This window comes from Physcomitrium patens, chromosome 13 (assembly GCF_059467195.1).
Source record: "Physcomitrium patens ecotype Gransden chromosome 13, ASM5946719v1, whole genome shotgun sequence".
NCBI lineage: Eukaryota > Viridiplantae > Streptophyta > Bryopsida > Funariales > Funariaceae > Physcomitrium > Physcomitrium patens.
The window spans coordinates 5,862,258-5,933,120 of record NC_143422.1 but is presented as its reverse complement, the minus strand read 5'-3'; the positions used below and the strand labels follow the sequence as shown (position 1 = coordinate 5,933,120).

General features: G+C 34.6%; 6 protein-coding genes across 27 annotated transcripts in view; 4 read left to right on the top strand and 2 right to left on the bottom strand.

Annotated features, from left to right (window-relative positions):
* LOC112290444 (uncharacterized) overlaps positions 1 to 5,425 on the top strand; it is an 8,129-nt gene extending 2,704 nt beyond the window's left edge. For 2 of the 4 annotated variants that reach the window (XM_024536664.3, XM_024536663.3), the window contains exons 7-15: positions 121 to 213; positions 602 to 772; positions 1,196 to 1,246; positions 1,522 to 1,641; positions 1,993 to 2,077; positions 2,698 to 2,780; positions 3,244 to 3,497; positions 4,105 to 4,481; positions 4,856 to 5,425. In XM_024536664.3, the coding sequence (XP_024392432.1) occupies positions 121 to 213; positions 602 to 772; positions 1,196 to 1,246; positions 1,522 to 1,641; positions 1,993 to 2,077; positions 2,698 to 2,780; positions 3,244 to 3,497; positions 4,105 to 4,225 (978 nt within the window). In that variant the 3' untranslated portion in view covers positions 4,226 to 4,481; positions 4,856 to 5,425. Of the gene's footprint in view, positions 1 to 120; positions 214 to 601; positions 773 to 1,195; positions 1,247 to 1,521; positions 1,642 to 1,992; positions 2,078 to 2,697; positions 2,827 to 3,243; positions 3,498 to 4,104; positions 4,482 to 4,855 lie in introns of those variants that run through there. The other 2 variants (XM_073538183.2, XM_024536665.3) reach the window with 2 other exon arrangements.
* An 8,305-nt stretch (positions 5,426 to 13,730) lies between these two features.
* LOC112290428 (xyloglucan 6-xylosyltransferase 1) lies at positions 13,731 to 18,377 on the top strand. Of its 10 annotated transcripts, none has more exons than XM_024536632.3 (5): positions 13,731 to 13,894; positions 14,485 to 14,742; positions 15,579 to 15,665; positions 15,950 to 16,040; positions 16,440 to 18,377. In XM_024536632.3, exon 5 carries the CDS (start codon positions 16,469 to 16,471, stop codon positions 17,765 to 17,767), a length of 1,299 nt encoding a protein of 432 aa, XP_024392400.1. In that variant the 5' UTR covers positions 13,731 to 13,894; positions 14,485 to 14,742; positions 15,579 to 15,665; positions 15,950 to 16,040; positions 16,440 to 16,468; the 3' UTR covers positions 17,768 to 18,377. The 10 variants fall into 10 exon arrangements, with proteins under 10 accessions (XP_024392400.1, XP_024392406.1, XP_090111383.1 ...); XM_024536638.3 differs by having other exon boundaries at positions 16,437 to 18,377; XM_090255257.1 differs by having other exon boundaries at positions 13,734 to 13,894; positions 14,485 to 14,746.
* A 538-nt stretch (positions 18,378 to 18,915) lies between these two features.
* Positions 18,916 to 21,469, top strand: LOC112290430 (cytochrome c6, chloroplastic). 2 transcript variants are annotated; one of them, XM_024536642.3, is made up of 6 exons: positions 18,916 to 19,183; positions 19,768 to 19,885; positions 20,133 to 20,236; positions 20,479 to 20,510; positions 20,872 to 20,935; positions 21,075 to 21,469. In XM_024536642.3, exons 1-6 carry the CDS (start codon positions 19,013 to 19,015, stop codon positions 21,195 to 21,197), a joined length of 612 nt encoding a protein of 203 aa, XP_024392410.1. In that variant the 5' UTR covers positions 18,916 to 19,012; the 3' UTR covers positions 21,198 to 21,469. The 2 variants fall into 2 exon arrangements, with proteins under 2 accessions (XP_024392410.1, XP_024392411.1); XM_024536643.3 differs by having other exon boundaries at positions 18,916 to 19,609.
* LOC112290429 (uncharacterized) lies at positions 20,862 to 24,488 on the bottom strand. The gene is made up of 5 exons (XM_024536640.3): positions 23,373 to 24,488; positions 22,893 to 23,008; positions 22,150 to 22,787; positions 21,774 to 21,891; positions 20,862 to 21,617 (listed from the first exon to the last, which is right to left on the bottom strand). Exons 1-5 carry the CDS (start codon positions 23,437 to 23,439, stop codon positions 21,405 to 21,407), a joined length of 1,152 nt encoding a protein of 383 aa, XP_024392408.1. The 5' UTR covers positions 23,440 to 24,488; the 3' UTR covers positions 20,862 to 21,404.
* Positions 24,489 to 35,271: 10,783 nt separating this feature from the next.
* On the top strand, positions 35,272 to 38,888 carry LOC112290652 (uncharacterized). Of its 5 annotated transcripts, none has more exons than XM_024537168.3 (5): positions 35,272 to 35,752; positions 36,680 to 37,336; positions 37,525 to 37,930; positions 38,131 to 38,392; positions 38,525 to 38,888. In XM_024537168.3, exons 2-5 carry the CDS (start codon positions 36,794 to 36,796, stop codon positions 38,694 to 38,696), a joined length of 1,383 nt encoding a protein of 460 aa, XP_024392936.1. In that variant the 5' UTR covers positions 35,272 to 35,752; positions 36,680 to 36,793; the 3' UTR covers positions 38,697 to 38,888. The 5 variants fall into 5 exon arrangements, with proteins under 5 accessions (XP_024392936.1, XP_024392937.1, XP_090111378.1 ...); XM_024537169.3 differs by having other exon boundaries at positions 35,293 to 35,752; positions 36,671 to 37,336; XM_090255252.1 differs by lacking the exon at positions 35,272 to 35,752 and adding an exon at positions 36,069 to 36,210.
* A 15,732-nt stretch (positions 38,889 to 54,620) lies between these two features.
* On the bottom strand, positions 54,621 to 60,723 carry LOC112290891 (uncharacterized). Of its 5 annotated transcripts, none has more exons than XM_024537728.3 (12): positions 60,537 to 60,723; positions 59,817 to 59,972; positions 59,451 to 59,534; positions 58,744 to 58,901; positions 58,056 to 58,200; positions 57,609 to 57,906; positions 57,348 to 57,458; positions 56,733 to 56,861; positions 56,505 to 56,554; positions 56,310 to 56,407; positions 55,903 to 56,187; positions 54,621 to 55,734 (listed from the first exon to the last, which is right to left on the bottom strand). In XM_024537728.3, exons 2-12 carry the CDS (start codon positions 59,932 to 59,934, stop codon positions 54,706 to 54,708), a joined length of 2,505 nt encoding a protein of 834 aa, XP_024393496.1. In that variant the 5' UTR covers positions 59,935 to 59,972; positions 60,537 to 60,723; the 3' UTR covers positions 54,621 to 54,705. The 5 variants fall into 5 exon arrangements, with proteins under 5 accessions (XP_024393496.1, XP_024393497.1, XP_024393498.1 ...); XM_024537729.3 differs by having other exon boundaries at positions 58,774 to 58,901; XM_024537730.3 differs by lacking the exon at positions 59,451 to 59,534.
* Between the last annotated feature and the right edge of the window lie 10,140 nt (positions 60,724 to 70,863).

Genomic DNA, 70,863 nt, shown 5'->3' with positions numbered 1-70,863 from the left:
CATCGTAGTTTGCTTCTCTTGTTCTGCATTAATTAGTTATCAATCATCCTCGAGTGAATTTTGCTATAAATGTGTCGGTACTTGGGTAACTCTCAGTGAGAATGACTGGGTTCATTGCAGAAGAAGCAACTTGATGCTTCTCGTGAAAGTCAGAAAGCTCTCGCTGCTCTTGCTGATGCTTCGTCTCGACAACAGAATCAGAATATTACACCGGTTAGAATCAGTCCACGCTGTGCTCCAGAATCTTGCATCCAAGCAGACTGTCACTGCGATGATATCTGGATCTATCCCAGATCCACAAGGCATTTCTATCACTACTTTACCACCATACATACCAGTACATTTCCTTGCAGAAGAGTGTTAAAAGTGCTCATGGTTCAACAAGCACAGAGAAATATTAATACTTCATTAAAGCTAAAGATGTAACAAACCGTGTGTCGTGGGCTCTGAAGTTGCTTAAATTGAACATCATTGGAAGAAACTTCCTTTTACCTGAAACCTCTCGTTAAACATAACAGTTTGATTGTAAACTAATATCCACGCGTTAAGCTATGTGAGAAGCAATTTTTTTCTGAATTTTTGTCTAATGGAACTGAATCAGTTGAAGGAGCACAAGGATAAGCAGCCCCATGACAATATAGACGCCAAAGAGGAGGAAAACAACCTTAAGGATGACAAGGATATAAAGATGCAGGCAGATGAATCTTTCAGTGATGTCATGGAACAACTACAAGAGTTTAAGGCTCACCACGCAGAGGCTGTGGACTTATTTGTATGCCCTCATTACTTACACGAGAATACTAATTTTCCTTAAGATGCCAATTTACCTGAGCCAGAATTTTGTGAGGTAGAGGCTCAGGGCTTGCCAGTTGAGGATGAACTTCAGGAGTTGCTCTTAAAATCTGCCATCATCACAACAGTGACAATGATGCTACATCATCGTCTTTAGTTAGTAAATGTGCTGAATTTTTCCATTTGATCTCGAGATTTCGCTGCAACTTGTCCTTCAATTCATTGGAATTCACTTTTTGGGGCGGACTGATCCGTAATTGCACATCAAAATGTTGCAATATTCTTCATTTGAATCCCGGTACACCATATTCAAAGGGACTTCGGTCAATACGCGAGTAAAATCTGGTGTTCGCTTGTTGTTAAACCTGGATTTTCATGATTCCTTGACGGTTGGTATGTGCAGAACAAAGAAATCGATTCACTTACAAAGCAGTTGGAGAATGCTACTAGCAAGGTACATGAAGCATTGCTTCTACTTCATTTTCTTCAGCAATGCCTTCCTGAACTACAGGTTCATGTTATGCTTTCCCCTGCACGATATTTCCCTACTCATAAGAGGGTAGCAGAGAATATGGTTTTCTCTGTCTTCCTGACACAAAGCGAAACATGTAATGTTTTTATTACTGAATCATATAGAGATAGGGATGTTTTCTTGATTACTTTTTCTGGTCGTTGTCCTTAATTCTGGTAATTGCTCCTTGCAATTGCATGAATAATTGACTTTGACAGACAGAGACCTTAGAGACTGAGGTTGAACGATTGCGAAGGGAGATTGAAGAGAAGGGACGAGATTATAATGATCTGGAGGACAAACATCATGGACTGCATAATCTCTTCGATCGTCTTCGGGTTTGTTTGTCTTTAGTGCTATTTTGTGGTTGAAAGATTTTTTTTTCTTGTTGATGGAACAAGAAGACGTTTATTATGCATGTTATTGTGTTTATGTTCAGTATTTGTTTATCTGTGTATCTGCAAATTGAAAGGCTTTCCGATGTGCCTTAATGAACTCATTCTTCATGGTGTAGACTTGCTACTATGCCATGTCTTGATAAGGAACCAAAGGTTACTCTTGCACTGAAGAGATCGCTTAGTACATTACTACTTTTTTCAGTTTCTGCATATCCCAGCTTCTCTTGTCCGGAGTGTGCACATTCTTCAAAGGATCTGCCTGTAAGCGTACTGATAAATTTGCATAAACAGGATTCTGCAGGAGGGTACTGTGAGAGATCCAGCTCCTATCCCGTCGCATCGCCGCTCATGTCCCCTGGCTCGTCACGGGAAGTTGGTAAACACATTTGCTTTCTGAAACATCACCTTTATTGAAAGTCGTCCATGGACACAGACATTCAGGAAAACCAGAAAATTTACATTTGATTCCGCCTGAGGAATTTGTATACCCGGTAAATGAACAAGGTTACGGTACTCTAAAAAGATTTATCCCCAGTTCTTTAAAAATACTCAGCTGCAAAGAGTAACAGGTATTACGAAGTTCCATGTAAGGTCCACTTGAAATTTCGGTTAATGGTTAGGATAGTGATTTAAGTGATAAGCACAAACCAAGGAAATTAAGAAGCTGCAAAATGATCAGCTACGAGCTCTTTTGGAATACCCATCTTCAAAGAGTGACCATATTTTTGACATCGCTGAAAATGAAGCTCGAAAATAGAAGCTTGCTTGTTACGCTCTCTGGTCATGTCGTTGCATCAGTTTATGGTTAAATCTATGGTAGTGGTTAAAGTTAAGAGTTGAAAGTTCATTAACTGTAGCTCCAAGCAAGGCACATTTTCACAACTTGGTATTTCCATGTTTGGGTATTGATTGATCAATTTATAATGCTTTAATTATAATTACTTAAACCCACTGAAGCAATGGGGATATGAAATAAATATTTCTGGGTGCCACTAGGAACCCTGCGCGGGGAAATGGAAGCTCTGCAGAGGAAAAACAAGAATTCATCCAGGAAGCCACCTTCGAGCCCCAAAAAGATGGTTGTGCTTGACAACTTTTCGGTTGTTTTGCATCATATCAAAGTTGGTTAGAGCCGATTCGTATGAGTGTTTTATTTTACATATTGTTTCTTATGGTAGAACTTTGCTTCATCTATCCAATATTGGATACCTAGCTTTCAGAGCGGTAGAATTTATCTCAAACCATACCTCGTGGTGCAGTTCATGACCATTGTCTAACTCTTTGAATTTGTTAGTCTACAGTATAAAATATATTGTTGTTAGAGGAAAGACGTCCGGAAAAACAGTATTTCTGTGCGGAATTTCTGCAACATCGGAAGTTGCTAACATCGGTTATTGTTTAGATAGGGGTTTTACAGACTGCAAAGGCTCAACAGCTGAAAGCAATATGTAGACAAATTTTATCTTTTGGATTTACGCAATAATGCGGTCGCTAGAATAGTTTGGCATGACAATCAGAACCTTTGTGGCTATTGACGAGCAGCGTGCAGGGGTCAAGCAATTAAAAGAAGAACTGAAACACTTGAAATCTATGATTGAGGATATGTCAGAGGACATTGGTGACTTACAAGCCGAATCACCAAGAGTTCATTGTCGAAATAGTTCACAGAGACACGCAGCCTCACCTAAGAGATTAAGTGTGTCACCCGTTCGTCGGTCACCACCTACGAAATTCGTGCGATCCGCCTCTTGGTCTCAAGCATCAAGTCCACTCTCTCCTGGTGCGAGGACTGCCAGGTGAATTGATTCGAGCTTATGAACTTTGTCATCTGAAATTGGGTTTAAGATAGAAACCTCTGGAAAAAATGTAGTAAAGGTTTGATTTTTCTCGAGACTTTGTTCAACAGATGAAGTGTATTATGTGACATTGGTTTGCGTTGTACTTTGCAAATGCTCCTCTCGAAACGATTGTCTGATAGACTTTCATTAAATATCTCTGTCCTGCCGGCTCTATCGAACCACGTATTTGATGGATTTCTTTAGGTCTGCGAGGGTATTCATAATTTGCAGTTTGGAAGCGACATTATAGGTTAGTTCCCCAAACAGTAGGGGCTTTAAGAATGTTGAAAAAAAATCCAAAGTATGGATGAATAGAAAATCCTAGTTGTATTTAGGAAAGTTTAAGAAACGGAAATATGTTTAGGTTTCTACAGGACGATTTAACCACTTTTAGTATCCCCCTTTTAATAATCGTTTGAGTGCCGGAGCCTTGCTGTGGAGACTATTCACATCAGAAATGCAATGTCTGTGACAATGATGGAACATCCTTGACCGTCATCGTCTATCCAAAAAAATTGATTATGAATGCAATCGATATGTATTAACGTTTGTGTGGGTGTTGCAGTGGCAGAAAGAAAGATGGTGGGGCGGAAGGAACAGGAGATAAGGCTCTCCAGATTGGCATTGTAAAACTAAGTCCACGTGCCCTCCTGGAGACCCAAGAAGCAGACATGCCATTCAAATAAGAGGGGGGGGGGGGGGGGGAAGCTTGTATGAACGTACTAAGCATCTGAGGTTCTAAGGAGGTTGCCTCCTCGAGATCACTTGACCTCTTCTCTTTTCATCGTGCTCTTTTGCACTTGAACCATATTAGAAACTTATCATGGTTTGTTGTAAGTTTGAGATCACTGCTGGTTGCAATATTGTGGCGCAGTTTCCAGAAGAACTTGTCCAGAATCCCGATTATGGCAGCAGTTTCATCATCCCAAAAGGGTTGCACAGGTTTATACCAATCCTTAATAGCTAGAGCTTCGGTAACTCAGTAAGGGTTAAATGATTGAGTGTTGGCATAAGGAAGTCCTCTTTAAGTTTCCATCTTAAGAAAATAAAATAAAATAAAATAATAAAAAGAAGAAAAAAGAAAAAAAGGTGAGCACTCTATCACCTTGAGTTCTTTCGTTTGTTTTGTTGTGTTTCGTTTTCTTTGTTAGTTGGTTTGTTTGTTTGTTTTTTCCTTTCCTTTGGTATGCATGCACCTTCGAATAAACTCCCTGATGTTTCTGAAGGTCTCAGATTTCAAACTGGACTGTCCTAGTTGTCTGTCTTCTACATGATTGGGTTTGGAGTTTCACACGTGTTTACGTTCTGTGTCGCAGGCACAATTGGGAAAAACTCCAAACCCATGAAGGCATGGGATTGCAAAAGACATGAAGAGAGCTTTCTCCTCCACGAATGCCCACTGAGTTGATAGTGACCTACTTCATGAAGTGTACTCTTAAACCATCAGGTCATTATGATTGGAATCTGTCGACTCCTTCAAGGGAACCACATGAAGTTGTATTATATATCTTCATTTTTTCATTTTGACTCTTGGGATCGATCCAACCGCTTGTTACATTTTTATGTCATAGGATCTTATTGAAGTTCTATGTAAGAGCAGATGTATGTCTTATTTTGCTGGGGACAAGGAAACAATACGATTAGTAGGAAGTTAAATGTTGGTTTTAGAATCACATTGAAGTTAGAGAATTTTAAAAAAAGGATTAGTAAATGGCTTTGAAAAAGTAAATCTCCAATCATTTCAGTAGAAAATGTAAGGAAATAACGATTGAAAATGACAAACACATTTTATGTACAATGATTTTTTTGGTTGAATATTTTCAGAAGTGCTCTTGGAATGGCAATCCAAGAGCTGGTTCTCGGGACTATCCCTTTCCATTAAACATTTTCATTGAAAATTGCATCGTCATTTTGTCCCATGAATTTTCTTTCGTTCAAAGCACACTTCCTTGGGTTGTGATGTTCTCCTTTCATTTAGTCATTTTCGAGTCAAATGCATGAGGAGACAACAAAATAAAGCAATGGTCTCTATTTGACACCCTGCCTTGGAAAGTTACATTAGTTGACTGGATATGCATTGTTACGGAATATGCATCATCCGTTTGAAAATTACATGCTGACCAATTCTTGGTTGAAATGATACACACATAACCTACTGATTTTGGAACGGTTCTCCCCCACCATGTCAACGCAAAACATTTTCGAAAAAACAGCTGCATTTTTGGTGACGAAGGCAAGCTATTTTCCTTGGGAACAACGAAGCGTTGTTGGAAGAAGATCTTGACTATGCAGGCACGAGCTTGTGGGTGGCTGGGAGTTAAGAAGTGACAAGATGCTCTGCAAGGGGTTCTTGCATAGTTGACCAAAGTCAGCCAACATTCCAGATGGTGAAGTGTTGTTAAAGCACTACCAGTTGCTATGGTTTCTGCTATAGTTGCCAGTTGGATGATATGAACCTGGCTGTAGCAACAAGGAGAGGGTATTTAGGCCTCGATTTCGTTAATTCTGCAACGTGTTATCAGGATGTGGTCGAATATTGAATTGTCGCACCGAGCCAAATCGAGCTGCTCGAGTAATGCTTGTCTGGACCGGCGGCGCTTGGATGTAAAATGAAGCCCCAAGAGTCCACTCTAATGGCACTTAACAGCATCAACTACGTCCGACTGCTGAAGTATTTGAATGTAGAAATGTAATGAACTTACATTCACATTCCTCTCTTTAAAACGCGTTGCAGGTATGTTGAGAAGTTCACCGCACAATTTGTAATTTCTCCCTTCCTCAGAGCTGGATTGCCTGCGTTGTGACTGAGTCTGCAGTAGACTAGATGACACCTTCTTTATGATTATCTTCAATTAATAATTTGATTATGAATATCGCCCTGCTCATCAAGAATGTGGAGCAAGTACTTTCCAAAATGCAAAAGACGCAATCGTCTTGAGTCTTGGAAAATCATCTGCTGAACTGGTAGCAATCATGTCACTGTGATAGGTTTGAAGTGCCTGCGAGCCGCGCTCGCTAGGAAGTGGATTTCGGTGTTGAGGAAGAACCTAATAGTCTGTTTCCAACCTCCCACACAACCTCTAATCACAAGTGCTTGCCTCTCAACGCCCTCTACGTGGTATTCGTTTGAGTATTTCCTTAACTTTCCAAGTGGTAGAATAACTTGCCACAAACGCAAACAGTGATTTGCAACAAACTCTGCGCTTACGCTGGCAATGAGCTTGAAATAATTCCACGAAAGGTTCAACAACCCTGACTTGCTTGTTCTTCTGTGGAAGAACTGCTGGAGTCGTCAATTATGGTCGACCAAAGAGCTGTAAAAACTTCAAAGTAAGCGTGGTTCAGAAGCATACACATGGCGGGCTATGTCACTGATTGGTAAAAGCACCATGTGCAAGGGTCTACTCTCAGTTGAGGACGAGACAGGTTCATGACGTTCGAATAGGACGGTGCTCCCTACCGCAGCTGCATGAATGCGACAGGAGAAGCAGAGCATTATATGCAGGTGAGACATCTTTCACAGCTTAATCTTCACAATAACGTCACAGCCAACATGTCAACGACTTGCATTCTGGATCCGTAGAAGTCTGCTGGGTTTTTTCCCCTTTTTTTTAATTTGGCTAGCATGTGCTTCGAACGTTTCTCTGGTTCGAGAAAAAGATTATGAAACAATGAAGCTACTTTTCAGGTAATATTTATTTCAGTTCTTAATCGGAAATTACATGCCTTCAATAATAGGTGGACCCTCGTGGGCATAAATAGGAGACAACACTGTCAAAAACTGAAATGAGCAAATTTGCAGAAATTTGCAGTCAGGTGATCGTTACATTAATTCTGCTATGCACAAATTGAGTCGAGCATCACTTCTCATCGCCACCCTTTTGCCATTAAGTTAAACCTTCAAAATCAATATTATTTCTCATATTTAGTGTTGCGATTGGACTGAGCTCAACTCCTTTTTTAAGTGAGCTCATTATTTCTGAACTCGCCTGATGAGCCTCTAAAAACTGCGTAAAATTACAACTTGCGCAGAATCATGGACTTAGTTGCTAAACTTTCTTGTAATCTAGATTGAAGTTTGACTGACGTTCAATGCAAGTCAAATGCGATGATGGAGCATTGTGCGAACCTCTGGAAGCATTTGGAACGTATATCATGTGCGTGAACTTAATCACAATCTTCCCGTGCAATGATTGAGAGAAGTGATCGAACCTTGAGTCAGAAGTAGGGGTTTGGTGAGGAGTGCAGAATCTTGAGCCCCTTACACCTTGTGACGGTGACGTTGCTATTCTCAACAACTCTTCTTCAAGTGTCAGGCCATTTGCTTTGCATGCTTGTTGACGAATCACAATTACGGTGTGCATGATTGAAAACTGAAGTCAACACACTGCGGTACTTTGGGGATCTCGCATTCTTATGACGAAACCGTCGTACCCCGGGTCCTCCTGCCATGATCCCTCATGGGCCCATACACCTATCCTAGATTCACCCGCACCTACCAATCACTGGCATCCACCCAATCGATAACACGAAAGCGGCGATGAATTGCAGTAGTAGGAATAAAAATTTCAGCTCGAAAGGCAAGCATGCTTACGTCTCCATACACAAATAGCTCATAAACAGCACACGCACTTGCTCGACAGCATGCTTCATGGTTGGACAATGACATGCAGTTCCCTCAATGTCATGAACCTGTGACCTCAAAGAACAAATAATAATAATAAATAAATAAATTCCGACTCTAATCAATGCTGATTACTTCTTTGCAAGCATGTTTTGTGCACTGCAGTAGTGGCAACTTGTGGACGAAAAACCATCATTCACCGACGCCGATTGTTGAAATAACAATTAACAGAAACCATCTCCCTTTATGACAAGACATCTGAGTGAAGCTCCAGCAGTCCACCATTGACAAGAATTTGGAATTGAGCTGCAGTTCGACTTAAAAGCTTCTGTCGATTACAATGATGCCCCTGTCAATGTCTGCCATTCATGCTAAACTTTTTGTGTCAGATGCTGCTCACATCTCCATCTCCGGTGCCTAACGATACTCAGCGAAGGGTTATGATCCCCCTTCTCATCGCAATTTTTGCAATTTCGAAAGAAATTATGAGATTATTTTGCAGCAGCAGCAGCGGCAGCAGTCAAGGGTGTGAGATCAATGTCTCGGCGCTTGTTTCTCTCGCACTACCCTGTCGATGTGTATACCCTCGTTGCATATCATACCCTGTGCATACCCTTTCGTTACCTGGGCATGAAAATGTTTATTTTCACATATAGAATCACAGAAATAATACGTATCCTACGACACAACAACTGGTTGACCGATTCCACGTAGACTTTCCCACACATTTGAATAGGTTCATCATCTTGCTGAAATCTGTGTGGCATTTTAGGGTTTCTAGATAACTGCATTGATTTTCCCTTTTCCTTTATTCTTGTCAGGGACAGCTCAGCCAAAGCAGAGTACTTTCTTGTAGTTCAAAAAGTATGATCAATGTTGATTTCAGTAGAGACTAAGATGAGATTTCTTTTAACTTGATTTTGGTGGTTATGAATTGAACACTGTTTTTTCAAGACAAGTCACGTTCTATACAATATGATTGGGCTGTTTTTATTTTTTGCTTTTTTTAATAGTTGTTATTGTTTGGTGTTTTTTTGTGGGTGTTGTCTTTGTCCACACCTTTTGCTCCTTGTCTTCCTAAGAATAGTATGGTACACTCTGGTCCTTCACCAGAACTTTTTGAGAACAGGGTTGATACATGTTTTCCAAATAAGTTACAATCATGCATGTCTATATTAGATGTCAGGCATCTATATCTGCAGCAGTGAGAACATAGATCTCTTTCAATCCCCACCAGTCAATAGTCTAGGTTGAAGAAAGCTCTTTGACTTCTTCATTGAACAAATGACATAATGACCAAAATAAAAACTTCACATTCGAAGCACAGATTGTTACATTTAATTTTTCCATGTCTTGCATAACCATGAAACAAATGTAACTAAAAATATTTCCTTAAAAAATAAATTAATTAATGAAATCATGATATTATCCAATTTTTCTTGAACAGAAATTCTACCCTACACACTCCCAGTCATTCTTTCATTCATTTCTGCAAACACCCACATGTATTCACTTGTCAAAAAACACAAGGTAGGTATACTGTATGTAAGAGAACATTGGCAATCCAACCTCTGTGCTCACCTGCCAATTGTTCACAAAAGTGTTGACAACAAAATTAAAATTAAAATTAAAATACTCTACTCCTGTGCATGTGTATTCATGCAAGTACTCTTTCTACCCTTTATTTTATTGTCTGTTTATTTTCACATATATAATCACAGATAGACAGAAATAATCTGCTTGTGAATGATGAGTTCTAGAGGGTTAATTTTCATGTGTTGTGGAGGAGAACGCCCTCCCTACCAGGCAACAAGCAAGACAAAACATGCATGTTGCTATCCAAGTGGGGGAGATTAAAATTACTATATTAAAATGACCAAGCAAGCTGCTGGTGTTACCTCAGCACAATGTCAGGAACTCCTCTCCAATCAGTCATTATGATGCCTGTGCCCCTGGAATCCAAGGCCCTGTCTCCTCCTCCTTTCAATCTGGCTATTGTAGAATAGCTGCCCCTTTCATTTCCTTGTTTGGTCTTTTCCCAGCTGGCCAACAGATCCCCCACATTGTCACCCACCAGCTGCTACCCTAAAACAGAAAGTGTTCATATCTATTATTTGTTTTGAGGGGGAGGTTAGGGCAGAAAATAATTATTTTGGACTGCCCGGGTCATGACCCTTGTTGCATTATGGGTCTCTTTAAAGCGTTGGACTCCCACAAGGAGGCTTGTTTGTGACCCAGTAAAGTACAACCCATTGCTGTGTGCATGGATGTCTGTGTCTCCCAGGCACAATTTCTTGTTCAAACATTTTGAATAACACACCTTTTGTTGTATAAATTTTGACCAAACATAGTAAGGCCTTCATCCAAGGGCATAAGAATTAGCTCAAAGCATGACATTGTAAAGTTAGTTGAGAACACAAACCCCTGGAATTTAAAATCTAATTAAAAGGCAAAGCAACACTGTAAAATTGTAAACCTACCCAGAAAACATTTTGTGGTTCTAGTACCAGTGCAAGAAATGAAAAAGAACCAGTGTGTTTCTTCAGAAATTAAGTAAAACAAAAATCCACAAATAATAACATTAATGAGGACATCAATGCATATCAATGAAAAGAGTTAACAATTTGTGAATAACTAGTTAGCAATATTACAAAACAACTTTGGATTATTTTGAAATCCAGTAGTGTAATTGACTAGATTAAAAAATGTATAAGAAAACAATATTGCAATACTTTTATTTCTTTTATATTTTAAATTTCGAGTGTCATACGTATATGATTTTGTTCTGTTTTTTTTTTTTTTTTTTCTTGACAACTTATTCCTCAAGATAGTGGCATTTATCTTCATCGCAATAATATTTATGTATTGAAGGGCAATTAAGAGTCCAAAGTTACAACCAAGACAAGAGCAATTCTGGTAAAAAAATTACAAGGGAAAATAAATATTTGGATTTGCATAATTAAAGTAGACCAAAGAATGTTTCAGTTGAAGTTGTCGGTGGGAAGCCAAGGATCACAAAAACTGACAATAACTAAAGCAAGTGTTGTTGCATAATCCCGAAAAGAGGGCTAAATATCCAGAGAAATACAGCCTAATCATATATTAGTGGAATGGTATAAGAAACATATAGATTGGCATTTTGAGTAAAAATTATGCATCCCGTAGGTAGCCTATCTAAAAATATTATAAATATTAAAATACTAAAAAAAGAAGTAAAAGAGAGGCAATTTTGACCTGTACAGAATTTCTTTCTGCATCGAAATGGAACGGGGTTAATAAGCGACGTGAAGACAGGCTTGAAATGAGACTCCTTTTCCAGGTCCAGGTCTTAACCAGACGATGATGTGAGGGGAGGGGGTCTCAGTGCGGAGGAGCGTTGACTTCCATATATTGAGAAGGGCATTCCGCCAGCCGGGTGTTGACCAGGTGGTGGTGAAGGGTCTTTAGCGCGGGTCAAGGTTGAAACCCGCGAAAGGAGTTATGAGAGGACCAGAGGACCGAAGGGCGATGCCACGTCCCCATGCACTATTTTGCTGGCAGACTGAGGGAAGTTCCTGCCCGAGGCTGAGCAAGCGGTCAGCGCCAAAAGGCAAACCTGGGGGCGGGGCCGGATGGGTGACAGCGACCTGCTAGGTGGACCTCATAGCGGCTTGGGAAAGAGCAGGCCAATCTTTTGACGCTTCCCCCTCAATTATTGGCGGGCCAGGCTTTCCCCCATCTTCACTGCCCGGCCCGGCCCCTCCTCCTCCATGACGATCTGGCTGGGTCTTTTCTGCTGTCGTTTCGGCCCACAACTACTTTGTCTTGGACAACTTGCCTCGGAATTCTCCACACCCAATTATCATCAGACTTTCAGCACAGCGTTAAAGGGAATAATGGACTTGGTGTGTATTTTTTGCCTACGTCGCGAGGCTTGCGTGTCATCTCGGCCATTTGCCGACTGATTTTTTTTTTTTTTTTTTTTTTTTTTTTCTTTCGAGGTGGAAATGTTGCACACGGAGAATTCAATGGGTGGAATGTTGGAACCCCCTGTCTTGCTACAATTTTTCTCTTTGTTTCCTTTTTCACTCGAAGTGACGAATGGCCTTGAACGTGTAGAAACGTGGATGGGAGAAACCTTGGAGTCTGACGGTCATGTCAGACAGGTCGTTGCCTGTTGTAAGTGTATCGGCACATCGGGTTGTTTGAAAGTGAAGAGCCTGTCTCTGAAGTCAGGAGGCTTCATCAGGTCAGCATTGTGTGCGCATTGAGTGATTTTGATCTGGACTCTATGCAGTCCGCAAGTCGTTCGAAGATTTCTGACTGACACTCCAATCACAAACTTGGATGCATCTTCCTTGAGTCATACAGGCGATTTGAAAGGAAGGTGTTAGACGTACGTGGACAGAAACACTTGGGTTGTACACTCTCATTGTCTTGCTTGGAAAGGAAGGCATGATGTGCAGGACCGGGACTTGACCTTGTGGATGTTTAATCAGATTTTGATGTAATTTGTATCAGCATTGACTCGATTTCGATTCTGATTATGTCCAGCATTGACTTCATTTTCTTTCGTGTGCACGTTATCGAGATGAGACGTTGCAAAAACAAATCAATAACAACAGTCAAAGTTGTTAAAATGTACTGTGAGAGAATCAAAGAATCTAAAATCTCAAAACCACTAAGCACAAAAACAAGAATCTTTCGAATCATTAATTTAAAGTATTATTGCCATCTATCTGTCTACTATTCACATGATTCTACATGGGTAAGATTTGAAAAAGTACTGATATAATTTTACCAATTCTCACGTACAGAACTGCCACGATATCTATAGTCATCCTTGTTTAAGATATTTATAGAAGCTAACTACTTTTTTGCGACACAGCATATATACTTTCATACCACAAGTTTAGAATGCAAATTCGCGGTCTAATCTATTTGATAAGGAGGAAAAGAAAAACCAAAAAAATAAAAACATCTCTATGATAGGAATTGAGAATAAGTTGGTGGAAGAAGGCTAGCTATTTTCCCAGTCGACCCATGATCGATAGTTGTAGTGCAGGATCTTGTGTGCTCAATCAGTGTCTGATGTGCAATTCATTCCTTGATTCCTCTTATTTCTACCTACGAACCATGAATTGCATGCATCTTGTCACAGTTGGCGGAACATTTTTAATCATTCGGCCTTGCGGAGGCCTGCGACGTGGACCCGGTTCTTGACCAGCGATGGTATCGTAGGTAAAGAGATGCCATGTCGGTTAGAGCCAAGGTTAATTATCGTGTTCGAGACAAAGCTACAGAATCAGAGATTGTCAGTCGTGAGGTTCATTAGTGGATGCGTTCATGGCACTGATTAAACGCATCCGGATTTTGTCAAACCAGGCACATTGGATATTCAGGTTTAAATCACTTATTGACGGCAGAGGAAGGTTAGCGAAACTGTCTGAAATGACACTGGGCACGTTGTCAGGTCGCAACTGTGTGACACCGTCGGGGAATTTTTCAAAGATTCGAGCTCCAATCACAATCGATCGGAAGATTTCTTCTCGATAGGTAGGCAATTGAGTACCAGTATCGATCATTGTTCTCCAGTACCGTGGATGGGTCCCAGGGCGCACTGTGGCTTCGTCGTAGAGCAAGACAGACTTCTTAGTTTCAAACATTGAATATTGTCATATGGGTCTCTCATCATGTGTTGCTGTCGATCACCACAACTGACTCGACCACTGTTTGCAGCATTAACAACGAGGTTGGTTCCCACTGTCTCGATCTGTTCAGGTTCCTCCGTCGTCCACTTCCGGAATGCGCTAGGCTATGTCAATTGCTTACCATAGAATCCGAAAGCATTTCTTGGGACGCCACGATCTCAACCGGGTGGTAATTGTGTACGAAATCTCTGACTAGTGAGATTGTTTACAACACAAGATACCTGTAAGCTTATTGCGCCTCATCGAAGTGAATGAGTTTTCCTAAAGGGCCTCCTTGCGACATGATGGAACTCTGACATCTCTGCTCGAGGTTTTACAGTGTCCCTTGGATTAGTTGTTTGTTTAATCGTGTGCGATATGTGTACACATAACCTGGAATCTCCCCGATGAGGTGTGGTGTTAGGCTAGATTGACTGTATTATTGAGTAGGATTGGGTTTGCATACCTATAATGCCGTACAGGGGTCTTCGTATTTTGTGCTAATCACAATGTGTGATTAGCGTTATGAAGTCGTTGTCTTCAGTTCTGAGGAGACTCCTTGCGGCACAAGCGCAAACAATTCTTTTCGTCTTCTTAGATGTGAGAATCTTTTGAGGAGTCTCTGATGTGCATATGATCTCTTCATGTGCAGGGCAGAATCTAGCTCAGGACACTTTCGACCTTTTCACCTAGTGGGGCCGAGATCTCTCCAATCATACGTACTTGAGGAGAGCTTCGGAACAAATCAATACTCAGCTCAAGGTTTTGTAGACAGTTCTGCTTGTGCAGGTTACTCCGGAGGATGCTGAGTCTAGCTGCCGGAGCTTCTATCCATGCTCTGGCGTGTCTGGATTTTCGTGGCCGCCTCGAGAGTACTGCACCAGTCGATTTCGCCGCAGTTTGTCAAGAGGTAGGTGAGGCAGCTCAAATGCTAATAGTACGTGCGCGAGTTTGTAAGAGTATGCGTAGTCTGTTCACTTGGAAGAGCTGACGCACATATCATCCGACGTTTCTCTCATTTGGTGGCCGGTGTCGAGATTCTCGGAGTGCCTTTGTCATGTCTGGTCGACCTTGTCACAGAACTTCAGTAGGCTTCTTTTCTAGCAACGCGTTGGAGTTCTCCTCGAAGAGAGCGATTTCCTTCTGCTTAGGATTACTATCTCATGCTTCTGGATGCTCAATTTTTCACTAAGGTGTGGCGTACACGATTGACTGCTACTGCCAGACGGTTGAATGTCCACCATTTGTAGTGGCAAGTCTGGTACATGTTGAAACGACCTCGAGAAATTTTTCCTTCCCTATCGCGGACGTAGAAGTTAAAAGGGTTCTTTAAAAGAAAACATGCAAAAATCAGACAACTTTATCTTTGGACGCTCTCAGTATGAAACTGAACCGTATTGTCGTGTCGCAGTCGATGTCGATGAACTGTTCTATTTTTCCTATTCTGGATTGAGTACAGAGGTGGTAAATGTTCACTAACGGAAGAGTTCTCCGTCACGCCCTCCCTCATTAGTTTGTTACTGTGCGATTGATCCCTCCCTTCAGAAGTCCAGAGTGACAACAGCCAAGTTCGTATCATCGGTCTGTATGTAGAATCATGAGTAGCCCTTTGAATCATGCTAGAATTCGAGCCATCGGGAATTTTGGAGCTGAGGACTAATTTCCTTGCTCAAATAACTCCACTGAGTAACGTTTTTTGCATCATTACCATCATGTCCTCTCTTACGATGTTCGTGTTTCTCGCAGAAAATAAGAATCAAGAAATGAAGGAATAACTTCAACAGTGCAACCATATGAAGAATGGAGCAGCACAATCGACAAACCAAGAGCCAAGTAATGAACCTTACCATCATTGTGATTTTTGTTGGTTTCAAAAAGATGGTCACTGACACAGCGAGCCTTGCTCCAGTCATTACGAATTTCCTGATGATAACCGCATAACATATTTCTTCAAAGTCGAAAATCCGTTGAAGAGTAAAATTAACTTAGATTTTCTCTCATCCAGATTCCACGATCATGCGCTCTAGAAGGTGAATGGTAGATAGTTGGGCAATTTTCATTTCATGCGTGAGCTTATAGCTTCATCTGATACCATTGTCGTTTTCTTTTTAATGCAGACCCTTGGATCAATGCACTGAAGTGGAGAGAAGGGTTGCAGAATTAGTTGCAAGTACGACGTCTTCAACTGTCGAAGATAAGCATTTACAGGTAGCTTCTTCAACATGTTTAAGACCACAGGCCTACATTCCAGATAAGATGTGAGCGGTGATTCTTTCACCGAGAAAATTTACCAGGAAATTGAAATGAAATCGGGATAATCAACTAGTATTGCGGGAGAAGCAAGAAATCCTCCAGTTTTGTGGATATCGGAGTAGATTTGTCCGTTGATTGAAAGCATCTTTCCAGAACTTGTACTCTCTTATTTATACGACAGTGTCGTTTGTGTACAGAATTAAGTTGATGTAGAATAATTTATCTATCAGATGGTTGCAAAATTTACATTAAAGAAAGATTGATGGCTTTGGCGACAATCTAAGTTGCTGGAATGTCCCCACACCAGCATTGTGCTATGGTAAGATGTCCTGACGACAGTGAGGTAACTAGCAGGAGGCGGAAGAGCAAGTCTGTTCACGAAAATGAAGGAAGACAACAAAAAGGCGATTGCGCCAATGGTTGAGGACTCATGGATGCCGTTTCGAGGCCGCAGCTTCCAAAACCGAGTGGCATATGGGATGTGCTTGATTGCAGCGATCTGCACACTCGGTTTGTTCATCTTGAACTCGTCCACATTGGATCTAAGCACGCTCACCTCTGGCAGTCCAAAGCCTGTTTATGGCCCACAGAAGATGACTCCTGAGGAGGTACGCGAGCATCTTGCAGTGATTGACAAGGGCTTGCATGAATATCTGAACAGGAGCAAGCCATTCACGAAATTTGGTCTTCCGGTTGTTGGTTGGGATGAGACTCGCAAACAAGCGATACGGCGTAGCACAAACTCATCCAGTGGAGTAAATCCCAAAACGCGTATCATGCTTATCACGAGCTCCCACCCTAAGAAGTGTGACAACAAGCAAGGCGATCAAATGCTTCTAAAGTCCATTAAGAACAAGTTGGACTACTGTCGGATACATGGAATAGAACTCTACTACAACATGGACAAGATTGACGATGAGATGCTGGGGTGGTGGGTGAAGACGTTTCTGACTCACATGCTTATGAAGGAGCACCCTGAGATAGATTGGTTCTGGTGGATGGATAGCGATGCAATCTTCACGGACATGACCTTCGAGCTCCCGTTACATAAGTACGAAAATTACAACATGGTGATGCACGGCTGGGACGATGCTGTGTACGAGAAGCGGAGCTGGTTGGGCCTCAATGCCGGTGTGTTTTTAATCCGGAATTGTCAATGGTCAATGGACCTGCTTCATGCTTGGGCGCCCATGAGCCCGAAAGGCAAGATTAGGGATGACGTGGGCAAATTTCTTTCGAAGGCGCTTCCTGACAGAGGCAAAGGTGAGGCAGATGACCAATCTGGTTTAGTCTATCTCATGATCACAGACAGGGAACGATGGGGATCCAAGGTTTATCTCGAAAGCTCCTATTATTTTCAGGGTTATTGGAAGGTACTTACAGAGAAATTTGAAGACATGATGGCGAAGTACAAGCCTGGAATTTACGGAGATGACCGGTGGCCTTTTGTGACACATTTTTGCGGATGTGAATTCTGTTGCGGAGCTATCAATCCTGAGTACACTGTTGATCGATGCTTGACTCAAATGGAGCGTGCTGTGAATTTTGCTGATAACCAAGTCCTTGAAAGATACGGCTTTATCCACAAATCATTGAAATCTGCCGAAGTCGAGTCGAGAGAGGCTGCGAAGAATCGAACTGCAAAAGCATCTGTGGCTGCAAAATCCAAGAAAGCAGTATAGGTTCAGGCTAATCCTCACCCTTCACCCCAACTCCAGTGCTTAAGCAATAATGCTCTCGATGGCTTAACTGACTTGCTAATCGGCTAGTCTGGTAATCGTGTTGCTTTGATGCTTTTATTTTGAGACGAGTATTGTACACAATCTCGAGAGTAAGATGACGGCGAACGTATAGCAACCAAAGAGTGCTACTCATTAACGTATTATTAGATTGCATCGCCAAAACACAAATTCATTTGAAAAGAATCGACAACTACTGTACCTGAAATGAGTCACCCGTATGGAGGACACTTCTGGTTGCTTGAGTTCTAGTTTGGCTAGAGGCATTACATAATGACCAGTAGGCACCTCATTGCAACTTAGGGCACCTTAGGTATCGCTGATAGAGTTTGATCGCTGGAACAAACATCCGGTGCGAGTCAAACAGCGAGGTCATTCTGCACAAATTATTACTTGCAGTGGCTGAGTAGATATGTAGAGACGTAGAGACCTGTAATCGGGGGGGATATCTCTTCAAAGGTCGACCTAGTTATGTAAACTGCCGATGTTAAGATCTGCACGTGGTTCCGATTAAGATCAGTGTTTGTGAAATTTAAGAACCATTTGTTTTGTATATTTGTATAAGCCTGCTGTCTTGCGTGGTTTGATTTGTCTCAAAGTACTTCTACGTATCTACTCCATCCCTGTGACAATGATATGCGACCTTTCATATCGCTCTTCTGAATTTCATTCAAGAAAGAGCTCCTTGTTTACGTCGTTGGTTGTGTTTTTGCGCTTCATCAACTCTCTGCAGTACATTGGCAGCAAAAATTTAAATGAGAGGATAGCAAGCGAGGAGTGAAACGTACCAACAAAGGTATGCGGAAAATCTAAGCTAAGCGAAGAAAAGCTAGACGGTCATTCGCATGGTTGCAAAATCTACGATTGGAAATAAAATAGCCTGGAATTGGGCTTAGGTATGTGGATGAATGACACCTCAATGCTCAAATCCTAACTTACCTTATGAAGTCTCCGAAGACGTTCGAATGATATACTCACATCTGAAGGTTTCTAGCACACGCCCGTCTACCTTTCGTTCTTCCTTTATCGTTCGCAATGGCACCGAAATGTATATTGTCATTAGTGGATGTATGACGAGCCATGGTGAAGCACCAATTGAGAAATTGAGCATTTCGAGAGGGAGGTTGTTGAGACAGGCGAGTATCACGGTTGTTGTGCAATTTCTCTCTTGTGGTTTTAGAATTCTCAATGGCCATGGCTATGGCGCCATCAAGGTTGTTGCCGGTGGACTGGGCATCATCTTCAGTGCAGGGACTTACATTGCCCGTAGCGTCTCTACACAACGCACGCTTCAAGGGCGCATCAATTCGTCGCCACAACTCAGCTTCAGTAGGAGTCCGAGCGATGTCCTCTAACCAGGTAACCATGTGTATTCGAATTGGATTCTGAACGTGTGGCGCAACCCTCCCTCAGAATCTTGCGACATTGCTGGTCCTCGAGTTTTGCTATGAACGCTTAGTTTTCTAAAGTCCAACGAGGGGACAAGAATCGAGAAATTGAGATTGGTTGCGCCAAGGAGAGAATGTTGAAGATTGGAGCAAGCTTCGCTCTGCTTGTTATTTTTGTTGTCGTTGTTTCTTGTAGCTTTATTTTCATTTGTTTTTCCTTCGAGCTAGCTGACAAGTGTAAAGAGGTGGGACTAACCGTTGTATCGGTACGTGTTATTTTGAGGAATTCTCTTGGTGGTTCTTTTGATGGAGCCTTTTCGTAATCTTGTTTTATAACCGCGACAGTTTATTCTTGGATATCTGTACGCCTCATCTGCACATGCTGCATCAGTTTCTGGTTTTAAAATCTTATCCACTTCTTCCTATCCTCTTGTTAATTCTATTGTTGTCGGGAAATAGACTCGGTTATCCTGCTCCGAATATTTCATTACGTATGTTTTCCTTCACTGCTGTTCGTGAATCCTCAATGACCAAATTGTGAGCAAATTCGATCAGTGGATGGCAGGATTGACGAGCTCAGATAACGAAACCTCCCGGGAGCCTTTCTCTGTATTGGCGTCAATGCTGGTCGTTGGGGCTTGCACTGCAGTTTTTGGATGCTGTACACCTTATTGTATCCACTCTCACCTATTCAGCCACTTCACGATTTTTGAAAAAGTTGGTTCTAGTTATCTAATAAAGCTTTTGGCCTTCTGGATAATGTTTTACGCTTCAGGTCCCGTTTTGAAGGAATTTCTAACTGAGATCTAATTTTAGGGATGTTCCTTGTAGCAGGTAACTGTTGCTCTAGTATAGATTGTTGAAAGATACTGAATATTTTTCTATAAAAGTATCTTATATGTACGCATATTCATGTGCAGTAGCAGCAGCCCATGCAGCTGAAGGAGTGACTGAAGAACCTAGTATACTTTTCCAGAGAACTTGTGCTGGTTGCCATGCAGGTGGTGGCAACATTTTACAACCAGTACGTTTAAACTACCCTACTTTTACAACATTGAATCAGGATAAATATATTCATTGATAGGATGCGAGATACTATCGCGATTGCACTAGTGTTTTATGTTATATCTTTTCAATGAGATGTTGCATTTTTCACGCTTACCATGACGATTTATGTTCATTCATTGTGTCTGTCCGTTTCAAATCTCTTGGAGCGTTCAATCTAGCTCATAAAGAGTTATGTGCATTGTTTTTTCTGCAAATCAGAATTCAACACTTTTTGCCAAAGATCTTGACAGGTAATAACTGAAGGACATTCACGAATTGCTATTTAACTGCCAACTGCATGAATTCGTGTAGCATAGATTTAGAATATGTAGTAAATTGATCAATTTAGAACCGGAACTAACGATCTGAAGTTTCACGAGGCGTCTCTGTAGGTCAAGAAGTGAAGCCAAGAAACCTGTAGAATTTTTCCTAATTACAGTATTAACAGCATGAACTGATGGGCAGATTGTGATAAGGTTCTCTTAGTATGATGCATAATCTTTCTGACGGCTAATAAGATACTCCACTTTCTCAGAAAGAACGTGCAACTATTTCCACATTCTATTTCACAACCACGAGGCATATTGCTTACTGCTTCGCTGTTTTTGCCAGGAATGGGATGGCCAATGTTGAAAATATCTTTCAAATTACATATTCTGGAAAAGGACGAATGCCTGTAAGTCACTACTATACCACTACCATGAAAAGAAACAACCAAGGACGTGAGAAGTAGAGCCATCAATCTTTTCCTTATTTTCAGGCGACTGACAGAACTACAATTACTGCTATCTGATGGCTATTACATGTTACTGCAGGGATATGGTGAAAAATGCGCACCCCGTGGGCAATGTACATTTGGACCACGACTGAGTGATTCTGATATTCGAGCATTAGCGGAGTTTGTTAGGCTACAGGCTGATCAGGGTTGGACCAAATGAGCAGTCTACCGTTCAGGAATTTGCACAGATCGGTACTGCCTCGATATGTTGGTCAACCTTGTCTTGGTTAGCTGTCACAAATTCTCGTGACACCGTGCGAAAATGTCTCAAATCTGTGCAGATTTTGTTCATATATTTTTTAGTTTATTGGGGCAATCTTTAACAGGGTCTTCCTTTTGCCACGAAAACATGAGGAATCCTAATATTTTACTTCTTTCGTCGTCGACGTCTCACCGTCCTTCTGGTATATACAAACTCCTCTACTTTCTTGACTTTTTGTGCATTACGTAAGGATTTCCTTAGAGGTTTTATCACTTTTCCTTCCTCGATAGGAGCACTCGTGGTCTTGTTTTGGTGAACCAGATATGATTCAGGATCAAGCCACTCAATCGCCTCCTCTTTCTGCTTATCACATTCTGTCTGTGTATGATCACATGTTTCTTGTCAAGTTCTGGTCCTTAACATCAAATACTAGTTACATTCGGTTATTTGTTCATCAGTCACATTCCTCACAACTTTGACTGATTCAGAGCAGATTATTATGCGAGACATGGCCACCGAGGAGGGAAGTAGTACCTCGTATACACGTGAGGAGACATGCCCTTCAGCAACACCTCTATTCCCGATTGTCTTTCTCACACGCCTGCCTACCGGTGCTTCACCCCCTCCCGGAATCTTCCTCGACCCTCCTTCACTGTTGCCCGTTTTATAACACCACCCATAGAAATCTTCAAAGAGTGTATTAATTAGAAGAGATAACCAATTTTTTTGAAACTTGTTCGTTATCATTATATGATGTGTTGTTTAGTTCGAAAGATACACGCTTTAAACACAAGTAAACGCTTTTCTCGAATGGATTCAGATAGGCAGTGCATGCGAACAAAGGCTTGCTGCTGTTTGACTTGCTAATATTTATTTAGTATTGAAGTAGAAGGCAGAGGGATAGAAAGACCTTGGTTTTTCAAGTAATGTTCGAGGTTTCAGCTTCATATGCGATGAGCCCGTATATTCAATAGCCAGGCTAGGCAAACCTGCTGGTGCCTTCCGTTTACGGTCCAGCTCAAAAAACAGCAGTTTCTGCGCAGATGACTGCAGGGGCTGCATTAGCTCTTGGGCTTCCTCTTTGAGAGGTTCTATTTTGACATCATTCTCTACCTCAGGTAACATAGCCTGCGATGGAGTCCCCTCCTCCTCGTCCTCATCCTCCATCTGGGCTAGATGCAATGCTTCTTCATCTGGAAGTTGGGAGAATTGAGACGGGGATGGGGTTAATGATTCCTGGTGTGTTCGCAATTTTCTGGCTGGCTCAGCGTCTGTTTTTGGTGCGTAATGCTGTTGGAATCGTGTGACTGCTGACGATGATGAAATTCGAGGTTGCTTGGATGCTCTAGATTTTTTATTGGATATTTTAAAAGCAGTTGAAGCTGATGATTGCGATTTTTTGAGGTGAATCTTCTCTGGCACCTTAAATGCTGGTAAAGGAGATAGCTGTTGGGATGTTGAATGAGTGGGAGTAGTTTGTCTCTCATTTCTTCTTTCTTGGATATGCTCTTCATCCGACTCCTTTTCATCACCTTTCAAGCTCGATAGCTGAGAACGCAGAAAGTTTAGGTTATAACCTGGAATGCATCACTAACAATTTGATTTGAGATTTTATAATATAGTTGAGAAGGTGGTACAATATCAGAAAGTTACCTCAACATCAGCTACGGCGACCCTGAACCAGCCTCCTTGAAAGATCGGTACGCTGCTTGAGGCCTCCGTTGAAGCTTGGCTCTGTTCAGTGCTGGGCTCTTGAGCAGTGCATGTTTCTGCAAAAAAAACGCTTTAATTTTTTCTTGCTTAATGCCCTTGTAGAAATCAGAGCAAGTCGAGTACACCTATGAAAAACAGTGTTCCGTGAGCATTGATAAACCCGCTCAATCCAATCATCTGATTTGATCGTTTGATCGAGTATCCTCTATTCATCTGAAGGCATTGTATTGCTGCCTGATGTATAGAATTTGTCGTGTGATTTCCTTGGCAAAGAGCAGCAATAGGACTGAAGCGTGTGCAGACCTAGGTCAGTTGTCAAAACTGGTGAAATAATCATGATTAAAGACATCCTCTCTAAGTGACAACATATCCAGCTTTCATGTGAGGTTTTAACGTATCTGAATGATTGCATATGCATACCAGGTGCTGGAGGATTGCTGCCGGCATCCATGTGGCCAGACATGAATTTGCTCCACGTTTGCCCCATTTATTATCTCGCCCTCTTTCTTTCAGTTCTGAGCTTTGTATGGATGGATAGATAGATAGATTGATACTGTGTGTCTGTGAGTATCAACGGATCCTGCTTCAAACCATCGACTCCCTGACGAATTTTGGTTTCTGTCCTATCCCTGGTAATGTCCGCAGCATCTCACATATTTCTCTAATTTCTCTTCAGAATCTCTGTCGAGATTATCCTCGCTTATTGGATTACTGCTGTTGAACGGTTCCTCGCATTGTCTCTTCTATTGTGCTTAGTCCTTGACAGGGCCGAATTTATGCACCAGTGAGGTTCTGCAGTTAACCGTCTCCTTGTCCTACAATCTCCCGCAAAGACGGTAAAAATTGCTGGTAAACATGTTCAACACCACTCAAGCATGACAAAGATCGCTTCTCATATTCATGCATTGTCAGGTACGTCATCCAAACCCCGGTGCTGGCATCGCCAAAGCAACTCCAAGTTAGGGATAGGTCTTGGTGTTTGTGTGGGTGATTGTGAATGCATTCTAGGCAACGGGAAAAATCCAAAAGCTCCCTACGGCAACTTCTGCGATGTCTACGCACGTTTCAACTTCGCGCACTCCACAATCTTCGTGAAATCAAGGGAAAGCCATCTCCCTTCCTCTCTCTCTCTCTCTCTCTCTCGCTCTCCATAGACGCCTGCTTCCTAAGCTTTCAATCCCTCCTCGAACATACTCTTACGGTCGGTATGGAGCTCAAGACCATTGGCCTTGCGGAAAAGCGATCATTGTGCTTGAATGATCGCCACATCCGAGTTAGGAGATGCGAGAGCTTCATTTAAGGTACGAGTCCTCCAGTTTCCAGAATTTGAGTTGTTCATCAACGTTTGCAGTGGGCGGGTTCCCGGAATAAGTTCCGAATAACTGCCACTGGTCCCTGAAGACACCCTCTACAGCAGCCTTTGATCTCATCTGTAAAACTGGGCATGATCTTTCAAATTGAGCCTTCACAATTCGCATGTTCGAATCAGGATGAATTTTTATCCTCATCCATCCAAGTAATGAATAATTTTGACATGAAAGTCACTACATTATGAATAACAAAAAGCAATGTATTTGAACAAGTGTGTCATGCTTTCTCGTATGTTGTTCATATTTATGCAAACATTTAATCATAAATCAGATTGTGAATATTTTGAAATTATTGATACTAACTAACGCAAAAATATACATATTTTGAACTGCATTTTCAGCAACTACCTATGCTTCTTGCAACCTTCTAATTTCCTCATACTATGATTTACATTTTTTTTTGTGTCATTGACATTATATTATTTATTTTAATTTTTCTCCTTTTAATTAATAAAAATTCAAATGTAGGAAATAATCAACAAATGCAAATAAATTTACTAAAATGGGTGTATATCAAAATCATGTCTATGTAAATGATTTTATTTTGGAAACCTCATTGAATGCTTTGGAATAATATAGAAAAACTTTAACAGGATTATTTGAAACATACATCATTGTTATATTACAAGAGCTATGTATTAGTATCAATTGTGCATATTTAATGCATTTATTACCTACTACTTATTACTTAAGAGGTGAGAAACTTCATAATTGAGATTTGCAAAGTACTTAAAATATAAACCACCATAACATATTCAATTGTATTTTTGAAATTCAATGCTTATTTTTTACATAAGTTTTACAATGTTGGATTATAAGATGCATATTAAAAATTTAGGATCTATATATACATTATAATTTTGATTTATATATTTATATAAATGAGCATAAAATATTTTTTTACAAAATCCAAAATATAAGGAATTTAATAATAAAATAATCATAAATTATGTCTTATTTTTAAAACATATTTTTTGTAATTTATATATGTATCACTTCTTAAATACACAATAAGCTAATCTATTGCCTTCTATCTTTGGAATTGCTACATCCTTTGGATTTTTTTCTTTGTCATTAAATCATCTTTGTAAAATATTTTTTAATTTCATAAAACTATTATTATATAAATAGATTGATGATTTCTAAACCGTTTATTGTGATTTTTGATCCACATGTCTCATGGTCCTTCAAAAGCTTTAATATAGCTATTTTATCAACTTGAATATGTAGAAGAAAGATTAAAGCCATTGTCAATCTCATCAACTTAGTTTAAGACCCTAATTTCTTTGTATTTGAAAATAACTATTTGTAAGTGTATATATATATATATATTAATAATATAAACATGTATTATTTTTTTAAATATCTATTTAAATATGTATCCTTTTCATTGGTTGAAAAGACCAATATTTTATTTTCAAAGACATCTTGGTATCTCTTATATTGCTCAAGGATTCTACTAAAACTTCTAATAAAGATTTATTGTTACAAAAATGGCAAATGAACTTCTGTAAATGCCTTAGCTCTAACAAAAACACTCAAAATGGATTATTGACATTGAGAAAAAATCTAAAGTGACATATTATTTATTTATTTATTTACATTATCAATATTATGCAAATGTAATTTAAACCAAAGAAAGCCAAGTACTATTAGATTTACAGGACCTTTAATAATATTATAGATAATGCATGATTTTCTAATGCCATTTTTAATAGATTGAGCTCATTTAAAATATCTCCAAATAGAAGTGATTATCCATTTATAACTTCTATTAGAGCCAATTGGATCTTTATTAAGAATATTTATTTTTATTGCAATGCAAAGTTTTTATATATAGAATATATTAAGACTTAGATATACAAAAGGGCTTGAATTAAAAATTTATAGTATAAAGATTTAACTAACATAAAAAATATAAGATATGGTTGTAATATAAGTCCTTTATTTGATGATTATTTTTTAGAATTATTTAATTGCAAGATCCTTCTTATAATAGATAGCCAAATTGACTAATATATTTACTTAAATAAATAAAACTAGGTAAAAGTAAGTAGTTGATTAAATTGTTGATATCTTGTTAGGTTAGTAGGTTGACAACTTGCCTAACAAGTTGGCCATATTGCGCACATATCAAAAACTTGTTTATAAATTATATATGTGTTCTACAAGTTAGACATGTATTATATGGCTTATAGAACATTACGACATATGTTTTTAATAGATAGTATATATGGAGGAAAAAATGAGGCCTTCTTTACTCTTATCAAAACCTTTCTTATATTTAATCTTGATTCCAAACTTTCTAGTTCTTTTACATTTGGCAATAGCCATTCTAGTTTTAATTCTACATCTATCTTTTAATTTTTTACTTTCTCTCTTTTAGTGATATAAGAATGTATTGTCATTTTTAAATTTTTGTTGTGATTTATGTCCTTAAAAATTTGATATGAATGCTAATTTATTATACTTTTTGTTTTAGAAGTGAGTGGATGATTCCACTCTTTATTGTTGTGTTTTAAAGGTTAAAAACTATGAATTTTTAAACAGATATATATATATATATATTTATTTATTTATATATATATAACATTAATTCTTCTTTTAACAAAAATAAACTATCTTTTTTTATAAAGATTTTATTTATTTATTATTGAAGATATAAATTTTTCTCTTTTAATTTGACTTATAGATTTACTAAAGTCTATTATTATAAAAATAGAAATAAAAACAATTATAGATACTATACTTAATAGAAGTAAGAACAAATTTGTATATACAATAGATCTTTACAAGCTTCTCAATATTCTTAGGACAAAAATTTCACATATTAGCAATATCAACTATGGATATATTATTCTCATACGTATGGAAGAAATCAACAATAAGATCTAATAATTATGCCAAGAAGTTGTGTAGTTGAAAGAATAAAGTAGATCAATTTCATAAGTGAATCTAAAAAGTCTTGCTACTACAAGTACGAGAGATATATAAAGTAGAATGCTAGAGAAGTTTGATGGAAAACATCAAAATTTTGAATATTTATATATTAATAGTAATTTTTTAATAACAAAATTTATGATAGTATTTTTAATTTTTTTTTAAATTTATTTAAAAATAAATTTTATCCAAAAATAGTTTGTTTAGATATCTTACATACTCCATACAATAAATATTATTAATTCTACTAATAAGTGTATTATTTACTATTGTTCAAAAGATTGTCAATATATTTGTTTATAGCAATGGTATGACCCTAATAATACACATTTGCAAGCTTTACAATGCCATAAATTTCAATGGCATAATACAAGAAGCTATTAAATTCAGCTTATTTAAAAGCAACCTCTAAGATGCTTGTAACTATTAATGTTTTATAATCTATGCTATAATAAATTCAATTCACATTTTCAAAGTCATATTGTCCAAATTTTTGCTTTAATTTTAAGATATTTCTGATGACAACCAAAATGTATATTTGGTTTAGTACCTTATACAAATTTAAAATTGAATAAGTCCTTAAGTACTATAAATTCATGATATTATTAGTAATAAATTCTTATATTTTTTTAAGGTATTTTTTTAAAAAATAAACTTTATGAAATATTACTTAAATGCATTTGCATTGCTATGGTTGGTCTTTTATATACTACCTTATTGAATATTCTATGATTTGTAAAATATGCTAAACTTCGATTATTCAAAATCAAATTCTATTTTGGTTACTTTTTTTTCTTGAGCTTTATGTGAATAATTTCATAAGTACAAAAAACCTAGTCAAACTTAACTCACATGCACCTACAATCAAAACACTTAATACAAGTACTTAAAAGATATATTTTTCTCTAAATGCATGGTAGTTGATGTGGTCTTATTCTATCAACTTCCATGGATTTAGAGAAAAATATGTGAGATATTTTTTATTTTATTTTATCAGAGAACAAATTTGGAGAATAAACTTTAGAAGTTTTTTTTTAGCCATTGATTTTAGATAGTTTTAGTGGATTATAATTTTGTAAGAGCTTTACAAAGCAAAGGTTGTTTTAGTGACTCTATTTTTTGTATAATAAAAGAATTTTTGTATTTTGGAGTATTTGTGAGTTTTGTAGCAAATTAATAAATAGAAATTTGTAGATTTGAAATCTGATTTTTTTTAGATACATGATGTAATTTTAAGCTTAATCAAATAGTTATACCAAATATTATTAAAATTCAAAGGGATTCAAATCTTAGAAATTGATTTGAGGATCAATAATGATTTTTATGATTTCAAGTAATTTTTAAATTAAATTGTAATATTTTTTTTATAAACTTATAGATGAGTTTAATTTCCATGTAAATATCAAATTTTCTTTAATGCATATCAAGTTGTATAAATTTCTTTGATCCATTCAACATAAATTTAAAAGAAGTTATAAAAGAAACACAAAGAAGTCCTAAACTAATTTCAAAGAAAAATAACAAAAAATCTTAAAGAAACATGAAAATAAATCTTTAAAGAAATAACAGTAATCTTAAAGAAATATTAGAAATAGAAACTTTTAAAGAAACAATAAATAATCCTAAAGAAATATTTAAAATAGAAATCTTAAATAAATCTTAATTTAATCCAAACTAAAATCTTAATTAATCTTAATCAAATCTTAGGCCAAACCTTAATTAAAATTCTAATTAAATCTTAACCAAATTCTAAATCAAATCCTAATTGAAACCCATTTAAACTTCAATCAAATCTTTGGTGAAATCCTATTGAAATCTTAATGAATCTTAAATCTTAGACAAATCCTAAACCAAATCTTAAGCAAATTCTAATCAAAATTTCAATCTTAAAGAAATTCTTAATAGATCCAATAGCAAATTGAAACCTCAACAACTAATGATCAAACCATTGATATCAATTCAAAATTTTCATACTTTTTAATATCTTAATAGGAAACAAGTACAAAAAAGATGAAATTGATTGTACTTACCAATTGAGAGAAATGTAAGATAGTTCAATTAGATATTGGGCAGTCTCTTATTCCAACCTAAATACTAAACTTCTAATATTAATATCTCTTTCTTAACTTCTTGAATTACTCTTAAATTTCAACCAAATGTTGGAAATTGAGTCTAGTATTCATAAAAAAAAAAAAAAAATCACTTCAATCCATTTGAAAATTTACTAAAGATCTTAGAAACATTCACTGACCTTTAAACTCTAATTTTTGAAATATCAATCCACAAAAACCTTTATATACTTTAATTTAACTATTTGATTGATTTTAAAATTTCCATACACATTTACAACTAGCTCACCAACAAACTTTTAAAATCTCACTTGCATAGAGACCACAAAACTTAAGAAATCTTTAAATTTATAAACATATTTTTATTTTTTTAACCTTCATCCTATTAAAAACATTACTAATTTTAAAAATCTCTAAAAATCTCAATATTCATTTAAATGATATAAAATAAATGTCTAAAAATCTTTTCTTAAGTCTCTTCTCAAATTCCACAATTTAATCTACTAAAGAATTCAAAAGTTGTTGCATGGATGAGGTTTTGTGCCTTAGGATTTGATTTTGACTGTGGTTGACATTCGGCCCTCTTTGGATATCAATTTTTAGTAATTTGAGGTAAATTTTGATTTAACCTATTTTTAAATCTTTCTTAAACATGCTTATATTAATTTCTTATCTCATTTACTTCGATTTGGGTCATTTATGCTTCTACAAAGGAAATAGAAGTCCCTTCTATAAAAGGCAGCATTAAAACTAAATCTTTTATTACCTTTCTTTCATTTATCCTTATTTTTCTACTATATCTTTTTACTAGGTTCTTCTATAATAACATCCATATTTTTATTTTTCACTATGTAGTCATATTACCACACAATACCGATTATCAATTTGGATTGAAATCACACTCTAAGGCACAAAATTGTGCACCTACAGCAACTTCATTAAATTGTAGAAATATTAAAATTTATTTTAATTTATTGTAGAAATATTAAGATTTATTTAAGATTCAAGAATTAAATAAGGATTTATTTGGATTGATTTAGGTTCTAAAATTTGATTAGGATTCATTTAGGATTTTATTAGAATTTAGGATTTTTCTAGAATTTGATTAGAATTTAGAATTTTGTTTAGATTTGATTTCAATTTGACCAAGATTTGATTAGAATTTGATTAGGATTTGACTAGGATTTGATTAGGATTTAATTAAAATTTGGTTAGGATTTTATTAAGATTTTACTAGGATTTATTAGAACTGGACTTAGATTTTAAATTTTATTAAAATTTTATTAGGATTTGACTCAAAATTCTGTTAAGATTTATTAAAATTTCAATTAGAATTTATTTAGGATTTATTCAAGATTTCTATTTTTAATATTTTTTTTAGGGATTTTTATTATTTCTTAAAATTTTCTATTTATTTAATATTATTTTTAAATTTTTAAATTTTTATGTTTATATTTCTTTGATATTTTTTTAATATTTTTTTTGAGATTAATATAAGACTATTTTGTATTTCTTTTGTAACTTTTTTTAAATTTATTTTGGATTGATTAAAATTTGATTATGGTTATTAAAGATTATTTGAAGTTTATTTAAGATCCTATTAGATTTTATAGGATTTTTATTGTATTTCTACTTACCTTCTACAGCTAAATATCTAGTGCATTTTCAAAAATGAATACACATAATACAATACCACCTCCTATAAAAGTGGATAATAATCGAGAGTTCAAGATGGAAGAAGTTTGAAACTCAAGGCAATGCCAAAATAGGTTTGAATAAATTATCCATTAATATAGATATGATATTAATAAATATACATAAGAGCCAGCTAAAAAAATCTTAGAAACATAATACAGAAGGTTGGTGCTTTTCATCGACGACATCCATCAAAATCAAGATGAAGAATAGTAAATATTTGTTATAAAAAAAACTTGATTTAAGAAATATTGCATTCTATTTTCTATCCTTATTTGTAGTTTCTATATATTTAAGGGACTAAAGTGATAGAGAACTAACAACAAGCAGATTCAACTTAAAAACTATTATTATTGACTTATTGAACAAAATATTATGATTGTCATAGCCTTCAAGATGATATAGTAGAAATGATGATTTTTAAAAATAACAAGTTTTTTCTTCAATAGACGGTGAGATACAATCTGTTTGATATGACAACTTTAGAAAAGAATTCAATATTTGATAAATTTATTGGAGGTAAAAATGACTCTTGATGGTATTATAAATATTTTATTTGAAAGAAGTTACAAAGGCTTCAACAAAGATCAAATAATAAGGTAGTCTTCCCTCTTTAGAATAGAATATTATCAATAGCTAAGAAGACTAAGTAATTATCTTATAATAGATTATATAATTACCTTAAAATAGATTAATTTGATAATATCTTATAGAGTAGCTTCTCAGAAGCTTCATAGACATAGTTTTGACTTTACATGTATTTTTAAGTGATTGGTAGGTTAAAAACTTGACAAATAAATTAGCCATGTGTCATATATTTTCATGTGGTAATAAGAATATATAGTGAAAAATGAAAATAAAAATATTATTATGGAAGAGCCTAATAGAAAGATATAATAGAAAAATAAGGATAATTAATAAAAAGATAATAAAAGATTTAGTCTTAATACTACTTTTTATAGAAGGAGCTTCTATTTACTTTGTAGAAGCATAAATAAGCCAAATCAAAATAAATGAGATAAGAAATTAATATATATATATATTTAGGAGAGAGTTAAAAATATTTTAAAGCAAAATCTATATCAAATTACTTAAAATTGGTACTCAAAGAGGATTGGTTGTCAACTTGGATCAAAATCAGATTCCAAGCCAAAAAATTACATCTATACAACAATTCCAAGGTTCTTTTGGAATTCAAAGAGTGGATATTTAGAGCAAAGTTAAAGAAAGATTTTTGGGCATTATTATTATATCATTTAAATCAATATTGAGATTTTGACGAGTTTTCAAAGTTAGTAATATTCTTGGTAGGTTTAGATTTTGAGAAATAAAAATATATTTATAAATTTGAGGTTTTTTAAAGTTTTGTGGCATCTACATAGGTAAAATTTGGATCGTTTGTTGGTGTACTTGTTATGAATGTGTATGTATAATTTGAGGTCAATCAAATGATTAGATTGAAGTATATAAAGGTTTTTGTGGGTTGACATCTCAAAAATTAGAGTTTGAAGGTTAATGATTGATTCTAAGATTGTTAACAATGTACTAATTGGGTTGGAGTGAAAATTATTTATATGGATAGTAGACTTGATTTTCAACATTTATGTAAAATTTTATAGTAATTTAATAGTTTAAAAAGAAACATTGGCATTGAAAGTTTAGCATTAAAGTTGGAGTAGGATTGGATTATCTTGCATTTCTCTCAATTGGCAAGTGCAATCAATTCACCTTTCTTGTACTTGTTTTCAACTAAGATATTAAAAAGTGTGCAAATTTTGAATTGATATCAACAATTTGATTATTAGTTGTTGAAGTTTCAATTTGCTATAGGATTTGTTCAGATTTTATTTAAGATTTAGAATTTGATTAGAATTTGGTTATGATTTGGTTTAGGATTTGTCTAGGGTTTAGAATTTCATTAATATTTCATTAGGATTTTATTAAGATTTGATTTAGAACTAGGTTAAGATTTAATTAGAATTTTAATTGAGATTAAATTAGAATTAAGTTAAGATTCATTTAAGATTTTTATTTTTAATATTCTTTAGGATTTTTTATTTTTTCTTAAAAATTTTCTATTTCTAATATTTCTTTAAGATTATTGTTATTTCTTTAAATATTTATTTTTATATTTCTTTAAGATTTTTTATTATTTTTCTTTGAGATTAGTTTAGGACTTCTTTGTATTTCTTTTATAACTTCTTTTAAATTAATATTAGATTAGTCAAAGCTTGATTAGGATTATTAAGATTTATTTAAATTTTATTTAAGACTTTATTAGACTTGATAGGATTGTTGCATTTCTATTTATCTTCTAGAGTTAGGTGCCTGATGCATTCTCAAGCAAGAATACATGTAATACAACAACGTATTGGTAGCTTGTGGTACAAACTAACTATGTGGTACTCGCATAGAAAAAACTTGCCTTGCAAATAAAGAAATTTGTCTTGCAATTTGACTACATGTCAAAAGTCCTATAGAATGTTGTTATATAACTCTTAATTAGATAGTATATATGAAAGAAAAGGTGAAGCCTTCTTCACTCTTGTTAGTACCTTATTAGTCATTAGTTTTGTTTTAAGACTTTCTAATCTTCTTATCTTTAGCAATAATCATTCCAATTTAATACTATACTAGCTTTGAGTGTTTTTTTTTTTTTTTTTTTTTTTTTTTTAAGTGATACAAGAATTTATTGATCTTTTAGTTCTTTGAGATTCATGTCTTTGAGAAGATATTAGTTTCATTTTTTTCTAAAAAATCATTTAAATGTTTATTTTTAATAATGTTCAAGGATTATTAATAATATGAAATAGAGGCATATTAATGGTTGATACTACAAGCAATTAAAAGCATACAAGTTAGAAGGTCATTTTAGGATATGATGTATTTGTAAGGTTTATAAGTACTAAAAACATATATGCTTAAAGGAAATAAAAGTAATATGCATTTGAAATTAAAATTAATATTTATTTGAATAAAAAATAAAATTTTAAATAAATATAAAAATATATGTATATAACTAATTCTTCAAGTAAACTTTGATAGCCATTGATATATATATATATATATATATCTTATGAAACGATTCTCTCTCTATCCATCCATACAAAAATGTATTTTGCAGATGTTGATATTTTGTAAAAGAAGGTTTTACTGAATCTGGCCAATATTTTCTTCACCCATCAATTTTTGCCCAAAACTTCCAACAACGTCCAACAACAGAAAGGTTAACATCTACATGCCCCTTTCTTTTTCTTCTTCACTTAACCAGTTTTTCATAAAACAAAAACTCTTGACACTTGAATAGTTCAATACATGATAAAAAGAAATGCCAGCCTCCCAGGCTCTCTCATGGCTTACACTGCTATTGAGTTGAATGTAAAAGAAATAAAGAAAAAAATATATTGCAAAAGAATACTCAAACTGAAATAAAGCACTGACCAACCAACTATTTTTTTATTATTATTTTTGTTTATTTTTACAAATTTCGAGTGTTACTGGGAAGTAGCACAGAGCTGGAATGAAATCTTCAATTTTTTTCTGGAAAAGTTCCACAAAACCACCCATTCTGATCATCCACCCGTGAAAATTCCACACACTATATTCCTCAGCCATGCTATTTTTAATTGACAGTGGCATTCCAAATATCACACACCTCTAATTTTTCATTTCCAAAACAGCACAATCTATTTCATCACTTTTCATTCAAGGTTATCCACAGTAACCATTGTTATCATTTCACGTATTTTTGGAATTTTCACATTTTCAATGTGCAAAAATAAACATCCTGGAAGCTTCTCTATGTTGAGCATCTTCCCACTATTGAAAGTTCACATTCTGATGATCACTGTCGAAAATGAGAATAATATAATAAAATATTTCACAATACAAATCCTCAAATTGTTAAAAATCAACACATAATCAAAAAAAAATCTGCAAACAAATAAACTCTCTTCCACGCTGGCACCAATAAAAAGTATAGATATACACAGTCCAGTACATGATACATACGGACCCTATATTAGATTGGTCTTTCTCGCCTGTTGAGGTTGCTCACCGTGCGAGATATCGTCATCCCGCAGCGACGAAGTCCAACGAAGTCGTCCCCCAAAAAGGACGAACGAGACGTAGACGGAGAGCCCATGACCGTGGCCGCGGGGAGGAAGTTTCGAGAAATGGATGGATGAAAGTTCTGGGTTTCATCCTCCTGCACCGGATGGTGCAGAGGGTTGACACGAAGGCTGTGGGTGTTGCAGACACGCTGCTGTGGTTGGGAAGCCATGGCGGACGTCGAACGTTGTCCAGAATAAAAGTTACCCGTCCCATTGTTGCTGCGTTGGAGTGAGAACTCATATCGCCATAGCCCTCAGGACTCTCTCTCATCGTCTCACAGCCCCGAAGCAACTGTTTCTCTTTCGGGCAAGAGTGATTGTATTCTCGTCACTACGCACCTCTCCCTCACCGCTTCTCCCGTGACTCTTTGTTCTGTCCTTCGAGCCGTTGTTTGCTTCGTTCCAGAGCTGTCTCAGGGAGTCTTCATTCATTCTGGAATATTTGCGTAGAAGCGTTCTCGAGGAAGCTCTAGAAGTTTCTTCTGCTGCTGCTGTTTGCCGCTGCTTCCGAGAATTCTTTTCGCAGGAGCGGTTATTCGTTCCGAAAGAACACTGATTTTGGTCTTGCATGGTTGGATGATGCCTTTGACGGCGACTTTATCCGCAGGAATGAGGTACGGTTGATATCTTTCCTGTGAACCTTACGGGAGAGGGATTAGTTCGTGGTTGGGAATGCTATTGTGTATGGACCATGGAAATCGCATAAAGTGCTCGTCTTGAGGGGCTGTAGGCTTAGGTCGTAGTGTAGCGATAGCTGGTGTGAGGTGGCGGAACTCGATGATTTTCTGGTTGCTGTTGGATTTTGTTTTCTGATGACCGTGTTTCGTGACCGGATTGGAGTATATGCTCTCATTCGTACAAATTAGATTGTGCGTGCTGGAACCTTCGTTTTGTTCAATCTGAACGTCATATCCTTTGTGTAATGGGAGTGCTTGATGATTGGTTGTCATCTAGGCCAACTAAGATTCTAGAGCTTAAACGAGCTTTCGTTTCAGATTATATCTGAAGCTCTTTTCATACGTTGAGAGATTGGCTTGCGAGGCCGGTTTAAGGGGCATACGCACGAGACTTTGTGGGAATGAAATCTCTTTGGCTTTTGTGTAGAATTCACTGTTCCAATGAGATCTTTTTGCCTTCACTCTGCTAGTTGATTTGTGAAGTCTTTGCGTTTACCGCAGAATTGAATTGGATGTACTTGTCATTAGCTACACATATCTGTTTCTCTTTGAAGAAGAATGTATTTCTCAGTCTCTTCCTGCCTCGTTAGAACTTTTGTGTAATGAGGTTTTGCTTATTGATACTTGATCTCGTTTTCATCTTTACTTGCGATTTTAATTGAGAGGACCTCCCTGTACGTTAATAACGGAACTGTAGACTGACATTTACTTATTCAAGAGTCTAGTTATACCTCATTCAATATTAATTTCTTACTTACCATACATTTGCTCCTCTGAACATTTCCTGTCCTTGCACTGCTGAAGTAAATGGTCTCCTTTGGTGAAAGATATTTCTAACGATTTTTTAAAAATTAGTTGCTGCAGGTGTTGATGGCGATGATGCTGTAATATAATGGATTGAGAGTTGTTGAATGTAAACATCAAACCTTCGTTCTTTGATTTTCCGTGACGCACGAGCGGGTCAAGAAGAAATTGTTTATGACATCTGATCTATCAGGGCACATGCTCGGACCCAAGTGTTGCCGCGTTTCTGCAATCTGGAAGCCCCCTTGCATTCGATCATTTGTACATTGCGAGGGAATTTCATCGCACACTCAGAGAACCCATTCACTTCAGTCAGTAAAAGTGGCGCTCCCTCCGCTACATCCCTCTAGTCCCCGAGCCCACAGTTTCAAACTGGTGACACGGGCGCCTGCCACTGCATCTTTGTCAAGAGCATTTCGGAGGTCGGGTAAAGGGAGCAACTCACGTCAAGATGTATCTTTACTAACTAATCAAGAGACTTGTGGTCACATGTCTCCCTGTACTAGTATGACAAGTTTTCATAATCATGCAAGTTCTTGCATATTGGCAGCTGATGGGAAGGTGGGTGCAACCATTTGGCATGCACTTCTTCCCGCAAGACACTTGGCACCCTTAGAAAGTGATTTCAGTATGACGTCGATCCGATCATTATCAGTCGGAAGATGTGGAATCGACTCCGTTGCAAGTATGATGCTTGGGAGTTCTGATTCTAATTTGGTAAGAGTTTGCTACATAAGTTGATTGGGATGGCTTTTACTTATGTAGTTTAGTATGATTTTCTTCGCACCGAAGTAAATTAAGCCTTCGGTCAATTTTTTATGCCCATGCGCTATTTCGTTGTAGCCATGCGCCGTAGAGAAGCCAAGCTGAGCTGACTAGAATATCCTTGCTTCTATGATTCGCAGGTTGACAATTCTTCGAAGCCTTTGAGCAGATTGAGACCTGGTGGACTTCCGTTGGATAACGTTGCCCTCCCAAAGCTGAGCAGTCTGAATGTCAGGACTGCTATGGCTGGATGTCTGAGCGAAGGGTCGTGGAATGCAGCTTGGGATGCTCGCCCGGCTCGTTGGTTACACGGCCGTCACTCAGCTTGGCTTCTCTTCGGTGTCTGCGCTTGCTTTTCCGCAGCCTCTGTACCATTCATTACTCCTGAATCTTCTCCTGTTCTCACTGAAGCGGGTGTAGATAATTTACTTCCACCACCAGCTCTTTTAAAGCCTGATAATCAATCCGCGGAGTCTACTTCTGTGACCCCTCTAAGTGAACAATCTGGACATGGAAAGGAAATCATTACAGATTACACTGTCACTGGTAAGACTTAGGGCCTCTTTACTGTGCAACATAACTTCAGGGTCTGAACACCTTTTATTATGTTGGATTGTTCTTAGTGTACTTCTTAATGGGTTCTTTTCCTTATTTGTACAGCTACAGCCTTTGAACCACAATTGACTGCTCTGTTTCTGTGTGTTTCTGTGTGTTTTTTTTAAAAAATATTTTATTATCGATGACAGGAATCCCAGGAGATGGGCGATGTTTGTTCCGTGCTGTTGCACACGGCTTATGCTTGCGGCGCGGGAGGGATGCTCCAGATGAGACCACTCAACGGCAGCTTGCCGATGAACTGCGCTGCAGCGTTGCTGATGAGCTTATCAAGAGAAGAGACTCAACTGAGTGGTTTATCGAGGGAGATTTTGACCAGTACGTAGAACGAATGCGCCAGACCCATGTGTGGGGTGGTGAACCCGAGCTTCTCATGCTTTCCCACGTACTCGAGTAAGTTTTCAACTAAAGAGTTTTACTTTTAGACATGAAATTTCATTTGCTTGGAGGTTATTGTACAGGTGGTCTCTTTTTGCAGTCTTGTGTATTCATTAATGTTGAAGTTGTCCATCTGTGTGATCGCAGAATGCCGATTACGGTGTACATGATTGAAGAGAAAACCAAAAGCGGTCTAATTTCCATAGCCGAATATGGCCAGGAACACAGCAAGACCGATCCGATTCAGGTCCTCTATCATGGATTTGGTCACTACGAGGCCCTGCAGATTCCAAGTAACAAAGCAAACTCAAAATTGTAGACAGTTGAACATATGAAGGCACTTCTTGCAATTCCAATCACGATTGAGGTTAAAATGTTGAGCTAAATTGACACGGTATTTTCCACCGACGAGTTCAGTTGATTCAATTACAGTGAAGAGGCCCAAGTTGGGCAATAATCATTCTTTCATTTATAATAAAAATGCGAGGCTGGCATGAAAGTCAATACGTCATGATTTGTACTGAGAAAGTATGTCGATTTTTGAGACATGCATTAATCATGGCGTCAAGATACACAGGCACCATTTGTTTCGTTGCTGAGGACAGGAAAGAGCCACCAGAGGTTTATTTCACTTAGAACAGTGTGCGGTTATGGAGAAGAGGTTGCGTACTGAGTAGCATCTGGTGTCGATGGTCGTTATAATCATTTCCACTCTTCCTACCGTCAACTTATACCGCATGATTTATGGGTTGTGATGACATGATCACGCACAAGAGCCACACTAACTTTGGGACGAAGGAACTGTCGTAGTGGTAGTGTACTCCTCCATCACAGAAAGAAAAATTTGTGGTATTCATTCCTGTCCAAGAAATTTTGTCTGTGGGGCAAGAAATGGAATGGTGTTGTTATGCAGGCTTCATTTTACACCAAATGCAATTATGGGAAAATCCTCGTCCTTTGTGCAACCAGTAAATTGTAGCTATTTTCACTCGTTTGTCATAGTCTAAAAGCCATCATTACTAAATGCATTGTGGTATTGTAATCCTTGCTAATATTATCAAAAATATTTAGCAATTAACATTTCATTACCAACTTTACACTTACAAGGTTGTACAAGTCCCAAATTCTAAATTGTTTTCTAAACAATACTATTAATGCATAAATAATCACCCAACCTATTGGAAGATTATGTGAATTTTAACACTATAACTTTATAAAATGATTTGTAAATTACTTTTGGTGTAGAATTTAAAATATCAAAATATTTTATCTTGAAACTTAAGATTTAATACACTCCAAAGTATACACAACCATCCTACCAATTTGCAAATATATAAAATCATTAGTGGTAAAATTCCATTACAAATCTTATTATCTCATAGTCTTTATGAAACTTTTAAAAATTGGGAGTGAGATTATCAAAATATTCCTCTTACATTACCTTCTAAAGAATTCAAAAGTACCACCTTTATGTCTAAATTTCCAACACTATTAGTAATTAAGAACTTTTCAATATGAGCATTACATAAGGCATTTTTTGACATTTTAAGTTTGTGTTGACAAAACTATATTTATGACTTTTTACACATGGTGGAACTAATCTTAGGCATCACTTCACAAACCCACTTGGTTCCTTTATGTTGTAGACATCCTTTTTAAAAAGTTTTATAATAAAGAACATATTTAAATTAATAGATTTTTAATTTTTTTCCTTATGTCAAAATCAAATTCTTTATAATTATTACACTTATTTTTAAAAATAAGTATTTTCCACATTGTTCACATAATATTTTTGCACAATAGCATATTTATTACTTCATCTAGTTGAAAATAATAAAGTTCTACTTTAAGAGATATATATATATATATATATATATATACACATAGTTGTCCATCCAATAATTGATTTTCCTAATAATAATAGTCTCCAATAATTAATCAATTTTTTTTAAAAAAAACTTTGTTCTATGGTGCATAATTAATAACCTCTAATATCTAAATATTGTATTGTTCTATGGTGCATAATTAATAACCTCTAATATCTAAATACTGTTTGATGTTTTGATATCAAATAATTGATTGATAACTTACAATCGATTGATTTTGATATCTAATAGTTTATTGATTTTTATTAAATTTTATAAATTAATAAAGATATGTACTTATACAACCAATTATCTAATATTATTTGTTGTTTTAATAATGATTTTTTAAAGAAAAAGTAATATTAATTAGCAAAAGAACAATTGTATTTACAAATGAGATATAAAAGAAGTTTAAAATACATACATCTATTAGTTTTTTTAATTTTTTTTAATTTTTTTATTATTATTTTTATTTATGTTTATGTAGACTTTAGATTTTAGATGTAGTCATTTAATTTTAAAATATTTTAAAAATATACAACTAAATAAACACACACATACACACACACACACACACACATATATATATATATATATATATATATATACAAATAATATAAAAAATAATAAAAAATAATCTTCAAATTAATACACAATGTATACTTGAATGTTATTTAAATTAATATAATTATTACTTTCAATTACATTTAGTTGTTTTATATTAGAATAAATTCTTATTATAATTATTATTAATATAGATTTCAATATATATATATATATATATATATATATATATATTTTTTCCTTGATAATATTTAATTATTTAGTTATTAAAAATTTATATAGGTAATATTCTATGGTTTTGATTAAAAAATATTATATTATTCTAATCCTATAAATGTTTTTGGAAAAAGTCGATAATCTTTCCAAGTCAAAATATTACAAATCAAATTATTCTATTACATATTCAAATTATTGACAACTTATTCTTCCTGTAATTATAGCAAATATTACTTCTACAATTTCTTGATTTATTTTTTGTTTTATGATATATATTTTTAACTTTAAAAATAACTTGTATTTGTAGTTATAATAATAATAATAATCATAAAATGTAAAGTACTGTATATTAAAGTTTTTTTGAGTTGCAAAGAGTTTTTATAATTAGTTCTAGAAATTTTTAAAAATAAGTTTTGAAATTATATGTTTTTAAACACAAGTTTTTAAAGTACCAAAGAATGAGATAATTATTCCAAAGCACAAGTTCTCAAAAAGCAAAATGAAAAAAACACCACTCCATAGAACTGCTGATAAGATGAAGGAATACAACAATTTAGCATGTGAAAACATTAATCACACAGAAACTACTACAAGAATTCTAAACACTGTAAAGTCTCAAATCGAGTGTTTTAGGGTTTAGGGTTTAGGGTTCAGGGATTGTGGGCCACAGTTCAAGAAGAATTCGATGTACATCGTTGCAATATGCTCTGATTTCATTTTGCTGTCAGAATTCATTGCTCGACCAAGAATTTACTCACGATCCGTTAACTTTGTGTGTGTTTTGTTTCCTTTCTCGACACCCATTGTGCATTCTTCAAAGCATTTCAATAGACTTATGGACCTTTCTATGCGATTGGTGAGTGTGTCGATATGATGGAAAGGAGTTGAAATAGCTGTTGTTTGTGCAAGCTTTGCAAAGGTAAATGAAGTCACGTCGTGTATGTAGTAATTAAACAGAATCAGGAGCGAGTATGTAATTTCGTGGAGTATTGAGTGTTGGCACTTCAATATTGATTGACGAGGGAACGGGCTCACAAATGTTGTATATTCACCGAAGCAGCCTGCATTTTATGCCGTGTCTTCAAGCTAACAACATGTGTGGTACATGGCCAACTTGTTGACCATGTTTCTAATCCAAAAAGTCAATTAAAGACACCTATGAAGTCAAAGCAGCGTCTAGGAAGCTTTTAAGAAGCTTTCATATTAAATATTATAGAATTAACTTACTTTTACCTACTTTTACTTACTTCTACCTATTTGTATATGTAATTATTAGCTTACATGATTATGGCCGTGACATTACCCCCCCTTCTAGAAACGAGTTCCACGAGGAGCGGTCATCATATGTTGAGAAAATCTATGATGGGACGAATTGTATTTGCCACATACTCTGATCTCTGTTCTCTTCGAAGATGATTGATAGGGCCTCTCAACCATCGGTAGTGTCCCATACCAGGGCGGGAAGACCACCCCACCCAGTTATTTGATCATTGTTGAGGCCTTCGTAACTTCCTTCGAATAGAATATTTGAAACACCATCAAGAGTTGTTCCTACCTCTAGCAAAATCACCAAACATTGGGAGTCCCTTCCCAAATCGTGATACCAAACGTGTTGTATCTCACCATCTATTCGAGGAAGAACATGTCGTTCTTGAAGATCTTCATCTCGATTGCGTCATCTTGAAGGTTGTGACAATCGTAATGTCTCATCCAGCAGGTCAGCAAATGAAGGCTCTTGAGTTGAATGTGCTGGTTGTTGGTTCTATATCTCTTGAGCGCCACTACTACAACGAAGCTACGAACAAAAATTAAAAGTAGAATGTTATCTTGCCTAGATGTTGTTTCTTTTATAAAGAAGGTTTTCATCTTGATTTTGATGGATGTCGTCAATGAAAAGCCTCCACCGCCTTTGCTGCATTTGCAAGATTTTTTATTGGCTCCCATGTGTGTTCACTAATACCATATCCGCGCCAATGGATAAGATATTCTAATTTATTTTGGTGTCGCCTTGAATCTAAGACTTCTTCTACTTCAAACTCTTCATTATTGTCCACTTCTATAGGAGGAGGTAGAGCTTGTCGTCTTCTTGGTATGTCCACTGTCTTGTATGGTTCAAGAAGAGACACGTGGAATACTGGATGGATTTTCATTGACTCCGGTAGATGTAAACGATATGCAACTGGATTGATTTATGCAGAAATAGAAAATGGTCCCAGCCTCCGATAGTCCAACTTGTCACAAGAACGAGTGGTCTTGATATTACGACGAAGTAGCCATACCTTATCACCCAAGACGAATGATGGTTGTTCCTTTCGATAGACATCCGCATTGGCCTTTTGTTGTTGTTGAGCCTCTTTTAACTGCACCTTCATCGTTGCATGTAGCTCTGATAAATGAATTGCCAAATCTTTCGCAGCAGGATTATCAACTTTTGAAAAGTCAAAAGTATCAAGTCATGGATGATAACCATAATTAGCAAAGAAAGGTGTTTATTGTATAAAAAAATGTACCGTATTATTATAAGAAAACTCTACCAATGGTAGAAGAGTTGTCCAATCATTTTGTTGGTAGTTAATTGTACATCTTAAATATTGCTCCAAAACTTGATCAATACGCTCCATTTGTCCATCAGTTTGAGGATGGAATGCCGAAGATAGTTTTATATTCACTTTTAAAATCTTGAAAAGAGTTCGCCAAAATCTTGATACAAATTGAGTTTCCCTATCTGATATAATATCCTTGGGTAATCCATGATAGCGATAGATATCGTCAAGAAAGAGCTTAGCTATTTCTTCACCTGTGATAGATTTTGTACGTGGTACAAAATGTGCCATCTTGGTAAAATGATCTACTATCACGAATATAGAGTCATAAGAACTTGAGATTGGAAGATCCGTGATGAAGTCCATAGAAACAGAAGACCATGGTTGTTTTGGAATGGGTAATGGCTGAAGAAGTCCAAAAGGTCGATGACAAGGAGTTTTCGATCTTGAGCAAACTTCACATGATTGTACAAAATCTTTAACTGCCTTCCACATTTGAGGCCACCAGAAATCCCTAGATATCAGCTCCAAAGTCTTATTATATCCAAAATGTCCTGCTGCTGGGAAGTCGTGACGAGCTTGAAGAACACATAAACGAGCTTCTCCTTTTGGAACATATAGGCGTCCTTCGAAATAGAGTAGGTTGTTCTTGAATTCAAATTTAGATGGATCATGAGATTTAGAAGAATTGTTCTTGATATCATGAACAAGAGGGTCTGAAGACATATTTAACTGGACTTGCTTAAAGAAAGTTAAATCAACAGTCAATGTTGATTTTATTGCTCGAAGATGAAATTGTTCCGGCTTTAAGAGAACTGTTCTTTGTTGCTCAAAAGCTGCATCTCCTTCTTTTGGTGCAAGATAAGAACGTCTAGACAAGGCATCGGATAAACCTTGTTGTTTTCTTGACCGATAAGTGATGATGAACTCGAATCTTGATAAAGACATGCTCCAACAAGCTTGGCGACGATTTAATACACATGTTGACATAAAATATTCGAGGTTCTTGTGATCCGTATACACGATGACTGGACTAGAAGCGCCTTCTAGATAATGATGCCATTCTTGAAAAGAATCCACAATTGCAAGAAGTTCTTTGTCGTGGATCTCATAATTGATTTCTGCTGCTGAGAATTTTCTTGAATGAAAGGCTACTGGATGAAGTTTGTCATCTGTTCCCATTTGTGATAAAACCGCACCCAAAGCAAAGTCCGATGCATCTGTTTCCATAAAGAATGCTTTGGAAAAATCAACATGATACAAGATTGGTACAGAAACAAACGCTGTCTTCAAAGATTCAAAAGCAACTTCCGCTTCTTGATTCCATTGGAGTTTGTCTTTACAAGTCAAACGTGTAAGTGGAGCTGCAACTCGAGAGAAGTCTTTGACGAAGATCCGATAGTAGTTGGCAAATCCCAAAAAACATTGGACATCTCTTACCATTTTTGAGATCTTCCAGTCTATAATAGTTTAAATTTTCTTAGGATCTATTATAAGTCCATCATTTGAAATGATGTAACCTAAGAAATCGACTTGAGTAGTGTGGAATACACACTTTTTTATCTTGGCATAGAGTCCTGCATCTCTTAATTTTTGTAACACATGACGAACATGAAGTTCATGTTCTTTTGGATTCTTAGAATAGATCAAGATGTCGTCTAGATAACATACCACAAAATCGTCCAAAAACTCTCGAAAAACATCATTCATTAGATGTTGAAAAGCTGCTGGTGCATTTGTAAGTCCAAAAGGCATGACATTGTATTCAAAATGTCCATACCTAATTCGAAACGCAGTCTTCCATTCATCTCCTTCTTTGATGCATACTAGATTGTATGCTCCTCGAAGATCTATTTTTGTATAGATCTTAGCTTGATTCAATTGATCAAGAAGTCCGGATATTAAAGGTAGTGGATACTTGTTTTTGATGATAATCTTGTTGAGTCCTCGATAATCAACATACATTCGCAATGATCCATCTTTTTTCTTCACAAATAGAATTGGAGCTCCTGCCGGAGATTTAGAATGGCGTATGAAATTCTTGGCTAGATTTTCTTCAATATACTCCTTGAGTTCAGCCAACTCATTTTGTGATAAACTATAGATTGGTCCGAATGGCGGTTGTGCTCCTTCTTGAAGGTCAATTGAGCAATCATAGGGAGGATGTTCCGGGAGTGTATCCGCATTTTTTTTTTGAATACATCTTGAAATTCTTGATATTGGCTTGGAATGCCACTTGAAGTCTTTTCACCAGCAGAAACGGGTGTGGTATAAATAATATATGGTGATTCTTTCATAGCAGCATGCAAGAAAGCTTTTGCACCTACAAATACGGGTTTAATTGAACTAGACTTATGACTCTCTACTTCATTAATTACACTGTTAGTTATACTTTTAGATAAAGTAAGAGTTCGAGAAATCTAATCTATTTGAGGGTTGTATTTTTCTAACCACGATAAACCTAAAATAACTGGGTTAGAGGGAGATCTAATGATATTAAATACTACAAAACTATTATGACCATTGATTATTACTTCTATAGGAAGGGTTTCGTGAGTAATATCTCCAGAAGACAATGGACGACCATCTATGACTTCTACATGAACAGGTTTAGTTTTCTTTACTAAAGATATGCTATGTCTTTTAGTAAATTCTTCATCTAAAAAACACGCTGAGGCTCCTGAATCTAACAAGACAGAGACTTTGTAATGTTTAGGTCTTAAAATAACATTTAATGTAAAACAAGGAGAGGGCTCTGAGGAGAGAATAGGACCTTTATTAGAAGTTGTGCAAGGTTCCAGCCGCACGATCCCTATTGTAGTTGGACAAACTCGTTTTTCGACATATTATCTTCTTTCACAGCCATACTCCTCATTTTGTGATTGCGTCGTTTCTTTGGATAATGCTGAGCAGTGTGCTTTGGTTCTCCACAATATAAACATAATCCTTCTTGACGACGACGAATCTTTTCTTGCTCAGTAAGAAGTTTGAAACGTACTGTATCAATTTGCATATCCTCTACTTCCGAATGTATGTGTTGAAGAGATGTTGGTATTGCCATTGAATTATAGTAACGTTGAGGTCCACTTGTACGGTTCTCAGATCAGAATTCAAAAAGGCGGTTGTCGCACTTCACAGCAAAGTCAATTGCTTGACTCAATGTTTGAGGATCAGGTAAGTTGAACATTAATTTTTTTACTTCATATTGTAATCCGTAGAAAAATTGGCTAATAAGTGCAGCATCATCCCACTTGATATCAGTTGCAAGTTGTCGAAATTGTGAAGCATATAATGTTACTGATCGATTGCCTTGTCGTAAAATACGGATCTTATTGGTTGCAACACGAATTGCATCATGTTCTCCATACATGGATCGAAACTCCGCCAAAAAAGCCTCTAGATTATCCAATATTGGATCTCATCGTTCAAGAAAAGTTGAAAACCATGATAGTGCCGAACTTGAAAGAAGCGTACCAATGAATCTAACTTGTGATCCTAGAGTTGAATAGCTTTGGGGTTGAAGTTCAATCACAAGTTGCACTTGATTGATAAATCCTCGAAACTTGGATCTGATACCATCAAACTTCTCGGGTAGTGTAATTCTTGGTTCTCTAACATTTGAAGGGCGTTCCACCATAGGAGAAAGGACATGGTTTGGTGCAGATGTTGAAGCAACTCCAACCATTTCTATATCTTCACTTCCTGCCAATCTTGTTGCTCCTTGTGGTGGTAAATTGAGTTGATGCATCGCAAGCATTAACTCCCTCAATTGCTCTTGTATTTGTGCCATTGCACTCTTCATTTCAAGAAGTTTTGCCATGATAATACTTAGAAGAGAGAAGATGTCTAATATCGCTCAAGACAAATAGAAGAGAGGACTTGCGGACAAAGAAAATACTAAGGACAATATCAGTTTAGAAGAGGGTAATCCGTAACTTCTAATATGCTTATATCTTATCAAGAAAAAGGGGTAATCCACTCTTAATCAAGATTAGACAAAGCTCTGATATTGTAGGTGTACTCTTGTCAATCTGTCAAGGATAAGAACTCAATGAAAAAACAATTCAGACAAGTGAGCCTTCACTCAAAGAGAGGTAACAAAATATATATAAACAAGTATATATATTGAAAGAGAAACTGGAATGGCTATTGCCAAAAGACAAGAAAACTAAAGATCCTTGAAATTAAACTAGAAGCAAGAAAGGAGTTGACAAGAGTGAAGAAGCCTTCATTCTTGTCTCTATATATATTATCTAAGTAGGGGCTACGTGGCGACGTTCTATAGGACCTCGAATATGTGTTGATTTTGTAAGACACATGCCTTGACTTACAAGGCAAGTTTTTCTACGTGTGGGCCACATAATTAGCTTGATCTTCAAGCTAACAACATGTGTGGCACATGGCCAACTTGTTGACCACGTTTCTAATCCAAAAAGTCAATTAAAGACACCTATGAAGTCAAAGCAGCGTCTAGGAAGCTTCTAAGAAGCTTTCATATTAAATATTATAGAATTAACTTACTTTTACCTACTTTTACTTACTTCTACCTATTTGTATATGTAATTATTAGCTTACATGATTATGGTCGTGACAAAAGGTTCTATTCTCTCTTCAAATTCCTTACATTGTTTTATAATAGAAGTTTGTTTAGAACCAAAAAATCACAAAATCTTAGTATTGTTGGATTTAAGAGCATCATCTTATTTTATAAACAAAGACTTTGCCAAAAAACATGATATATTTTTAATTAAAAAAATCAAACCTATGCATATAGAAATAATAGATGGTCGTTCATTATTATTTAGAGGTTTTATATATGAAACTATCCTATAGAAGTAATAATTAGTAATCATAATAATTTAGTAATATTTAATATGATTAGATCTCTTTTTAATTGAATTATTTTAAAATTATCATGGTTAGAAAGCTATAATCTTCAAATAAATTGGATTTCTTGTAATCTTCATTTTTTCTATAGTTTAGTCCAAGATTTTGCTAGGCTCGTAAAAATCTATAAAATCATTACATTCAAACCATTATTCATAGGTACAAGAACTTTCATATATACTGCAAAAGAAGGATAAACTTTTATTATATACATGACATCTATTATTTATGAAAAAAAGATTTTAAGTAGCATTCTAAGCTAATACAAAGATTATCAAGATGTCTTTGAAAAAATAATGCAAATATCCTTCCAAAGCATTGTCTTTATGATTGTTCCATCAATCTTCAAGAAAGAGCTCAACCATTATTTGGACCAATTTATAGCCTATTACAAAATAAATTGGCTACATTCAAGGAATACATTTACAAGAATTTAGCTAAGAATTTCATATGCCATTCTAAATTTCTAGTAAAGGCTTATATCTTATTTGTGAAGAAAGAAGACAGTTCTCTGTAGATGTGTGTGAACTATCAAAGACTCAACAAGATCACAATAAAAAATATGTACCTTCTATATTTGATTTTAAGATTTCTTGATTAACTAAATAAAGCAAAGATTCATAAAAATATAAATCTAAAAGGAATATAAAATTTGATATATATTAAAAAAAATGACAAATAAAAAATTACATTTCAAATCAAATATGGACATTTTGAATATAATGTCATGACTTTTGGACTCATGAATGTGCAAATTGCTTTTCAACATGTAATGAATGATATTTTTTACAAGTTTTTTTAACAATTTTATCATTTATTATTTAAATAACATCTTAAATTATTCTAAAAATATAAAAAAATGAACTTCATGTTCATTTTGTATTACAAAAACTAAAAGATACAAGATTATATTCTAAGATAAAAAAGTGTATATTTCACAGTACTTAAGATGACTTCTTAGGATATATCATTTCAAAAAATGGTCTTATGTTGGATCTTAAGAAGGTCCAAACTATCATAGATTGGAAGATTTCAAAAATAATTAGAGATGTGGAATATTTTTTGGAATTTTTGAATTTTTACTACAACTTCATTAAGAACTTTTCTCAAATTGCAACTCTTCTTACATGCCTAACATGTAAAGACAAACTTGAGTGGAGCAAAGAAGCTGAAGTATCTTTTAAAGCCTTAAAAATAATATTTAATTTTGTACCAATATTATATTTTATTGACTTTTCAAAGGTATTTTTTATAAAAATAAATGCATCAGACTTTGCAATGAGTGTTATTTTCTTACAAATAAGAATAAAAGATAAGATTTACTTAGTAGCTTTTAATTCCAAGAAATTTTTAGTAACTAAGATTAATTATGAGATCCATAATAAAGAGCTTCTTGTAATTATGGATTCATTTCAAAAATAGCATCATTATCTAGAAGGGATTTTTAATCTAGTCATCATATATATAGAACCTTGAGTACTTTATGTCAACATGTGTTTTAAATTGTCACCAAGTCCTTTGGAGCATGTCTTTATCAAGATTATTTATTGATCCAAAAAAATAATAACAAAAAATAATCTTCTTGAAGCTAAAGTATTTTCATCTTTGAAAAATAAAATCAACATTGATTATTGATTCAATCTTTGTCGAGTAAATTGAAGATTTTTATTAATGACATCCATCAAAACCAAGATGAAGAATAGAAAATCTTTGCTATAAAAAAAATAAGATCTAAGGAAGATAACATTCTATCTTATACTCTTATTTGTAACTTTTGTGTATTTGTGATGCTAAAGAGATGGAAAACCAACAACTAGCAGATTCAATTCAAAAGCTATCACTTGCTCATCTATTGAATAAAACATTATGATTGTCACAATCTTCAAGATGACATATTCAAAAAGAAGATCTTCAAAAATAACATGTCTTTCCTTGAATAAATAGCCAGATACAACATATTTGATATTACAACCTTACAAGAGACTTTTAATGTTTGGTGATTTTATTAGAGGTAGGAGCAACTTTATATAGTATTCTAAATATTTTATTTAAAAAGAGTTATGAAGGCCTTAAGAACAATCAAATAATAGGATGGCCTTTCCACCTTGGTATGGAATATTATTAATGGCTAAGAGGATCTATTAAGGATCTTTAAAGAAAACAAAGATTGGAATATGTGGCAAATATAATTTGTCACATCTTGAATTTCTTCAATATATGATGATTTCTCCTTGTAGGATTCGCCTCTAGAAGGAGAGATAATATCATTGACATACATATTTACTTTGATATTTTTCTATATAATATAATAGAAGTAAGTAAAAGTAGATTTATTTCATAATATTTTTTAGAGTAGCTTCCTAAAAGCTTTATAGATATTATATTAACTTTACGTGTATTTATAATTGATTATTAGGTTAGATACTTGATCAACAAGTTAATCACATATTGATAGCTTGTAAAACAAGCTAATTATATGGCGCACATACAAAAATTTGCCTTATAAGTTAAGATATGTATCTTCCAAGGTCAATACGTTTTGGAGGTCCTATAGGACATTGCCACATAGTTCCTAGTTAAGAGTATATATGAAAGCAAGAAGGAAGCCTTTTTCACTTTTGTCAACATCTTTTTACTCTTTAATCTTATTTCAAGACTTTTTAGTCTTTTTATCTTTAGTAATAGCTATTCTAGTTTAATACTATATTATTTTTGAGAGATTTTCTACTCTTTTCAAGTGACAAAAGAATGTATTGATATTTTAATTTTTTGAGGTTCATGTCCTTGACAATTTATTATAATTATTAACTAGATAATATGAATAAATAGAAGTAATTAAAAATAAATTAATTTCATAATATCTTCTAAAAAAGCTTCTTAAAAGCTTCATAGATATTCCTTTGACTTTACATGTGTCACATGTTGTTGTATTTTGTAAGTTCTTGCTTGAGAATGCATCGAGCACCTATCTATGGAAGATAAATAAAAATACAACAACAATTCTATCAAGTCTAATAAGGCCTTAAATAAACTTTAAGTAATCCTTAATAAATCCAATCAAATTTTAACCTATTAAAATAAATTTAAAAGAAATTACAAAAGAAATTTTAAAAATTCATGATTTAATCTCAATATATATATATATATATATATATATATATATATATATATATATATATATATTTAAAAAATATAAAAATCAAACTTAAAAAAATAAAAATAATCTTAAAAAAATTAGAAATAAAAAATTCAAAGAAAAAATAAATAATCCTCAAAAAATATAAAAAATAAAAACCTTAATATAATCTTAATTGAAATCCTAATTAAATCTTAATTAAAATTTAGATCAAATCTTAATTCAAATCTTAATTAGCTTAACCAAATCCTAGATTAAATCTTAATAAATCCTTAAAATATCCTAATCAAATCTTAATCAAGTTCTAAATCAAATCCTAATCTTAATCAAAATTTAGACTAAATCCTAAGTCCTAATGAAATCATAGACAAATCTTAAAGCAAAATAGAATTTCAACAGCTAATGATAAAATCATAGATATCAACTTAAAATTTTTACACTTCTTAATATCTTAATTAGAAACAAACATAAGAAATATGAAATTGATTGTACTTACCAATTGAAAGAAATGTAAGATAATCCAATGAAGTGTTGGGCAACCTCCTATTTCAACCTAAATGCTGAACTTCTAGTATCAATATCTCCTTTTTAAACTATTGAATTGCTTTCAAATTTCATCCAAATATTGAAAATTGAGTCTAATATCAAATCAATAAATTATTGAAGATCTTAGAAATACTCACTAATCTTTAAACATTTACAACTAGCACACCAATATATTGTCCAAATTTTATTTATATACATACCACAAAACTTAAGAATACTTCAAATCTATAAACATATTTTTATTTTTTAAATCTTAATTCTACTAAGAATATCACTAATTTTGAAAATCCTTCAAATTTTCAATATTAATTTAAATGACATAAATCCAATGCTTAAAAATATTTCTTTAAGTTTATTCTCAAATTCCACTCTTTGATCTACAAAAAGAACCCTAATGTCACCATAGGTGTGTAGTTTTGTACGTTAGGGTTTGATTTGACCCAAGTTGACAACCAGTCCTCTCCGAGTATCAACTCTTGGCTTCTTGAGATAAATTTTGCTAAAATCTACTCTTAACTCTCTCTTACACATGCCTACATTATATAATTTTCCAATCTACTTTATTTTTCCTTATTTAAGGTCCTATTAAATAAATAAAAGCCTATTTTATAAAAAAACAACATAAGTATTTTTTAGTTTTACTATATTTTTGACTATTATCTATATTTTTAAGATAATTTGCTAGAATATTTTAAAATAAGATCTTCTATAATATAATTTTTTTTCTCTCTTTCATTTATTAGTTATTTTATATCATCACAATATGTTGATTGCTTGCAGAACAAGCTAATTATGTAGCGATTATATAGAAAACTTGCCTTCTAAGTTAAGATATATGTTGTACAAAGTCAACACTATTTTGAGATCCTATAGAACATTGCCATGTAGCTCTTAGGTAGATAGTATATATAGAGGCAAGAGTAAAACCTTCTTTACTCTTGTCAAGTCTTTTCTTGCATCTAGTCTAGTTTTAAGAATCTCTAGTTTTTTTGTCTTTTAGCAACAGCTATTCCAATTTCGTTTTAATATACATACTTCTTTATTTCTATTTGATATGGATATCAAATAATCAATATAAGTTTGAAAGAGTAGCATATTTGAAACTTTGTTACTTTAAAAATATTCAAAATATATAAACAATAGAAAATGATATATTAATACATGATTGCTAATATAAATTATTAAATCTTACTTAATAACAAACAACTTATCTTGGAATGTAGGTATAATCTTGTAATTTATGTTTGTCTATATTTTATAAATATTATTTAAAAAAATACCATAATCTTCTTTAATTTAAATTAATTAATTAATAAAATTAAAATACAATTTCTAATATTGAAAACTCATCCTTTTAACAAAATTTGGCACAATTAATAAATATATACAAAGAATCATTTGTAGAACATTCATAAGAAATACAAAAAAAAATATTGCACAACTCTACTTTAAATATCAATCATTGCATCAAAGCATTATACATCTGTAATAAATACTATAGCACAAGTATATACAATCCATCCCATTTCTATTAACTAATGTAAAAAAAACCCTAATATTCACAAGATGTATCTATAAATTAATCTATATAAGATGTATTAATACAAAAATCTATAATATTTATACCAATTATTTAAACACCTATTTACTTTAATGAAGTTTGCAATCTCTTTACTTCTTAACATCAAATCAAATAAATCAATTACTTAAAACATAGCAAAGTGGATAACAATACTTCTACTTCAATTTAATACATGAATAAAGTTAAAATTACTTTAATGGCAACATCTTAAAAAACCATACATGCATACATGCTCAATATGTAACATAGGAGATTGGTACTTCTGATGTACCCTAGTCAAGATAATCTAGGGAAAAGTGTTTTTTCAGCATCGTGCTAGTAAGGGGTCCACAACGGAGTAGCACCTTACAAGTTTGAATAGACATTTGGTGAGGTGTCCTCATTGATAACACTAATTGCCATAATCAAGCATCTGGAGTGTCCTCATTGATAACACTTATTGCCATAATCAAGCACCTGGAGTGTCCTCATTGATAACTGCGTAGCTAATGGCGTTGTCACAAACATGAAGACCATTTGTATCAGATCACGGAAGTGGGTGAATCGACAGAAACTTGATGTTGGCTTCTTTTCATTATTATCTTCGTGTTAGGACACTACACCGACACCATCTCATCGTAGAGATCATAGGCAATATATTTACATATTCTGTTCGTGTTTCTAATTGGGCATCGTGAGCGATTGAAATAGCGGTCCTCAGTTCTTTTTTTTGTTTTGACACAAAACGGACTTTACCAGTGCTATGGATTAATAAAAGAATCGAGAACAGAGCATCTTAGATCCAAACACCTAAGGGTATGACGCTTCTCAAATTTCTCCACACCGACACATCATAGGCAGGTAGTTTGTTGTCCTTTCCAGCAGCTTTGTTCATTATATATTAGAGATCTGTAACCCAGCAATCTGAAAAAGGCATCCTTAGATACGAAATTTTTAAAATGGGGCTGTAGAAATTGACAGCATCGTGTAAGAATATTCATTTTTTAGTCCTAATTACTGATGTCATCAGCATCGGAGCTCTCACTTGGTGGTAGTATTTCCTCTCTAATGTCACTCTCCCTCCTCTGATCAGACACGGCACTAGCATTGTTGGTCGCCTCTCGTAAAGCAAGAGCTGGAGTTTCCGACATAACCATGTCAGGGATCCGTCGCTGCAAGTCCAAAGTATTTGCAACTTTCACCCTACTCGTACCCTCACAGACCAATTCGTTAAGACCGGTTCTCGCAGCGGCAGCGTTTCGTTTCCCTACATCACTGTCCTGCGATATTGAACACGTATCCACTACACGTCTCTCTGATGCGCTACCAAAATCAGATGCACAGGTTTCTGATGCTGAATTGTCGCACAGGAATCTACGACTTTCTTCCGTTTCCGCTTCAGGAACCCCTTCCGTGTCCGCAAGAAAGCTTCTGGCAGCATCAGTAGTGAGGAAATCGTTTGGATCTTGACTTTTGGCCAGAGAGGCATTCGCACTAGCTTCATCTGCCTCCTGCAGAGCAACTTGAGCTTCGCAAGTAACATCACATCTCCTCCATCTGGGATGGTTAAGGACTAAAGCAATGAGAGCCTCGCACATCTGAGCGGCATCGGGTTCATTGGGTTCTCGGCGGGAAGGCGCATAAACCATCCAAGCATGGTCAAGTTTCTTTTCGGGTCTGACGACAATCGACCCAGGAACTTCGGCATCTTTCCGTGTAACCAGACCATCGCTTTTCTCTTTGTATCTTAGTTCAAGATGAAGAGCACATATAGCCATAGCTGCTGCGAGAGGCACCGCCACGTGGAGTTTTCCACTTCCTTCATTGTCGTCTGAATTCTGATCGTTTCGCCTCCTGGCTATCCCAGGGAGCCACGGGAGCTGCGCATGCCCTATGTGGGACATGACGGAAACTGCTCGAGGTGTCCGGCTTGCCTCTGTATGAAAGCTGAGTACAGGGAGATCTGCCGGTAGGGAATATTTGGCGAGGAATTCCTTCCGTTTCTCATAAGTTAGGTCTTCAAGTGATTTTATGTCGCCCTGCGGGAAAAAAAAAAAAAAAAAAAAAAAAAAAAATCCAATATCGTTACGCACCCTTCAAAATAGAATTGATAAATTTGCTAAAACATACGACAACATGCATTCTGATGTTGCCTGATTCAAATTTTCGTCCAAACCATAAGATTCTGGTATTGAGCTGAAATTTACCTTGAATATTCTGCAGATCAAAATTTCCAATATGCGGCGGGTTTCAACATCCGCAATCTGGCCTTCACGCAAGATATCTGATGCAATTGGGCTACCCCCGTAAGGACTCTGCACTAGTATTATACCGACAACTTTGCCTTTCAGCTGATCCCAAAACATGGAGCAGGCAGCAGCTGCATCTACACCTCCTTTCGAATGTCCTAACATGACCACCTTTCTGCCTGTGGATTTGTACAGCACTTCAACGTATTCCTTTATTTCTTTCGCATTCTTCTCCACACCTAACTGTATTCATGCATCATCTGGTGTTACTTGAGTAAGATCTGATACTTACATTAGAGTTCATTATTAAGAACTCTTGAATCTGACTTCAAGAAATTATGACGTTAAGTGGGAAACTGACTTACTTCACTGTGGATTTTTGCAATGTGACACGGCAATCCCAGTTTAGCGAAATGTTTCTTCGTGTCATGAAAATATAACGGACCGTGATTACTGAAAAGACCTGTAACACACGCATTTATCAGCTCCTAGTAGAATTTTCCATCGAAGTTTGAAATCTTTGATAGTGTTCCAAAAGATGCATAGAAAGAAAAGCACACCTGGAACAAGGAGGTAAGTCAGGTTATCAGGAAGAACATGAATGCCACGCCTGCCACAGACCGCAACACTATTGATTAACGGCTAGAACATCCATTAGCTTATTAAAATGGCTACCAAAATTACCACCAGAGAACAGGTAATCAATTGTGTTTATAAAATTTCAGATCTAGGCCACAAATAATCGTATCTACACATACAATGAGTACAGAAGCGATGTGAATACTCACCCGATCTGTTCCAACGCTCTCAAAAAATCTTCTGTACCATCTTCAGCAGCAGGATAGTCAGGATTATTCACAAGCCAGCCAATGTCATCGACAGAACCTCGCAAAGTGGTCTGAATTCGTGTTACAATTCTGAGAAAAATAAAATAAAATAAATTTAAAATTAGAAGAAACAACTCTCTTTTAAACACATGCTTCATTTAACATTTCAGCCCCTCACTACTTTCAGTCACTATTCACGTTAGAGCAGCACAATCCAGCGGATAAAACGCTAAATGATTTCCTCATATCCAGTTTCTTCTCATACGACTAGTACTTTGGGCTTCAAGCCTACCACACGTGAATCATTTGCCTCATCAATCCTAAAGATCAGCTCTAAGTACTTGACTCCATTATTATCATCACTACAATGCCTTGGGCAATCAATGTCACGTGATATTCGATGCGCATAATGGAGGAAATACAAAGGAGCAATGTGAAGATGACGTCAGCCAGCATAACTGGACATGTACCATCTCAATAGCCGGCATTTAACGTCCAGCAAAATCTCTCCAGGCTCAACGATCTAATTGCCTAATATATGAGATTACTGAGGTCCACTTTCTGGTAATTGATTACCCATCTGTTTTCCTTTTCAGGCATGCATGGTTGCGTGTTATATAAACGTGTACAAGCTTCAGGAACGGGAAACTAAGCCGCCAAGCGAGTTGATGACTGAACATACAAGACCTGCATTCGCATCCCATTTGTGGAGTACTTTACTAGCATTTAAGCAAAGGTAACTTAAGACTTTTTTGGTGATATGGAGCGAATCGGAGACTCAATCAGCGGAGAGTTTAGTGGTATCACTTGAAATTTTAAATGACAATGAGGACTAACCCGCTCCAAACCGTAGGCGGCAAACTCACAAAATGTTGGCCCATTTCCAACATGGCGGCACTGGTTGAAGAGAATAACGCAGCAGCTCGTTCAACTGATATGTTGCTTAAAAGATGAGCACTCTCTAACAATCTGATGTTAACCTCTTCAGTTGAATGACTTGAAGCAGTGCTTGCTGATGCCAAACTCAAGTGTATCCTCTCATGCTCTGAAAGACTCATCCTGGGATCACCATCCATAGAAGCGCCAGAAAGCTGCTCCAAAAGGTTCCTTCGTATATCACGGGTCACATTTTCCTCTGTTTAAAGCCGAGGAACTTTTCATTAGATAAAGTTTTCGTCAGAATGTGAAGCTGTTTGTAAACCAGGGTATCGCAAAACCTTGCAATTCCAATAGACACAAACCAAGTGCTCTTTGCAAAAGTTTCTTGACTGTAAGGTAACATACCTACTAAATTAGCAAAGCGGCGTCGTAAATTCGAAGCAGACTCTGCAAATCGCTGCGAGACCTCATTGATGTCTAGCAAAGGAGGCAAGTGCCAAGTCTCGTTTATTGGTCCAACATACCGATCTGGTGAAATGTCTGCTGAAACCTGTTTCCAAATATACATTTTCTTTATAGACAAAAAAAGCCGACATACTTCGATATAAAAAGAACGTTGTTTCTGAAATGCAGGTTCTCAACAAAATGACCAATTTTCAACTTCAATTTAAATATCATAAACATTTAGTACTCAATGATACTTGGTATAATGATAAAATAAGAAGGTGCGAATTCAAATGCCTCAAATATAATGCTCTATGACCGTGATACTTGAGAGCCATTTAGTAAAACATAAATGCAAAACGACGGAAAAGTAAGGTCAATCCTGTTTCTATTAAATGATCCACAGAAGCAAAGGGAGGAGCTCTAAAGGAAACTCCTAACGATTCATCGTTTCGAAAACTAAGAACCCTGAACATGGCCTAAAATCTGGTAACCCTCAAAAGATTCATTGCAAACAAATTTCAGTTGAGGACAACGACAATTCAGTGGAACGAAGATCAGCATCCAACAAGATCATGTTGAAGACATGAAAAGAATGCTCTACACCCACGAAGAACGTGGATGTGTGATAAAAAACAAAAGTACACACCATTACATAATCTTCTGCGTCTGTACAGACCTCGGATTGGTACGAAGGTACAGTGGCGTCTGCCAATCCAGTTGGCGAAAGTCGAACAGGCAGGTGAGCATCTGAAACCTCCTCTGAAACTAAAAGTTGACATAGGCCTGGCCTGACCTCTGGATGGCCTTCACATGATTAAAATATTCACCAAAAGGTTAGAGGGGAGTTCACAGCAAGAGGTTGATGTGATTTATTCTACAAATTGAAGGTACAACCTACTTTGTCGCTATGAAAAGTGATTTTTGCAATCATTAAAACTTAAAAACACCATAATCTCATACATCTAAGAGCATCTTGCGTCCACTTCTTAGACCTACAGCTGGAGGATATGAGCCAGGCAGTATTGACTTTCTTCGGACATTCTTCCTCAAAAGTATAAGGTTACGAATCGAAGGATGGAGACATGGCGCCTGGTTTATGGATTTATTCGGCAGTAAAAAGATCTCGGTTTAGTAAAAGAGAAAATCGGTACTTATGATAACGCAAGCTTAGGGTATTGTTGCTTATTTCACAGCAAAATTCAGAGATCTTAAAGTGACTATTACCGGATAAAAGTCCAGGATTGACAATTTTTGTCTTCACTTTCAAGATCTCACAAATGGAAAGGGCAATCACAATTTGACAACTGAACAGCGTAACGAGCAAGAAAATGCTTCAAGTAATATGATGCTCACCATGTGAACTGTATGCCAACCCATTGCTCACAAAACCCTTAGATCTAAAAGCTGGATGTTTTCGTTTCCTCTCGTACATTATCTCTGAAACAATGAAATGCATGCTTATTCAGGTAAAAAACGGTTGAGAATCTAGTCCTAGTTTTCTCAGTCAAAAGAAAGTGTTTGCAACACTTCACAGACCCAAGTTAGTAGGACGATCACAAACATATCTGCTAGATTCCAGCTTCAACCATCCATTATCGTGAGATTGAATTGAAAAACAAACTTGTCTCACAACCTTCGGTCTCAATGGCAAACATTCCAAAAACACTCAGAATTTAAACTACAAACCTGCTCATGAAGAGTGGGCTGTGCGATACTCACCGCTAGCGCTCGCGATCTCGGGATCAGCGGTGCCTTTAGCTGTAGAACTTGAGGAAAATTCCACTCTCTCTGTCTCCTCCTCTGCAGTACCATCCGACGAAAATAGCTCCACGGCCATTGTTTCACCAGGGTTTCAAGACTTCAAGGCCAACAAAGCTTCATGGATGCATGACCACACCAGCTCTCGAGGTCAATTCAAGAGAAGTTTCAATAATCAGAATCCTTCCTTAGAATCACAATTACATTACTTAAACGGCGACTCAGCACCGTAGGAATTTGAGCTCTAGCGTTCTCTCACGCCAGAGCTGCTAAGAACAACACCATGCAGCTCAAGTGTAGTTCCAGAATCCTCATTCCAACTAAACCTCTCTTTCCCAGGATCGAAACCCGGGTATTCTCTAAACCCGAACAATCAACGCAATTGCTCACACACCTTCAGTCCTCAAACATCGAATACCCTTTACACTACTCAATTCTTTACACTCTCTCCACATCAAATTAAACAATCACGACCGTTGCCTTCTACTTCCAGAAAATCAATCGGCCCTCTCCAAAACTAACGATTCTATACATCGTCAAATGCATTTCAACAATTGTGATCACGCAAAGAATCGTGACGACACCCTCGACGCATTTCAAGCACAAGCATACATTTAATTTAATTTAATTATAAAAAATAAAAAAAAATTAAAAAAAAACACGAGCGGTTCAAATCTCCACCTCTTCCATCGAAAGAATAGGTCCTATCGCCGCCCTTCTGGCTCTTGACAAACGCGGCGATGCATTCACTTGTCAACAAGCGGCACGTGAGGAGTAGAGACGCCATCGCAGGGGGAAATGGAAGGCACACCGCATGCGGCTCTTGTGTAACAAAGAGTTCCGCTCTTGTGCGTCGCTGATGATTCGTTTCGGTTCGGAAATTGATGCCGTGAACCGGCGCCACCGGATTCCGAAGGGTGGACCCCACTCTGCCACGTAGACTTCGTGTACGTGTTCTATAAATGCTGACCTGGCAAGACACCTCGAAAAGTTCCATTCGAAATAGTTCATCCGTGCGTTTAAAGAGTTTATCACCAGTTTAGCACGTTCATCCCTTTTCGAAGGATTAGACAACTTGGAATAAACTGCCTTTGATTTGTATAATTCATACAGTACAATTTTCAATGGTAGTTTAAAACTTCTTGTGTATTATGAATGTGTGAATAATTAATTTTTATTAAGTGATAATTTCAGATACTTAATGTGCATGAGTAATCTTGTTTGTTTATTGTTCTTTAGAAAAATAAAATAAAATATAATACTCAATTCAAGCTGGGTGGGAAGCTACATTGAGTCCATTATTACCTCAAAGAACTTTTCAAATATAATCTTAGATTTAAATTTATTATTATTTTTATTATTATTATTATCATAGATATTCATACATACATACAAACATAATCATTAAACATGTCCTATGAGATTGAATTACTTAAAAAATTTTCTCAGATAATATTACATAAATTTTAATTAATAAGTTTTATATTTTAGAAAAAATATATTAAAATGAGAAAAATATACATATATTCTTTTAAAATATTCTAAAAATTTATATAAAATAAATATCTTATAAAAATTATAAATGACTTTAAAACTTTTATAAAGAGTTGCAAATTATAAATCAATATATTATAATCATATTATCTTAGAAAATATGAAAATTTTTACTTCACCAAATTATATAAATATACATATATATATATATATATATATATATTCTTATTGAGTAACATGAGAATATATTGACTTTTGATTCTTTAAAATTCATATCTTTGATAGTTTAATAAGAGTGCTAATTCTTTGTTCTTCTTTTGTTTTAGAAGTGAGTAGATTATCCCACTTTTTTGTTGTATTTTTAAGATTATAGACTACTAACTTTAAATTAATATTTTAGTTTTTAATCACAAATTTTTTTCTTAAAGAAAGTAGCTTATTTTTTTATGTAAAAAATTTCATTTGATATTAAAGATTATAGATTATCTTCTTTTAATTTGACTTGTAGATTTTTTTGAATTGTATATAAAAGAAAAAAAAATATAGATGCCATTTTTGATGGAAGTGAGAATAAATTTGTAACTATTGTAGATCTTTATGATTTTAACAATACTTTTAAGGAAAAAATCTCATGTATTTTTAATGCCAACCATGTAGGTACTATTCCTATATATACAGTAGAAGTCAATAATGAGGTTCAAAGTCTATGCTAAAAAATTGTACAATTAAGAGAAGCAAGTAAATCAAATTCACAACTAAATTCAAGAAGTCTTATTGCCATAAGTATAAAAGAAACAAGGATAAGTATGTTGGAGAAGTTTGATGGAACAAGACTAAATTTTTAAAGATTTCTACAACAATTGAAGTTTTATCTAAAGCTGCATCCTTTCCAATATCTTGATGAATTAACTTAATGAATGCACCTCTATGTAAAAATACTTTTATTATTTATACCATTAATAGAAAAAAATTATAATTCTTCTATAATTTAAATTTATTCTTAAAAGTATTTATAGCCATATTTAGAAAAAGTGATTAAAAATGGTAGCAAAAATTAAACTTATATTTTTATAATAAGGATCACATTTAGCCAACATATATATATTGTTGAATTTTAAAATCTTGCTTGCAAAGTGGATTGAAATGACAAAGCCCTAAGCAATCAATTTTGATATGGATTAAAAAATAAAATCAAACATTTAATATTGACAATACGAAGAGCAAATTCATTAAAATAATTTATTACTTAAGCCATTGCATGCAACAATCAATTCTTTAAAAGATGCCAAGAACCAAGATTTGATTGGAGAGGTATAAGTCAAGTCATAGTAATAACTTCTAAATTTTTAGAAACTTATTCATCAAGGCTAAAACCTATATAAATTGATATAATATATTTCAAATTTTTTATTAAACAAAAAAAGATTTAATGTTATTAAGAAGATTCATGCTTATATTCTAAAGAATCTAAATATACTATTCAATATTATTCAAAGAAATTATATAATAAAAAAATAATAAGCATAGTTGCCATAGAAGACAATATATCTTAAAACAAATTTTTCTAGCTATAAAAGAGATTGTACAGTTAAAATCTTATACAATACTTTGTAAAGTTTATATTCTTTTTTCAAATTCTTCACCTTATTTTATAATAGAATTTTATTTAGGACCAAAAATTCACAAAGTCTTTACTTTATTAAATTTAAGAGCCTTATTTTGTTTTATAGATGAAGACCTTATAAAAAAATAAAAAATATTCTAATAAAAAAATCAAACTTGTACATATAGAAAAAATAGATAGTTGATTGTTGTCTTTTAGATGTATTATCAATAAAAAAAAGTCTTTTAGATGTAGCAAATAATAGTCAAAATAACTTATTAATATTTAATAAGATTAAATTTTATTTCAATCTAATTATTTTAGGATTATTGTAGTTAAAAAAATATAACTCTCAAATAGACTCAATTTCTTTTAATTTTAATTTTTTTGTAGTTTAATCTAAATTTTTTTTAGTTAAGTAAAAATTTATAAGTTCAATACTACCATATTCTTATTGATAGATACAAGAGCTTCTATACATGTTGCAAAAAAAAAATATCAATTTTTGGTACATATACCATATCCATTTTTGATGGTTGAAAGATTAAAAGTAAATTTTTAAATTAATATAATGATTATCAAGATATTTTTGAAAATAAGAATAAAAATATTGTTTCAAATCATCATCTATATAATTATTTTATTCATCTTTAAGAAGAAATTCAACTCCCATTTGGAACAATTTATAGCTTTTCACAAAAAAAGTTGGTAGCACTTAAAGAATACATTGAAGACAACTTCATGTACCATTAAAAATCTTTAATAGGAGCTCTTAACTAATTTGTAAAGAAAAAAGACAAATCATTGTAGATGTGTATATACTATCAAAGACTCAAAAAAAATCACCATAAAAAATAAATATCTTTTATCTTTGATTTTAGGACTTTTTAATCAATTCAATCAACTAAAGATTTATACCAAAATAGATCTACAAAGAGAATATAACTTAATTTGTATTAAAAAAAAAAAGATGAATAAAAGATTGCATCTTGCCCTAAATATCTAGATATTGGAATGTCATGTCCCTCTTGAAGTATGCATGTTTAAAATATAGCATTATCAAGTACATAAATTTATTTCTTAAAATAAAGTAAGCCATCCCTAAGATTGTAATCTTCATATTATATATCACCCACCTTTAGTCGATCACTAATCATCTTATAATAAGGATATGAATGCATAACTTCTTTCTATTCTATCTCTTTTGTTAAATTTAAAATGATACTATTAATGGTAGCAACTTTTGTCTTATCTCTCAATTTGACCTTCATGTCTAGTCTCTACAATAAGTTATTTGATATAGTATATTTTCACCTTTGCTTGTACTCAAACTGAATATCAAAAAGCTATAACTATTCTTTCTAATGATGATGTCATGATTTCATATTTTTCAGATGCAAATCATATAGCAAGAATCATTGGTCAATCTAAACAACCACTAGCTTCTCTAATAGATAGTATCACTATATGTGAGCTCTCAAATATGCTCTAAAATTTAAATTTTTATTATTTTCTTATTTTATGATAATTGAGCATGTTAGATTAGGATTTATATGAATAGAATTTAGTTTTATAGAATTTTTAGGATTACAATCTTTGATGGTATAAATTATAGCCTAATTCCTTGAATTAGGTTAATTAAGATCAAAGTGATAAGAGTTGGAAAATTAGAATAGCAACTTAGTTAGTTTTAATAATTTAAAGATTGTTAGTCACTACTATAAAGGTTGACTAAAAGCCTATGCATTCACCTATAATAATTTCACATGATTTATAATGAGTTAGAATTATAATTTTCTAGAAGATTTACTGAAGTTTAGCAATGACAATTTTGAAATTTCCTCCAATTCAACAAATTCAAGTGGCATAGTAGTTCTTCTAATTAATAGAAACATTTTTAATGCAATGGTGGCACCAAATTCACTCCACACAAAGAAGAAAATAAGATCAGCACCTTCTCCTTCAAAATACAAGTAGAGCAATTAAATTCTCATTTTGAAGGATTTTACAAAAATTGCCAAGATCCTTGTAGATAAAAACTTTCATAAAAATTGCAATTGAGCATGGATTGAGGCATGTGAATAGTTGATTTTAGCATAAAAAGAGGTTTTGAACACAATGGTGAAGTTGGATTTATCAAAAGGTACTTTCTTAGCTACTTACAAGAGCCATCAGCCTTGGTAACGAAATTGGCTCTTAGATGAATAAAGGCCATAGATCTACATAAGGAATCTTAGAGATCAAGGGTGGAGATGTGGCTGCCCTTCCACAACCCACCACTCAATTGTATAAGAGTGGCTTGGTTCTCCAAGCCCTATCTCTCTCTTCTTTTGATGAAGAACAAAGCCATATCAAATTTTGGCCCTAAACCTTAATCTTAATTTTGTATTTTTTTTTAATCCCATTGTAAACTTGTAGTTGTGTATGCATGGATCTTGATTAGTGAATGATGATCATTGGATTTTAAGACATAGGTCATTGTGGTAGATAGCTCCCTCAGCCTCTCAAATATCCTAAAGGTTTAAAAGCCTCGGATTTCCCTCAATCAATCATTTAATTTTTTTGAATTTTGATTTTGATTTTTTAGTTGTATCTTTTGGTGATAGCTTTCCAACAAGATAAGGATTGCTTGATTTGGAGTAAGAAAAAACTTTTTGATGAAATTTTGAGTGCATAGGGGTCGGTTGCCTTGGCAGTTCAGATCATCCATCTTTAAAAAGACATGTCTCAGTGATTCCTAATTGGATTTTTTTGAAATTTTTGAAATAGTTGCATCTTCAAGCTGAGCTTTTAATGGAATAAATTTCACTAAATTTGAAGAAAAATTGAATTATTGGTTAATTTTCAAGCGGAGGGGGGTTGCCTGCCATAGTAGACTTAGTCACTCAACTTTGAAGGAGCATTTTTCGCGGCTTAAGTACTGGATTGAATTTAAATTTATTAAAGCAAAAGCGCCTATAAGTTAAATTTTCAACAGACTAAAAATCATTCAATTTAGAGTTAATCACAAATTTTGATAAATTTTGGAGTAGAAAGGGATTGCTGCCCTCAATTCTTGGACGTTATCAAGGTACCTTCACTTTTATCTCTTTTTAATTCCACTTTTACTTTTATTTTTATAATAATTCGTAACTCTCATATTTCAAGTTTTAGATTTTAATTTTTAGCTTTTAACCTTAAATCTTCTTCTTTCTTTTACTTTTAATTTAACTTTTGACTTTTGACTTTTACTTTTAACTTAACTTTTAAAATTACTTACTTTTACTATGGATTAATGGAAATAATTTGATCAAGTACTTTTACCATCAATTATTTAAAGAATAATAATTTATAAGTTTCAACTAATTAATTATTTATTTATTATAATTAATTATACTTTTTTAATCATATAAAAATTAAGAATTAAGAATTATATAAATGACCTTGAAAAACCCATTGAGATTTAAGTGGGAATCATGCAAATGGCCTTGAAGACCATAGTAATCTCATTAAATTTTATTTATTTATTTATATTGGTAAGCATTGCTTAGAAGGTTTGAAGTTAATTAAATTTTTAATATTAAGATTTAAATCAATTTAGCAATTACCTAACTTGGAGTTCTTCTATTCTACCTCTTGAACTTATTGTATGGCATCAATTTCATTGAGTGGTAAAATTTGGGCTCATACCACATCTTTATAGCATATACAATTGCTAATTATTCTTGATCACGTGTAGAGTAATTGTACTCTATCCTTTTGAGCTTGTGTAAATCATATGCTATAGGTTGAAGGCCATTACCAAAGTGTTGTTAAAAGAGTGCTTCAATAGCAAAGTCAAAAGCATCAATGTCAACTGTTCAAAGAAGGTTGAAATCATAAGGTTGTAATATTGGAGCACTAATAAGTGCCTCCTTCAACATATCAAAGGTACTTTGTTGCTCCAATTTCTATTCAAATGAGACATCTTTTTCCAATAGGTTTGTCAATGAGACTGCAATGTGTACAAATTGCCAAATAAAACGACAATAATATCCAACAAGGCCTAAAAATGAGTAAACTTCAAAAGCATCCTTGAGAGTTGGCCAATCCTCAACTACTTTCACCTTATCATGCTCCATGCATGTAACTTTGGAAGACACCACATACTCCAAAAAGGTGACTTCCGACTTCAAAAGTTTACATTTTGATTACTTATAATAGAAGCGACTATCTTGTAATTGACGCAACACTTTTTGTAGGTGTTGCTCATGCTTCTCAAGGATTTTACTATATACAAGGATATCATCAATGAAGACGACTATATACTTGTCTAAAAGGTCCCAAAATAATTTGTTTATGTAACCTATGAAAGAAGCTAGAGTATTAGTGAAGCCAAAAGCTAAAACAAACTATTCGAAATGTCTATAGCATATACAAAATGTTATCTTTTTTATATCTTTTTTTGCATTAGGTGTTTGCCAATAGCTACTTTGAAGATCCATTTTGTAAAAGATGGTCGTACCTCAAAGTTAATCAAAAAGATCATCTACGTGTAAAAGTAGATATTTATTTTTAACAGTCTATTTATTGAAGCCTCAATAGTCAATGCAAAGCTAAAGTCCACCATTCTTTTTAGGTGCAAAGAATACAAGTGCTATCTATAGTGATATGCTTTTTCAAATGAAGCCTTTTTCTAATAGTTCATTCAATGTCTTCCATAGCTCTTTAAGTTCATTTGATGTTAGGCAATAAATTGGCTAACTTCTTAGTTTGGTTCTAACAAGTAGTTCTATTTGAAAGGGAGTACCTCAATCAAGAGGCATGCCACTAGGAAGGTTGATTGAAAAGACATTCTAATACTTTCATATGAATTGCTCTACTTTTTCTATTCTTTTGGTTGTCTTTTCCATCACTGATGTAAGATTTGGAACCATCATATATACCGCTTGCTTATGCTGTACTTTCTTCTTCATAAAAGTCATCCTTACAAGTAAGTCTTTAATTGTAGATTGTTTTTCTTCTTTACAAGATACAGAAGTATAAAGACTCACCTTGCATTGACCATCTTTGAAAGAGATTGTCCTTACTATCCAATCAACTTACTTATTTTCTACTTCTAACTATGGCATAGCAAAGATAACATCATATTTTAGCTTTGTTACTTTAAACCTCTCTCTTAAGATATAGATATTAATCAATCTCAAGGTTTTTTTTTTTTTTTTTTTTTTTTTTTTTAATATGTCTCACTTAATATATTCCTTGATTATCTTAGTTTTGATTCCAAGTCGGTTGGTAATTTCAATCAAGATGTAATTTTTTGTAGAGCCACAATTTATTAGCACTCGATATGATATTTAAAGTCAATGTTGAATTGGATTTTTGCAATAAAATAACGGCTAGTACTCTTGACTATTTTGTAAAATTAGAGAGATATCTGTGGTTGAAATTTTAGAAATATCTAGATGGTTGAGTATGCCAAGTGCATGTAAAAATTTGTGTTAATCTAATGGTATGGATAAAGGATATTTAATCATTAGTATAGAGAGGTATCAGAAGTTGGCATATTGGAGTTGTTTAGGATTTTTGTAATATCTAGAGATCTACCAGCTAGAATAAGGTGAATTTTAACACGATAAGTTGAGGACTTAAAGGCAGAATTGCACACAAAGTTTGAATGAAAATTAACAGTTAGAGAAGGAAAAATCGTAAGTTACAATTCGTCATCAACTTCTAGGCCGCAGTCAAGGGACATCAGTGTGGATTTACGGCGTTTTTTTACAATCTGTAAATTGGATTGGATTGAACTTCATGAGCATTTAGAAGACTTTTAAAGACACTAGTAGTAGAAGTTTTACAACAATCGGATGGTCAGACTGAGAATTACAACTTGCCAAAGCTCGATGTCTACGGTTAAGGTTTAAAAAAAATAATAAAATAAAAATAAATAAAAATAAAACTAACAAATAAAAAATAACAAAAAAAATTATGCTTATAATATCTCAAAGTTATTAAAAATAATATTTCTAAGCAATTTGTATTAGAAGTAAGTTTTTATATTGAAATCCAAAATAGTTTGTATTTAGATGGTTGAAACCCACTAAACTACTCAAATACATGCAAAACATCATTTTATCTTCTATAGCCAAACGCCCGGTGCGTTCTCAAGGAAGACAGCATGTAATATGACATAAGTAATGAATCCGATGTGAAATGCTTGAGGTAGAAGGTATTGGAATTCGTTTATTCTCATTTTTATTTTATAGAGAACGAGAATAAAAATTTTGAAGGAGCTTTGGGAGGAGCTTCAAGTGGAGCTTCTAGTGGGGTTTCTTCTAAAGGACAAGGTATGTATATGGATCCGTCTGTTGCTAGTAGTTTCAAGCCTTATCATTATCTATGCAGCAACAGCAAAGCAATGATTGCAAAGAAGCTTTAGCAACCAAAGCATTGCAAGCAGTGGTCAATAAAATTGATCAATTTGATAGAAAGGATATTTCAAAGTATTTAAGATATTATATTCGAGAAATGGAATTAAATCAAGTTTTTGAGAAGAAGATGGTTGAATTATTTGGACTTGCCATGATACCGAAAATAAGAGAGTATATTACATCAATTATAGAGCATTATGGAAATTCATGGGAGGTTTTTTTATATGCATTAAAAAATGAATATTTCTTAGAGGACATTAATCGTGTTACTGAGAAACTATTTTTAGAATGGATTGAGTGGCCTAATAAGAATTTATAAGCAACAGAGCTACTAAGGGAATTTGAGAGGCAGTATTTTTAATTATTAAAGGTAGAAAAATTGACATTAGAGCTGAACAAGGTTGAATTATTTCTTCAAGCTATTGATGGAGAATTACAAGGGAAATTGGAGTTGCTTCTTGAAGACAAAGAAAAAGATAAAGAATTGACAATAAAGTGGAAAAATATTGAAAATGTGGTAGGTTTGCTTGCAAAAGGAGAAAAGAGGAAGGATAGGAGTAATATTCCAAAAGCAGTACAAGCACCTAAAATTCGAATACATACAACATGACCAACAATGCCTACTATTCAACCTTCAACATCTTTATTGAAGAAAGGAGATATGGGGATTGAAGAAATTATACGTGGAATGCGAGATCTTCAAATCAAATTAGCAAGACTTAAAGAAAATACTTCTAAAAAAAATTTGAAGAATGTTTCAAAACAAAGGTATGTACAAAGATGTATCTAGTGTGATGACACTTCAAATACTAGGAAGGATTGCAATGAATTTAATAATATGGTATAACAAGGAGTTATTTACTGGAAAGATGGAAAGATTGTATTAAAAGATACAATGGATCTCCTTCAAACCAATTTTGGCAAAGAAAGTATGAGAGCATTGATTCAAGATTATTTAATAGAACATGGAATAGTAACACGAGACAGTGTAAGTCATGGTATTAGAGTAGATGATGATTTTGGTGGAAGTATAGAAACTAGTGAATTTTGGGCTTTTGCCATTTCTACAATACAAAAAGAAAAAATGCTTAGGGAAGCGTTATTGAGGACTACAGCTACAATACAAGGTGCAACACGATGGAAAGATCTTGTTGAGTGTCTTTCAGTTCATGCATATATTGCTAAGCACTAACATGAAGCTTTGATGGAAGAAAAGAGACAAAGAAATTTTGATGATACAAGAGAAGGAATTTCTTCTGAGAGGCAAACTCGAGGAGACGAGGCTCATGAGGAAATTTCACAAGAATTGCCTATAAAGGATACTTCAGCATCATTGGAAGAAAAAACAAAGAAGAAAAAAGATAAGAGTAAATCAATTACTTATAAGCTACTTTCTGATATTGAAGCGACAATAAATTTAAAAGGGATGTTGGAAGAACATATATTAAGTACTAAGGTGGAATTCACATTGAAAGAGATTTTGGAAATTGCAAAGAAAGAATTTCATGGTGTTATCATTGAC

What these genes read in the sequence shown, in the direction of transcription:
- LOC112290429 (XM_024536640.3), bottom strand. Translation starts at nt 23,439, where the DNA reads ATGGGGCAAACGTGGAGCAAATTCATGTCTGGCCACATGGATGCCGGC. An exon ending in ACATTACTTGAAAAACCAAG is followed by an intron (nt 21,892 to 22,149) that starts GTCTTTCTATCC and finishes AACGGGCAACAG; the next exon opens with TGAAGGAGGGTCGAGGAAGA. An exon ending in TCTCCTCACGTGTATACGAG is followed by an intron (nt 21,618 to 21,773) that starts GTACTACTTCCC and finishes GATCATACACAG; the next exon opens with ACAGAATGTGATAAGCAGAA.
- LOC112290428 (XM_024536632.3), top strand. Translation starts at nt 16,469, where the DNA reads ATGAAGGAAGACAACAAAAAGGCGATTGCGCCAATGGTTGAGGACTCA.
- LOC112290652 (XM_024537168.3), top strand. Translation starts at nt 36,794, where the DNA reads ATGACATCTGATCTATCAGGGCACATGCTCGGACCCAAGTGTTGCCGC. An exon ending in GGAGTTCTGATTCTAATTTG is followed by an intron (nt 37,337 to 37,524) that starts GTAAGAGTTTGC and finishes TATGATTCGCAG; the next exon opens with GTTGACAATTCTTCGAAGCC. An exon ending in TACAGATTACACTGTCACTG is followed by an intron (nt 37,931 to 38,130) that starts GTAAGACTTAGG and finishes TATCGATGACAG; the next exon opens with GAATCCCAGGAGATGGGCGA.
- LOC112290430 (XM_024536642.3), top strand. Translation starts at nt 19,013, where the DNA reads ATGGCCATGGCTATGGCGCCATCAAGGTTGTTGCCGGTGGACTGGGCA. An exon ending in GTGGCAACATTTTACAACCA is followed by an intron (nt 20,237 to 20,478) that starts GTACGTTTAAAC and finishes TCTGCAAATCAG; the next exon opens with AATTCAACACTTTTTGCCAA. An exon ending in CTGGAAAAGGACGAATGCCT is followed by an intron (nt 20,936 to 21,074) that starts GTAAGTCACTAC and finishes ATGTTACTGCAG; the next exon opens with GGATATGGTGAAAAATGCGC.
- LOC112290891 (XM_024537728.3), bottom strand. Translation starts at nt 59,934, where the DNA reads ATGGCCGTGGAGCTATTTTCGTCGGATGGTACTGCAGAGGAGGAGACA. An exon ending in ACGCAGAAGATTATGTAATG is followed by an intron (nt 58,201 to 58,743) that starts GTGTGTACTTTT and finishes ATTTGGAAACAG; the next exon opens with GTTTCAGCAGACATTTCACC. An exon ending in CCGCTTTGCTAATTTAGTAG is followed by an intron (nt 57,907 to 58,055) that starts GTATGTTACCTT and finishes GGCTTTAAACAG; the next exon opens with AGGAAAATGTGACCCGTGAT.